The 72,089-nt window shown below is 36.5% G+C and overlaps 1 pseudogene; it reads right to left on the minus strand.

The window, feature by feature from the left end:
- Window positions 1–15,732: 15,732 nt before the first annotated feature.
- Window positions 15,733–15,877, minus strand: LOC123822327 (annotated as a pseudogene).
- Window positions 15,878–72,089: the final 56,212 nt, after the last annotated feature.

Consider the following 72,089-nt stretch of genomic DNA (forward strand, 5'->3'; position numbering starts at 1 on the left):
GGGGTCATGGCCTGTACTCTGACTGGGAATTGAACCTGCAACACTTTGGTTCGCAGCCTGTGCTCAGTCCACTGAGCTACGGCAGCCAGGGCTCTAAACCTAGTTTTTATCTAACTCACAATAGTCATTGATTGTTCCCCAGTTACTACAGCATCTTTTATCATTTGGTAGGTTCTTAAATATCCTAGGGTCTTTTTCTAGGATTGTTTATTTGTCCATTAATTGGGTTGTTGATTCTATCACCAGTTTTGGTCATTGTAGTCTTATTATATATTTTGGTATTTGATAGAACAACAGCTTTCAATAAAATTTTGAAAATTTTTTCATCAAATTTTATTAGTTTTCAAACCTGTTCATTTGTCCAGATACAATTTAAATTCATTTGTCAGGTAATAAGTCATTGTTTTTTAAAAAATCATTTTTAAGTGATTAAAAAAAAACAAGTTGCTTTCAACCTTTAAGTGTTCCTTGACAGAATTGCTATATTGCTTATATTAAGTATTTCACAATCCATACCTTGGTATATGTCTTTATTCATTTTGAAGTTTTAGTTGGAGAGAAACTACAGATATCCTTAGTGTTTTTCTTAGCTAGCCTATGTGTCTATGGCTATTGAAAGCAGATTTTCCCCATTTTCATCTTTTCAGTAGTTAAAGATTAAGTAGAGGGAAGCATGGTTTTGTTATATTAATATTCTACTCAATGGCTGACATCTTATTAATTCCACATTTTTTATCTTCTAATTTTCATATTTGATGCAAACAATAGTTTCATTCTTTTCTTCAACAGTTATATTGTATATCTCTCATGTAATTGTAGAGCAATATTAGATAATATCCAGACCAATGTTAATAATAATGGTGAGGGTCATGATGGAATTTAGTACAAACATTTCTAGTGTTTCACGTTTAGGAGGAAATAAAACTAATCACTCTTGGTCCATATATTTTAGGCATTGCCAGCAGTACAGTGTCTGTGGCAACTTCGCAGATCTGGTGTCACAGTGTGAAATAGACATTGATAGTGCATCAATGAATGTGTGTGGTTGTGTTTCAATAAAACTTTATAAAACAGGGTGCAAGTCAGATTTGTTTCCCAAGCAATAATTTGCTGATTCTAATTTTAAGTAGTTAATTTTAGTCTTCTGCTTTATTTAAAGCCTCATATTTTCATGCTATTCTTCCTTTACTGACTATTTAATTTATTATTTATATAATTATACTTGTATTTACTAATTTTTAGTAGTATAAGTAGGAATAAAATTATCTATTGACTACTCACTGTATGATTAAGAAAATTTGATTAAGGAATTCACAAAGGAAGAACTGCAAATGTTCAATAAACATGAACATATGCTTAGACTCACTAGAAGTGAAATAAAGAAACACTTCAAAAGAAGATATATATTTATATTTAAATGTATATTTATATGCTTATCAACCTGCCAAAAATGAAAAATCATTACCCAGTTGTATATGTGAATGTCTGTGTATGTAGGATGGGGAAGGGAGCTGGGGGAAACTGACTTTCTGATGCAAAACTAAAGGAAGACTAAAATAGATTCTTTCTGGAGGGTAAGTTGGAGATACATTGCAAGGCTTTAAAGTTCATAAATTTGAATGCAATATTTTTTGTAAGAATATAAAGAAATAACTGGAAGAACATAAAGTATATTTAAAGTAATGATTATGATGGCATCATTTGTAATAGTAAAACAGCAACCACAAGTAGGAATAAAATTAATTTGAAACAAATTGGAATTAAGTGTGGTAAAACTTCTGTTTCTTATAATGATGAATTGGTAATGAAGACCATATCCACATAAAAACACAATAAAAAGGGTTGCCTGAGGGAGTGGGGTTGCTGAGTGGAGAGAGGGAGCAAAGGGGAAAAATCTGGACAACTGAAATAGCATAATCAATAAAATATAATTTTTAAGAAAGCCAAAAAACCCTTGAAGAAATACAATACATCTTCTTAAATTGATCACATAGTTAATAAAACAATAAGGAAGTATCAGATCAAGAACAGAGAAAGCATTAGAGTTGAAAGAGGTGTGCCCAGTCAGTCTTTGGGTATGGTGAACTGCTGAATTGTAAAGCAGGAACTTTGAGAGAGTGCGGAGCAGAGATTCAAGTTCATTCCCTAATGAACATCATACAGCAGAAACAGAGCTCTGGCACTCCAGGTGTTAAAAATATAAAACAATTGTGTTTCCCATGATAATGGAGGTAAAAGCTAGGCTTAGAAATTTCAGTAATGTCTGAAAACTATAAAAAGTGATATGATAATTATACAAAGGAGACAACCTGAAATTATAACTAAAATCTACAACATTAAGACCTCAAAAGGTGGATTTACAAGAAAATTATTTATGTTTCATATATTCTGAATTGCAGGATAGGTAATTAGAAACTCTCCAGAATGAAATAGAGAGAGATAAATATATGGAAAACTCAGAAAACAGCAGGAGATCTAGAGGACCTGGTAAGATTTAGCGTGTTTAAATTGGGTCCCAGGAAGAAAAGCAAAAAATTTACTCAGAGACAATTTTGGAGCAACAATGGCTGAAAATTTCAAAGAACCACTGAAACACATTGATCTACTGATTTAAGGACTTCAAGACATGACCATCAAGATAAATACACTTTAAAAATCTACACTATTGACAGCAGCCAGAGGGCAGTGGGAAGGGGATAATGGTGGAAAGGAGGCAAAGGGACTAGTCAAAGAACATGTACGAATGACCCATGGACATGGACAATGGTGTAGGGATGGACTGTGGGAGTGGGGACAGGCTGGGTGGAGGAGGGCAAAGGGGGAGAAACTGGGACAACTGTAATATAATATCAATAAAAATTTAAAAAGTAAAAGAATAAAAATCTATGCTTAGTTACATAATAGTGAACCTGCAGAAAAAATAATATGAAATAGGTTACACTTAATGAGTCTAACAATAAGATCTCATTCAGTGCATGAAGTTGGCAATATAGGTGCATAGTGACTATTCTGGAAAATGCTTATAATATTCAATATATTAAGTAAAAAATAACCATAATACAAATACCTTTTAAATGTATATGTGGGCCCTGGCTTTTGTGGCTCAGTGGGTTGAGCGCCAGCCTGCCAACCAGTGTCACTGGTTCATTCCCAGTCAGGGTACATGCCTGGGGTGAGGGCCAGGTCCCCACTAGGGGGTGCACGAGAGGCAACCACACATTGATGTTTCTCTCCCTCTCTCCCACCCTTCCACTCTGTCTAAAAATAAATAAATAAGATCTTGAAAAAAAGAGAAAAAATGTTAAAAATTTTTAAAAAATAGTACATAGAAGAATATCTTAAAAGGTGCGCTGGGTAGAAGAAGCATATTTCTTTTTTTTTGTCTTTTTTTAAATATCTAGTTATTTTTTTTTAGAGAGGGAAGGGAGGGAGATAGAGATAGATGGAGAGAGAGAGAGAGAGAGAGAGAGAGAGACATCAGTGTGTGGTTGCTGGAGGTCATGGCCTGCAACCCAGGCATTTACCCTGACTGGGAATCGAACCTGCGACACTTTGGTTCGCAGCCCGCACTCAATCCACTGAGCTATGCCAGCCAGTGCAGAATATCTTGAATATACAATAAAATATTCAAAGCAGTAATTTCTAGATGGTAGAAATTTGGGAGCTCTAAACTCATTACTAATTTTTAAATATTTATACATATTTTGTGACTTTCCAGTAATTATATTGTTATAGTATAATTTAAAAATCAAGGTCAAACACAACACTCATTTTGGTGAGAGGACAGAAAGATACTTTCATACTTTGCTGGTGGGATTATATTTTGAAATAGATTATGAAATCAGATTTATGCATCAAAAATTGTAGAAGTGCTCATGCCCATTGGCCTGGTGATTAAGGTCTAGTTATTTATCCTAAGAAATTAGAGACTTGAAGGAAGGTTTTAAGTAATGCACATGGATGCTTGGTGCAAAAATCCTTTGCCTAGAACTCTCTCCTTCATTTGGTCCTTTTCAGGTCCTAGTTGAAATGTCTCTTCTTTTTCTTTTTAATTAAATTTATTGAATAAAGGAAATATGTCTTCTTCAGAGCGACTTTCCCTCCCATAGAGTCCCTCCCCATGATATACACCGCATTACAGTTGTAATTACATGGGGTTTTCATCATTATCTGCATAATTGCTGTCTTCAACTATGCATATATTATACGCTTTTGGAGGCAGAAACTACATCTTTGTTCTTGCCTCCCCCTCAGTACTGAAGCACTGTTTATAACACATTAATAATAATCACTAAATTTTCAATAAATTAATTAAAACATTTCAGATTTCAGAAAATAAAAAGCTAACAAAAGTTCAAACTTGTCAATTTTAAGTGTATTAAATTATATCCATCTACTGGATACCACACTTGTTAAAAATTGTAATTTTCCAAAAATGTTTATCAAAATCTAAAGGTTTTTATAATATATTATTAAGGAAAATTGCATGTATACAAGTGTATTTATCTGGTAAATGCACCTTAAAAATCTCACAGATTAAAAGAGAATCTACATATCAAATATATTATTTTTATCTTTTCTATTTACTCATAGGAAAGTGTTCATGTGTATATACATACATATTATATATATATATGCACACATATGTGCATTATATATGTATTACATATATTTTAAGTAGGGTGGTCAGGAAAGGCCTCATTGAAAGGTGACATTGAATAAAGACCTAACATTCTAGAGGCAGTGAATTATGCTGATGTCTGAGGAAGGACGCTTAGGGAGGAAGAACATGAAATGTGAAAGCAAGCATCTACCTGGCATGTGTCAGAAAGAACAAGGAGACCAATGTGGTTGGACTGGATAACAGAGAAGCTGGCGAGATGAATTCAAAGATCCATTAGCTGAGATTGTACTTTCTTTGCATATTTCCCCTTTCTAGTTCTGAGTTTTCACTTTTTCTTGACTATATTTACTAAGGAACTTTGTAATGTTCTAAAACATACCTGAGATTTTTAAACATAGCTATGTGATTTTTAAATTTCTTTTTGCGTGCTCTATTATTTTCTTTTCCTTGTTTTCCATTGATTTTAAAATTCTCTAGCTAACTTTTCAAGTTGATTTCATTTACTTTTCTTTTAATGAAATGATGAAAAGTGAATTATAGTTAATAATTTTTTGGATATAATTTTATTGAATCAATGTTTTCACATTTAATGTTCTTTTTCTGTTTTTTAAAATTTAATTTTAGTTATAGATATTTTTAAGTATGAGGCTATATGTTTAAAGCACCACAGTATATTTATGGTAGAACAATGAAAGAAAATCTAGGGAGAAGAAGAAAATAAATAATAATCCTACAAATTACCAATCATTCAAATGCATATGTCATTTCTTCTTAAATTTGGGATAATTATTTATAGTTTTGTAACATGAAGTTTTCTCTGTTTAGCTTAATAATTTTTAGCTATTATAATTAATTTTTTCATGAGGAAATACATTTTTTGTGATATAAATACAAAAAGAAAGGACATCAATGTAAACTCTTTTTTTTCAGCATCCCCAGTTTGCCACTTGCCCCAGCACAAGACTGTCAGTGCTACAAGTTTGCTGCATGTGTTTGCAGAGAAATTCTGTTACAAAAACTAACATGCTTTTTCTTTGTTAAAAAAAGATTTTATTTATTTATTTTGAGAGAAAGGGAAAGGGGAAGGAGAAAGAGAGGGATAGAAACATCAATGGGTGGTTGCCTCTTGTGCACCCCTAACTGGGGACCTGGCCCTCACCCCAGGCATGTGCCCTGACTGGGAATTAAACCAGTGACCCCTTGGTTCACAGGCCAGAGCTCAATCCACTGAGCCACTCCAACCAGGGCTGTTTTCTTCTCTTTATGGTCAGAATATTGGCTCTGCTTTTTGTATCACTTGTGATATTTGTGAGCATTTACTTTTCTAAATTTAATACACTTATTTTCAAAGTTAGTGGAGATTCTTCATAGATTTTGGCACTGGACTATTGATTTTTATTTTTAGTAGGTATTTGCATTTTGTGTTTTTCTTTTTTTCCATTGGTATTTTAGTAATAAATTTTGAGAGCCAGAAGTAAGCAAGGACTTTCACTCAATGTTCCACTTACTAGTAGTCTTATATTTTTCTCTTGCTTTTATTTGTTGGTTCCTGTTCATATTTCTTTTTGGAAAGAGCTGACTAAGCTATAAATAGACCAATAGAGAAATGATATATTACTATTGTGCTACAAAAGGATGGTCACTAAATAAATGTCCATCATCAAGAAACTGGAAAGCAAGCCTTCATATAAATGAATGGTATATCAAAGATAAAATGTATTTTTATTGACTTGGAAAATGTTTGCAACCTTTTGAGGGTTTTCTATGTATAGTATCATGGCATCTGCAAATAATGACAGTTTTATTTTTCTTTTCCAATTTGGATAATTTGTATGTTTCTCTTGCTGAATTGCTGTGGCTTGGCTTTCCAACGTTGTTGAATAAAAGTGGTGAGAATGGGCATTATTGTCTTGTTCTTGATCTTAGAGGAAAAGCTTACAGCTTTTTACCATTAAGTATGTCAGTTGTAGGTTTTGCCATATATATGGCCTATTATTATGTTGAGGTGTACCCCTTTACTGAGAATTTTTATCACAAGTGAAGGTTGAATTTTTGTCAAATATGTTTTCCTATCTTTGTTGAGATGATCATGTGATTTTTATCTTTTATTTTGTTAGTGTGCCATATCATTGATTCACTTGTGGATCTTGAATCATCTTTTCATCTCTGGAATAAATCCTACTTGATTGTGCTGTATGATTCCTTTAATGTATGGTTGAATTCATTTGCTAATATTTTATTGAGATTTTTTGCAGCTCTGTTCATCAGGGATATTGCCTATGGTTTTCTCTTTTTTCTGTAGAGTTTTAATGAATTTGTAAGCTTTCAAATTTTTGGAATAGTTGAGAAGGACAGGTATTAACTTTTCTCTAAATGTTTTATAGAATTCACCTGTGAAGACATCTGGTCCTGGAATTTTATTTTTAGGGAGTTTTTTGATTATTGATTCAGTTTTATTACTAGTAATCAGCCTGTTAAGATATTTTTTTATGTTCCCCTGATTTAGCTTTGGAAGACTGTATCTTTCTAAGAATTACACATGTACTCTAGGGGTTGTCCATTTTGTTGGCATATTATTGTTCATAGTGGTCTTTTATGATCTTTTGTGTTTCTGTCATGTCAGTTATAAATTTTCCTCTTTTATTTCTGACCTTATTTATTTGGATTCTCTCTATTTTTTAGATGAATCTGGATAAAGGTTTATCAATTGTATTTATGTTACCTAAAACCAGCTCTTAGTTTCATTGATCTTTTCTTCCCTATTAGTCTCTCTTTTATTTATTTTTGGTCTGATCTTTATTATTTCATTCCTTCTACTAATTTGGAACCTTTTTGTTCTTTTCTTTAAGTTTTTATAGAATAAGTTTTGATTGCTTGAGATTTTTCCTGTTTTTTTTTGAGGTATGGCTATTTTACTATAAAATTTCCTCTTATAACTGTTTTTGCCACATCCCATAGATTTTAGAACATGGTTTCTTCATTAACCCATTGGTTGTGTAGGAAAATGGTTAGCTTCCATGTGTTCATGTTTATTTCAGTTTTCTAGCTGTAGTTGATTTTTAGTTTCAGACTATTGTAGTCAGAAAAACATAGCTGATATGATTTCAGTCTTCTTAAATTTATTGAGACTTGTTTTGTGGCCTAACATATGATCTATTCTGGAGAATGTTTCATGTGTACTCAAAAAGGGTTCATGTTCTGCTGTTTTGGGATAAAAGTAAAGTATACATCTATTAAGTATTGTGGTCTAGTGTGTAACTTATGACCGTTGTTTCTGTATTGATTTTCTGCTTGGATGATCTATCTATTGATTTAAGTGGGGTGTTAAAGTCCCTACTATTATTGTACAACTGTCAATTTTTCTGTTTATGTCTGTTAGTATTTGCTTCATGTATTCAGGTACACCTATATGGGTACACAGAAATTTACAAGGGTTATATCCTTTCGTTGGATTAATGTTTTTATTATTACACAACGTCCTTCTCCATCTCCTCCTATAATGTTTGTTTTGAAGTCTATTTTGGACCTGGCTAGTGTGGCTCAGTGGATTGAGTACTAGCCTGCAAACCAAAGGGTCACCAGTTTGATTCCCACTCAGGGCACATGCCTGGGTTGCAGACCAGGTCCCCAGTAGGGGGTGTGTGAGAGGCAACCCCACATTGATGTTTCTCACCCTCTCTTTCTCCCTCCCTTCTTCTCTCTTTAAAAATAAATACGTAAAATCTTATAAAATAAAGCCTATTTTGTCTACGTATTGCTATTCCAGCTTCCTTTTTGTTTCCATTTGAATGAAATATCTTTTTATTCATTCCTTCACTTTCAGTAGTGCTCTCTTTAGGTCTGAATGAAGTAAGTCTCTTGTGAATGAAGGCAGCATATATGTGGATTTTCTCCCCATCCTTTCAGCCTCCTCAAGCCTTTTGACAGGATATTTTAAGTCCATTTTCATTTAAGTAATTATTGATGTTTATGTATTTATTGCCATTTTGTTCATTGTTTTCTGGTTGTGTTTTCTTGTTCTGTTTCTTCTATTTTTGCTTGCTCTTTTCCTTGTGATCTGATGACTTTCTTTGTGTTATGTTTGAATCATTTTCTCTTTACTTTTTTTGTATCTATTATAGATTTTTGGTTACTGAACACTGTGAGGTTCATATGTAGCAACTTATGTATATAACATTTTATTTTAAGTTGATGGTCTCTTAAATTCTAATGCATTCTAAAAGCAGAACATTTTCACTCTCTCTTCACATTTTATGTTATTGACATCATATTTGAGACCTTTTGTTTTGTGTGTCCTTAGTAATTATTGTATGAACACATGATTTTTCTACATTTGTCTTTGAACCTTTATACTAGCTTTATAAGTGGTTGATCCACTACCTTTACCATATATTTGGCTGTACTAGTAAAATTTTTCATGTATTTTTAATTTCTAATTATGGCCTTTTTCCCTACTTAAAGTAGTTTCTTGAACAATTTTTGTAAGGTGGGTTTGGTGGTGATGAATTCCTTTAGATTTTGTGGGAATCTCTCCTCTAATTCTGAGTGATAAGTTTGCTAGGTGGAGTATTTTTTGTAGGTTTTTTTCCCTATTTAGCACTTTGAATATATTATACTACTCCCTTTTGATCTGTAATGTTTCTTTGAAAAATCAGCTGACAGCCTAATGGTTCCCTTACACATATCTAGTTGCTTTTCTCTTATTGCTTCTGAGATTGTTTATTTTTAACTTTGACATTTTATTATAAAGCATCTTGGTGTGGACCTCTTTGAGTTCATCTTAGAGAATTTTTCAGATATTACTTTTTTTTTAAAGATTTTATTTAGTTATTTTTAGAGAAGGAAGGGAAGGAGAGAGAGAGGGAGAGAGAAACATCAATGTGCGATTGCTGGGGGTCATGGCCTGCAACCCAGGCATGTACCCTGACTGGGAATCGAACCTGCAACACTTTGGTTTGCAGCCCGTGCTCAATCCATGAGCTACACCAGCCAGAGCTCAGATATTACTTTTTAAGCAAAATTTCAGTACCATTCTTTCCTCTTCTGGGACACCTATGATTTGAGAGTTAGTACTGGAGGAGCTTAGTTCTTAAACTTCATTCATTCCAGGAGGTGTTTGAGAAGCAATTTGTTCAAAAACTGAATCATGCCTGAATGATGTGTGACTGATCATATAAGTATTATTAGCATGAAAGTGTTGTTGGGTCAAGAACTGAAGTTTTGTTCAACAACTGAGACATGTTTTCCATGAACAACTTAGCTGAGAACTGAATTATTCCAGATAGGAGATATTTGAGAACTGAGGTTTGACTGTACACTTGGTGTTGTCCCAAAGGTCCCTTAAATTACCCTCATTTATTAAAATTCTTATCGTTTTTTTGCTGTTAAGCTTGGGTGATTTTTACTACTCTTCTTTCCAGATTATTGATCCATTCTTCTATATCATCTAATCTGCTATTGATTTCTTCTAGTCTATTTCTCATTGCAGTATTGTATTCTTCATCTCTGATTGATACTTGCTTATATTTTATATCTTTTTCTTCTAGTTCTTCCTATGTTCATCTATTGTACTCCTGAGTTTGGTGCATATTTTTATGACCCTTACTTTGAACTCTTTTTTGGGGGTAGGTTGCTTACCTCTATTTTTTAGTTCTTTTTTTGAGATATTTGTCTTTTTCCCTCATTTGGAATATATTAATCAATATCATCACTTTGCATGGCCACTAGAGCTAGTTTTTCCTGGAGTGTCCCCATGGGGGTAGCACGTTGTTGCAGGTCTGCAACTAATGTGGGTCTGCAGCTGTTGAGGGTGTGTGATGGGTGTGACTGCCTTCTAACTTGACTGACTGTGAGGCCAGGCTACCAGGCCATACTGCTACTGCGTGGGCATGTTTGGGTGGGTGGGGCTGTCACTGGGGCCTCCCACTGGCTCTTGTAGCCTGGAGGAAGGATTCCAAACTGGTGCTCACCAGCACTGGCTTCCAGCTCAGCCTAAATGAGATCAGAGAATGGCTGCTATGAGTGACTCAATTACCAGAGAGAGTCCCAGCTACATTTGTGCCTCTCCAGCAGACACTTCAGGTTCAGTGAGTGGGTCACCTTCTCCATGGTCTATGTAATTTTTCTCCTGGTATTTTTGTGCTGGTTTCTGGGTGGAATCTGTGTATAACCCCTTTAAGAGCAAGTTTCTCTTTTCTTTTAGTTCTATTGTTTTCCTGGACATAATCCCCATTGGTTTTCAAAGCCAGGTGTTTTGAGGGCTCTTCTCTCCTTTGCAGTATTTAATGGTTGGGGCTCTTAATGGAAGCTGAAATCCCATGCTCCTCAGGAAAGATTTGGAAAGATTTTGTGCCATTGAGATCCCTCCCCTCTGTGCAACACCATGGTTGGGGTGTGACTGCTCTCCTGCAAGGGGGTGTATATCTGCCTCTCCTACTCTTTTCAGTGCACTTACTTGTTATGGAGGCTCTGTTCATACAGTTTCCAGGTCTCCTTCAGAGGAAATTTTTTATGTGTAGTATTACATTTTTTTTTGTATTTACAAGAGGACATGAGTTAAGACTCTTTCTAAGCTACCATCTTAAACTCTCTCTAAAAACTTACAATCTTTAGCTTGGGTTGTAGATTATTAAACCTATAGTATTTAAGTTTATGTCACCTGACAGTACAAAGCACTTTTCTTATAATGAGTTATCCTGATGATTTTGGCTTAAAATTGCATTGTTCCACCTGTTTTGTCAGACACTGATGTGTCACTTCTCAGAAAGGACATTGAACCCAGCGGCACACCGAGGCCATTTGCCTGAGGCCTGCTGTGGGCCTGCTGTGGGCTTTGCTCTAAAATGGTCGGGGGGTATCAGTCCCTGCTCTGGGTCTCAGTTGATTCATCTACACATGAAAGAGTTGGACTAAAACATCACTGAGCTTAGTTGCAGCCCTTTGATAATCTCAAATCCACGTTTACCCAGTAAAACAATGCAAAACTTAAATTCTTTATTATGATAAGCAATCAAACAAATAACTGGCCTAATAATTTGGATTGTCTTAAAATGTTTGAGAAAAATTGATTAGGCCTGAATACTCTTTGGGTTACCAGTCCCTCTGTGTTACCAGTCCCTCTGTGTTTTAAAACAGTTGTGTGTGTGTGTGTGTGTGTGTGTGTGTGTGTATAAGTTCTAAATACTTTGATCTATCTGTTGTATGTTTACAAGCTTCACTACAGTCTGAAAGTAGCTTGCCAAGAGTCATGAACAGGAAGAGGTGATTAGGATAGAATATATGCAAAATTAGAAAATAGAGTGTTATTAATATTATTATTCTGAGGAAAACATATCCAAATATATATTTTGAGAGACTGGGATACCCCTGTCCAGCAACAAAGCTTCAGTATATAGGCTGTGTTTATATAGGTTTGCTGCTAAGAGACTGCCTCTGCCTAGGTGATTAGTGTAGTATCAGAGTGGAATATCACCCATGTGTGCTTGTGACAGTAGTTTTATTGAAGACAGCACAAAACCCTTCTTTCCTCCCCTGCTTCCCTACTGTCCTGCTGCAACCGAATATGTGTTAAGAGCACCATAAAAGATATCTCTCTGGATTAACTTTACAAAGAAAATTAATAAAACATAAAAAATACCATTGAAAGAATTACAAACCAGTTATAAAACTAAAGAACTTAATTATTAACTATGGCTCAGTCTATCTGATTATGTATTTATATATAATGCACATATATAGTGAGTTTTTATATATATTATACATATATTATATGTACACAAAAATATTGAGTATTTTGGGAATCTTAATAACCACTGGATTAACCAATTTCTCTGATATTCTAAAGCACTTTTATTTGTTATTATATTTTTATATATGTTATTAAATGTATACACATGTATATATTCAAGGTCTGTCTGGAAAAAGTTCAGCCACTGTTAATATAAAAAGAATGGTTTGCACAACATTAATGTAACACGGCAGCCAAGAAGAGTGGACTGGAATGCACATGCAGGAACAATGATGACTTCACTGTACTAGTCAGTGGGGGCCATAGACACCATTTAGTGAGCATGTGCACTGTGTGGCCTTCACAGACTCATGGACATGGACAACAGTGTGGTGATTGATGGGGGAGGTGGGTATAAGGGGACTAAGAGGTAATGAAAAAATAAAATAAATTTTCAAAAAGTTAATAAATGACTGAGTGAGTAGAGCAATGAGTCTGCATCAAATTTTGCATTGAACTTGAACATTCTTGTACAGAAACTATTTGAATGATTCAGAAGGCCATAGTAATGGGCAGCTGGAGATTGGCAGTTTCATCGCAACAATGGACCCATTCATGCATCATCTCTCCTGCAGGGTTTTTTTTGGAAAACATCAAATCACCCAGGTGACTCAGCTCTCATACAGCCCAGATTTGGTGTCCTGTGACTTCTGGCTTTTCCCCAAAGTAAAATTATCTTTGAAAAGGAAGAGATTTCAGACCATTGATGAGATTCAGAAAAATATGCTAGGGCAGCTGATGACCATTAGGAGAACTGTGTGAGATCCCAAGGTGCCTACTTTGAAGGAGACTGAGGCGTCATTGTCTTATGTACAATATTTCTTTTATCTTTTTCAATAAATGTCTCTATTTTTCATATTACATGGCTGAATACTTTCTGGACAGATCTCATAAGCATTTAATAATATAGTGTTTCTCCACTATGATTCTATACTATTATAGTGTCATACACACACACACACACACACACACACATATGTACAATGTAAGAGTGGTTTAGAGGAATTGGTAACCCAGTGGTTTATAATTCTTAATATGTATATTATATGGAGTCTGGTTCCATTCATTTACAATGGAAGCATTATAATCAGGTGAGCCATTTTAATGGATTTATAAGGTGAAGAAATCCTTATATTCCAAAAGCCTAGGTACGCTTTCTATTTTCTTGGATGTGCTGCATTTTCAAATTCATAAGTTGTTGTGTATTGCAAGGATTGGTAAAATCAGATTTTGTTCATGAAGTTCAGTCCCATTGCCTGAAATTCTTGCTCTGCTATGTTATCTATTAAGCTTCCTATGTGGAACTAATGCTAAACAACAATGATATATACTGTGTGGTGCACAGTCTTTTAATAGGTCCTATAGGTCTTACTGAGACCTGTGATGAGGCTTAGAAACCAATCTTTTTCTTTCCTTTTTTTTAGCTGAAAGTCCTTTCTAAGGATATTGTACAATCTGTTTTTGGTAAAGGTTAGTGGTTAAAAAGAAATGGTTTTCATTAATAATAAAAAACATTCAGAAAATTATTACATTTAAAAATAGGTTTTTTGTTGCTTATTGTTTCTTTTTTCTCTATAAAGTTTTTGTAAAAGCCATTTGATTCTGTGGATCTTACATTTTCTCTATTTATGTCTACCAAAGTAAACTCTTGAAGTTGTTGAGCATTATATTAGCTTTTTGGTAGAGAAAAACATTTTTTAAAGAAATGTGTAATAATCAGTAAAAAGGCTTTTTGTAAATTTTAGCAAAGCTAATAATTGAATAATGTCACCTTATTTCACCCTAGTTTCCATATGTATAAACAAATGCAGCAATATTTTACAATTATTTAATTAATAATACTTTTTTATTTTACTAGTTTGTATATATTGCTACAACTTCAATCACACAATTTAAATACCTGACAAAGCAAGTTTAGTCTGTAAAGGTCATGTGTGTTCTGGAACAAAGTTCAAAGGACTGAGTCACTTTGTATTCCTACAGCGAGCAACTGATGGGGCATGTCCTTCTCTACAGATTTTAATAGGTACATTAGTCAGATCTCAAGATTGTAAGAAAAATTTGAAGAAATAGTACCCTGAAATAAATGTTAATTTATGTTGAAAAATTTTTAATGCATGCTACTTTGCTTCAAAGTACAAGTTTGAGTAAATTATGTATGGTGGCTTCTTCTTGCTTAACACCTCTTGTAAAAGAAGAATATTTTGTGGCCAACATTTGCTTAGTTACATTTATTCCTGTTTTCCAGTGGTAAACTGGATGGAACATCCACAGCTCATTGGAGAAACAAGTATGCTCCACCCCCAAAGCTGGGTGATGGAACTAGTCACGGTGCGCACTGCAGTTTTCGTGTGTCCACACGTCTTCAGGCCACTTGGGGTAAATGTTTCCTGAGCACTGACTGTATTGGGCCATCAGATGCTTCATGGGTGGTAATTAAATAAAGGCAGTTCTATGGTTTTGTGGAGTTAAGCCAATATCTGATGCATTCTAGAAGTCTCTTCTAGAAAGCTTTTACTCTGAACCTTACCTTTTGGAAGAAGTACATTTTCTACATATTGACTGACCTTTCCTTAAAAGAACACTTTCTAGGGTGATCCTTGAAAATACACACTTCTGTTTTCTTGTGATAAGTCAATGTCCAGTTCACTTAGCAGAGAAACAGTGCTACCCTTTGAAATGTTAGGTTTCCCTTTCTCAAGTTGTATGGTCATTATTTTTAAAACACAACAAAAGGCTTTAAATAGTAGATAAAAAGGACCCAAAACAGAAGTGTATTTAATTTGTGTCATTTTTAACTTTTCCTCTGGAACTCAATGCCCTAGTTTAAGAGTGATTGCACATATACTGCAGTAGAGAATGGATAGTTTTTTTCTTTATACTTATTTACATGTGCTCATTTTAATAGTTACAAGCTGTGTCATTGGTAAAAAACATGTTATAGACCAATATTGAGGCTAAAACCTATAGTCCAAAGGCCAGGTACCACACCCTGCCTGCACCTATTTTCATAATTAAAGTTTTAATGGAATTGAGAAAATTTCTTTATATATTGTCTATAGCTGCTTTCTTGCTACTGTGGCTGAGGGTAATGGTTATGACAGAGACTATAAAGGCTCACAAAGTATAAATTAGTTACAATCTCATCCTTTACAGAAAAAAGTTTATTGACCCATGGACTAGCAAATGAAAGAAATATACGTTTTTTATTTGTTTGTTTTTGTAGTACATATAAATGAAAAAGACTAAAAAGCTGTACTACCTGAAATTATTTTTATTTTGTTTCACAGTGAAGAATATTTGCATTATTGCTTTAATATTTTTATGTGCCCCAGGCATGAAACAGCTCTAGCCATCAACACAGGCACCAAGCCAGGCTGAACTAAGGGCTGTGCGTTGGCTTTGCCCCTGACTGATGTAAGAGCAACACCACCAACGAGGTATCTCCTTGCCCATTGCCAGGGGCTTTGCTTTAAATTTTTAAAAGTCTTAATTTCCTATAGAAGGAGCTTTTTGCTTGGATGCAAATCTATATTTACTGTCAGGGAGTTAGTTAACAAGTTAGTGCCTCTTCAAAGACAAAATATTTTCCAAACCATGCTGTGAAGTTCACATAGAAGGGAAAATGGGAATATATAGGGTTCAGCTGAGTCAGTGAAGTGGCTTCTAACCATGCAGCTATTATGCCTGAAAACTGCATAACCTGAGCTTAGTCTGCAGGCCCCTACCAGCTTGTTCTTGGGGAGGTTTCTAAACCTCTGACTACATCATGGCTGTGGCTTCATTCTCTCTATCAGACTTGTTTCCTGTGGCTGTCTCAAAGATAGACCTGGGCCATCTTTTTTTTTTAACTCTGTCACATTTGCTTTCCTAAAAAAAAAGGTTAAAAAAGGAGTATATGTGTTAAATTATTTTTAATGTTTTAGTTTTTATAGTGGTGTGTGTGTGCCCATGCTCATGTATACACATGTATGACTAAGGAAAGCTATTAGGATTGTGAGGTAATGTACTTTCCAAAATTTAGCTTTTCTATGAAACATACAGCACAAGGATAATAGATAACAATGCAATGGTTAACATTACTATTTTCAAAAATTGAAAAGGAATCATCACTCAAAGCCAGTTTGGCATTTTCCTATATGACATCCTATTAAGGGCTCTGAATTGCAGTTATGCAGTTCTATGAATTTAAATCCAACAGAGATGATGTAGCTTTCACATGATTTTCTTCAGCTATAAGAACCATAATCATTGCAATGGGATGCCTTAAGCCTGGGTCACTTAAATCATTTCTGAATACCGCAGGTGCTCTTCAGGGACATGCAAGACGGGGAAGGCACCTGTTGCTCATTGAATCTAACTGTCACTCATAGACTTAGTGCAGGTCAGTGTGTTCAGGATCAGTTATGGAGAAGAATACGAAAATATGCCTGGCAAATACACCTTTGCCAGGACTCTAAAATATAAGCATATAGAAAAATATTTTTAGAGGCTAAGTGGTATAGATTCACAAAATATTTAGATATTCTCTCAATGTTAGTTTTGAGAACGTAAGTGAATGGGATATAAAAATGAAGATGCAACTATTTACATTGACATGCAATTGTCTAAGAAAAGTATTCCCTTTATTTTGAGTTAAATAAAACAAGGATATTTTCAGTTTGAGTGCATTCTAATGTTAACTTACATCAAATCTTGGAAGGAAGTAACCTATTTTATTCTAATTGTTTTCTGTCTCAAGGTATAGGATTCCTACATTTCCTTTTTTTTAAATTTTTTTATTGTTGTTCAGTTACAGTTGTTCCCCAATAGAATTTTGAGAATATAGTAGACACAGGTGAAAATTTGTGACATTGGGAAAAAGATAGTCTGTTGAATTACATTAGACATAAATAGATTTTTTTAAAGTGAAAATTTTATTAAAAACCCAAGTTAAAAATTCCCTGGGAGATTTAAAGAGAAATCTGGGAGACTTTGATAATTATTTTGTCTTTATATGTTTTTTAACATAAGTTTGTACATTCATTTGTGGTATAGAGGATCATGGGAAATTTCTTGATCCCTGTCCTATATTTACATTTTCTTAAGTATTCTTCCATAAATGTTCATGCTCATATAAACATAAGAGTGAAATACACAATGATATCATGATAAACATATTTTCTATGCATAAGTACTTTCAATTCCTAATCTTTACAATGAATAACTTATTTTATTAATTTGTATTACCTTATTGCTTTGTGCTTCTTTTATTCTACTTTTATTGCCATTGCTTTAGTATTACTTCCTTTTCTTGTCTCTTGCTTAAATTTTTTATTTACTAAGTTTTAAATGCTTTCCCTTTGACATTAGACAGGAGTGGTGGCCCTTTCGGTGGTATAGCGAGGAGACCTCACAGGGCAAGCAGGTGGGTGGGCAGGGCCCAGGCACCTCTGTGGACACCGTGCTACATTCTTCTCGGATGATCTATCAGTCTTTTAAATGGCCATCCAAATGTTTCTGGTATTTTTCTGAAAATTCACAGCTAACAACCATTCCTGAAAAAATAATGATCCTCTTCTTGACAGAAGACTGGAGGGGTTTAGCTAGATTAACATCATTTGAACCCTTCTGATCACTGAAAGAGCTAGAGTGGAGAAGAGAATCTATAATTCAGTTCTCCAGGCCTCTGCTTTGATGTCTTTTGCAATTCTTTTCACTGGTGTATTGAATTGGAGGGATTTGGGGGCTAATCAAGGAAGCAGACATGACCATGTGGTGGTAGTAGCACACAATGAATTTTATTTGGTGAGTGCTCTGGGTGGTTGCATGAGGGGAAAGTCCCTCACAGCAGGAAACCTTCCAGAGGCAATGGGTGGGGGGCTCCTACTCAGAGGGTAGGAGAACAAGCGGGGAGTCATGGGAAAGAGGAGGATTGGAGAGAGTGTTTTGAAGCCATATGATGTTGCTCAGCAGTACAATAGAGTCTCTAGGTCAGAGAGCTCTGAAGGGCAGAAGCAGCATGGGGTCTTTTATAACCACAGAGCTTATTTTACCTATGACTAGCAGGTGTGGGGTGCTGTTTTTAAGGGGTATGTAAAGCAAGAGTGCTCTAAGTGGCTAAAATTCTGCTTAATTTGGCTACATTTAAAACAACTGGATGTGTAAAAATTCAGGAATTTTTGGTGTCAGTGGGGTTTGGAGCGAATGGGGCTCAGCCTGCTGTGGAGAAGTCAGCAGCGCTGGGCCAAGGGACTGAGCTGCCTTTGCTTTGTTGTGATAACTAAGCCACACTAGTTTGTGTGTGTGTATGTTTTATCACTATAACATGGCCCAAATGTATATAAACCAATATAATGTATAACACATGCATACCATCTATATCTGTTAACCATATTATTGGCTAAACCTAAAGAATTTTGTCTTAATTGCTCCAGGTTTTGTAAAAGAATAAATTACTAAAATTGAATTTCTCTGCATACCACTTTGTAAAACTATTCCCCTTCTTGCTTTCTTCAGAGGAGTTTTCTATATATGTTTAGATTCATATGCTAGATATATATATATGATTTTAAAATGGCTTATAAATTTGTTTTGGGATGATTTGAAATGTCATATAAATGATAATATAATGCACATAATCTTCTATCCTCTTCTTACAATTTATAAAATTGATCCGAATATCTGATTGATACTTTAGATCGAGTTTTTTTTACTACTAAATAGTATTTTATTCTTTTTTTATACTATACTATCTAGAGCAGCCACTTTATTTATTATTATTATTTTTTTAGATTTAATTAATTTATTTTTAAAGAGGGAAGGGAGGGAGAAAGAGAGAGAGAAAGAAACATCAATGTGTGGTTGCTGGGGGCCGTGGCCTGCAACCCAGGCACGTGCCCTGACTGGGAATCGAACCTGCGATGCTTTGGTTCACAGCCTGCGCTCAAGCCTCTGAGCTGCGCCAGCCAGAGCTAAATAGTATTTTATTCTATAAGTGGAATCTAATCAACAGAACAAACAAGCAAGCAAAATGCGACCAGAGACATTGAAATAAAGAACAAACACAGTAACCAGAGGGGAGCAGGAAGAGGGATAATGGGGGATAATACAGGAAGGGCCATCAAGGAACATGTATAAAAGACACATGGACAAAGCCAAAAGGGGTAGGTTCGAAGGTGGAAGGTGGGGCTGGGTGGGGTTGGGGATGTGGTGGGGTGAAAATGGAGACAACTGTACTTGAACAACAATGAAAAAATTAAAAACAATTTATATTGATGGATTTTAGGTTGTTTCCAAATTTTCATATTTGCAAATGACACTTGAGAAAATGTTTCTGGATATATCATCATATGTAAATGTTGCCTACAAAGGCTATTCCATTGACAAATAATTCCCAAACACCCTGTGTGCACAGATTTGGGACTATATTGAAATTAGATATTATTCCTATTCTTAATACATTTGTAATCTTAGTTTAATCATATACACATATATATGTGTATGTGCATACATGCATGTGCATATATACATATATAGTACACACATATGCACATACAGTTATATATATACACACACGTATACACATGTGTGTGTGTGTGTATGTATCTGCCCAGAAGGTATCCAACCATGTAGTATGAAAAATAGAGACATTTATTGATGAAGATACAGGATACAAGAAACATTGTACACAGGACAATGACGCCTCAGTCTCCTTCAATGTAAGCATCTTGGGACCTCACACAATTCTCCTAATCACCATCAGCTGCTCCACTGTATTTTTCTAAATCTCATCAATGGTCTGATATCTGTTCCCTTTCAAAGCTGATTTTAGTTTTGGGAAAAGCTAGAAGTTACAGGGCACCATATCTGGGCTGTAGTGGAGTTGAGTCTCCTAAATTATTTGATGTTTCACCAAAACACTCTGCATGAGATGTGATGCATGAATGGGCACATTTTTGTGATGAAGCTGCCAATCACAAGTTGCCCATAGCTGCAGTCTTCTGGATCATCTGAATAGTTTCCATGTAGGAATGTTCAAGCTTAATGCAAAATCTGATGCAGATTTGTCACTCTACTTAGTCATTTTGAATGTGATGGTCATGTATTACACGTGATCACTCAACAGCATCTACCACCTCCACTGACTAGTACAGTGAAGTCATCATTGCTCAGTCATGCACATTCCAGGCCACTCTCCTTGGCTTCCAGGTTATATCAATGTTGTGCAAACATTCTTGTTATATTAACAATGGCTGGACTTTTTCTGGGTAGTCTATATATGACTCTAATATTTTATAGTTTAATTTCATATGTCATTTTACTAAATTTAAATTTATGTCTAAGCCAGAGATATTATAAATGACATTGCTGGATTATGTTTCTCAGTATTTGGTTTTGGTACTCCTCCAAGGTAGACAGGTAGATGTGAGTGACTGAGTTACAGTTTGTCTTTAGGAGAAAATGTTAAAGAGCCTTTCTGAATTTTTAGCAGTCACTTGCTTGGTTAATGATTTATTAAGTACATCAGGGCAATTAGAAAAATAAGATTAAAAAAATGACCCAGTACAGCTCAAGTAACTCAAATTACTTTTCTAAGAGATATATTTTGGGAACAGTCAGAGCAGCCAGCACATGGCATAGTAAGGATAATGATCGATGTAAGCTGGTAACTTCTGAAAGGAAATACACTCAGGGCTTTGGAACTGCATTCCAAATCACTTCTTTTTTCGGCATTTATTATATGCAACAAACACATAGAAAGTGGTTAGCTAAAACAGGTAGTTTGAAAATATTTTAACATTTTTATCTAAACAAATGTCAGAATTTTTTTTGAAAATGAAAAATGCTAAGTATAATAAAAGTATATATTTATGCTCTTGGCAGCCAAATGTGCTTTTTAATGGAATTTAAATAAATGGAATTTTTATGACAAAAAAAGCAACAGTAAAAGCAGTGATTATGTTTTTCATAGTTCATTTGCCTTCTTTGCCCTGCAGACCTTGTGTGTAGGGAAATGAGATCCTGAGTGAAGTCTACAATGTCATTGACTCTGAAGAAGGACTCAGAAGCCCATTGGTGTTTAATGACCCTTGCTGGCCTATGCAATGGAAACTGGTATGATCTTCAGAAATAGATGGTTTTTTGGCAATGTTAAGAAATATTATTTTCATTATATTTTAGTGCAATAGACAGACGCTTTAATGCACTGCCTGCTTTTATCTATTGGGTTTGCAGAGGACTTAGTAAACTTTTGAAGAATTATTACTGCCTCCTTATTAATGAGTGCTAATCCTTTTTATTGGATGACATCCTTAAGGCTTCATTTAGTCTATAAAAGATACCAGTGAAAAACTTCAGACATTTAAATTTGGTGTCTGTACACAGACTCATTACATAGGAATGTTGTTGGCACTCAGGCTTGAAGTTCTTGTTCTTGCATAACCAGAATGTATTCTGAATTCATCAATAACAAAAGCATACCTCTTTGTCTTTACATATTAAGTCGGTGTTAGAACATTGTACAACAAACTTTTTTTCATAATGCTTATAGTGTTCTGTAGACTTTTAAGGACTACATTGCCCTGTCATTTATATATACCTGCTGTGATGATGAAAAGGTCTAAGAAAAGCACACATATTTTTTAGTATAAAAATGTTGAAGTAGATACCACTGAAGATTTTAAAAGGAATTGTTTGTGAGGATGATTTGTTGATACATCAGAGAGAAGTTAAAGACCTTGTTATATTCATTCTTAGCTCCTCATAGGTCTGTAAATCATTTTATGTTACCGAGGGTCTAGTGTCATAAAATGGGAAAAAGGTTTAGAGCATTTCATCATTTTCATTGAGATACTGATATGAAAATTAGGAAACTGTTGTGGTAGCTCTTTTTTATGTTGATCATTGGCAGTTACCAAGCCTACTAAATAAAGAACAGATAATCCATGTTGGAAAATGTCCAGTTCACTTTCTGAGCTTCAGTTCATCTGTAAAAAGTGAAACAGTTTAGAAAACTCTAAGACATGTATAAAAGTACATTTGACATTTCAGACAAGCAAAAAACCCGAGCAGAAAAAAATTGTGGATTGCTTCAATTACCTGGACATGAGATAATCAGCAGTAAGTGAGTGGACTAGAGCTGATTAGAATCATGAGAGTCAAAGAGAGAAACAGTGAAATTAAGATGAAGGAGTGAAGGAAGGTGGTTAGATAGAGAAGGAGGACATAAAAGTAATTTTTTTTACTTTCCTTTTTTTTGACCTGAAGAAGCAGAAATTATGGTGAATACATGATGCTTACATACATGACATTTTGTAATTAGTCACCTAGCATAAAACACTTTTTTGTATGGTTATCAAATGCCAAGTTCCTCTATATGGAGTTCAGGAACTTCAGAAGACACATATGGAAAGGAGATAGAAAGCAAATGATACAGGAATGATGGCAAGAAATGAGTAGCAGTCGATAAAGTAGCAAGGAGTAGATACAAAGAGAAATCATAGATACTGTTAATCAATAAGTCCTCTTAAAACTAGAGAACAGAAATCATGAAAGGAAAAAGCAGGAGGCAGAAATAGTAGAATAATTCTATTCCATTTTCTAGAAGCATGAGTTGATAAACTTTTTCTGCATATGATCAGCTTGTAAACATTTAAGGTTTTGTGGGCCATATAAATTTCTGTGGCATTTTTGTTGTTGTTGTTGTCCCAGTCCTTTAAAAATGTAAAAACTCTTCTTAGGTTAGAGCCATATAAAACACAACCGTAGGCTAGATTTCATTTATAGAGAAGAGAGGAGTCAAAAATGCAGCAGCCATTCAGATTTAGCTCACTCTTAAGCATCCAACTGCTGTGCTGTGCTATACAGTAGTACAAATCAGCAGTGAGAGGTGAAGCCAGGTCATGTTCATGTCAGCAGCCTTCTGGATTATTACTATATTTCAGTAGCACCTTCTAGAGGCCTGTCTGATGAAAGATTCCTTGTAGTGCCAAGGCAAGTCTTAATACAAAATTGCAAAGAAAGATTTGCAGTTTCTTTTTGGATGCCCTGTCTAAAACATACCCATAACAGCAGGCTAAACTGTGTAACAGAGCCCATGCTATGGTGAGAATACCACATTTATGCTAATGAAGAATTGAGTGGCCCCAGTGGGTTGTTCTGCTTACCAGAGAAATTAGAGACCTTATGCTGATGCCCACCCTTTAAGTGGCCTTCCTCAATTACCAGTTTTTTCCCTCCTTTCTCCACAACTAAGTGTTCCAAATGAGAATCTGTTTTTATTTTCAATTTTGTGCTCATCCATTCCTCAATCAACAGCTTGTGGCATCCTGGTTTTGTGATGTCCTCACACTTACTCCTGCTATTCTCCCTCACCCCAACATGCTTTACTTAATTTCTCGATGTAATAGGCACTTTTCAGTTCTTATCTTACTTGAATTATCAATTATGAAATTGTAAATATCCAGATAAAAATTTTCAATGGTTAAATATCAGATTCTCTAACATGATATAGAAAGTCATTCATAATTTTTATTATTTACCAGCTTTATTTCTGATTTCTGGCTGTTCTGCTTCTAGACATAATCTATGTAGACCAACTAGACCAAACACTATTGGGATGCAAGTGGCCATTATTCCTCTTTCAAGTACTCTTTGCCTGTACCTCTCCCACATTCACTTCTGATTCTTTATAATATTTCAGAATTCATTCCTGGCACTATATCTTAAGAAAATATGCTTTTCACCTACTAGAGTAAGTTATGCCACTTTTACTCTGTGCTCCCATAGCACAGTGTACCCACGCTGCTATGTGAATGAATGAATGAATGAATGATTTAATGCTTTATAATTTGTGTGTCCTCTCAGCAAGAAAATAACATGCTTGAGGACAGGTACTATGTCCCTTTCATCTTACATTGCAACTTGTGACAATATACCTGGCGTTCCTTATACCAAAGAAGTATTTGTTTAATGGTCAAAGTTTGAAATGCATGTATGAATGTAACTGCTCTTTTTCTGTCTTTTCCTTTCTATTATAAAATTAAAGAAAAACCTATTTAGCCCCTCAGCCTGTATTCTCAGCCTGTATTCTAATGGAACTGGTTCTCAGTTGAAAAAAATCAGCTTCTTTCTCCACCAGTACTTGTAAAGACACAAAAATTTCTATAGTAAGAAACCCCCAATAGACTGACTAGAGCATAAGTGCAGGAGTTGGTCCAAGGTCAGTATGAAGTTTGACAGTGTCAGAAACAAGGGTCCTTCCATCTGGCATCACACTGTGTCCCTTTTCCACATGGCTCTCCCACATTGTGGGAGGGACACCGGAGAAAGGAAGTGTGTGGCAAACCCATCCCTTTGTAGATAGAGCCAGGAAGTTGTACAAGTATGCCTGGATCCATCTTGGGCTTTCTTTTCATCCAAGAGGGAAGAATAGGCATGATGAGACAATATACAATCTCATCCAAGAACTCATTAAAAAACAAAATGTTTTAAACAAATATATAAATTCTCTGAAATTTCTAGTTAGCATTTGAGAAATAGTATCAATAAAAGAGAAAAATAATATAAAAGATGGGGAACTATAAAGCTATAGAATAATTTTTGAGATTTTAGACAATTTTTTTGAAACATAAAGACTTGTTTGATAGTATTGAGACTCACCTGATTTGCTGTTGTTCACCAAAATTTACCACAGTAAGTTCCAGAGTGTTTAATGTTCATAAATTTTTAACATTGTATTTTTTGTATGGTCTATTCACTTTTTCAGTAAAATATCAGAAGAAAACACATCTGTAATATAAATTAACTTGTTCATTTTACCTGATTCTACCACCATTGTGATGCTTGCTCACTGAAAAAGTGTTGTATTTTCAGAAGTCTATCTGAGGTCATCCATGTAATATTTTTGCTAGGCACTTGCAGAATTCTGCCAAAATGAGTTAATATGTATTGCTTTTTTTATCATAGATATTTTTAAGAACATTTTTTGAGAAATTCTTGTCAGATTTTAAATATCATTCTGGATCTAAAGATTGGCATAATTTAATACTGTTTCTGCCTAAAATTGTGCTAAAAGTAGGTGTTTAAGAATACTTGAAAGAAAATTTTGACTTAACATTATGTTTTCTGAAGTACTGTGCTCTAATAATGAACTTTCCTAAGATCTTGCATGAGATTTCTGTGAACATGGTGAAGTGTTCCAACATGATATCTGGAATAAGTGGCCTAGAGGAGCAAAGCTGAAAAAAGACTATTTTTTATTAGATTAAGTAGGCAAAAATAATGAAGCCCATTTTAACTAGTGCTCAAAGCTCAATACACATTGATAAGAAAAGTTACAGCAATATAATTTTCAAGAAAGTAAGGCTGTCTGCTTCATTTTTTTCTGCTTTCAGTTTTGATTCAGAAAATAATTTTTCAGATAAAAGTGTGCATCGGTACATGCTTTGTTTTACCTCTAAGACAATAAGCCAGATGATGTGAAAATGCATTGACAACATAAGCTTTCATCAGCACAAAAACCATCAGGTTTCTCCTACACTCAGGGTGGACCGTGTCATTGGGCCAGGGCTCCTTTCCCTCCTCCGTCTGATCTCCAAGCTGCGTGGACTGCTATAGCACAGGCCAGAGGGTCAAGGTGAGGATGGTGCTGACAGAGGTTCATTCCACAAGTTTAGAAAGAAAAGGGAGAGTTTTATCATTTTAACATGGGTTTTTAAATTAAAAAAATAAAATTTAACAAATATTGCTATGACTGGGTATATTAGGAGGAATATAGGCTTTAGGGTAAGACAAATGTGGATTCAAAGGCTGGACCTAGACTGTTTTCTAGACAGTGACTATCATGAACAATTTAATCTGAAAAGTCTGTTTTCTTATTTATTAAGATGAACATAATAATAACATATTCACAGGGCTATTCTGAAAATTAAATGAGATTATGAACACAAAGTATGTCACAATTTTTTTGGCATGTGGTGGGCATTCAATAACAACTGAACAGCTAATCAGAATTTTTTCCTACTTACAATGGGTTAAACCCCTGTTACATAGGAACAAACTCTGCTAAATGCTCATTTATCAATAACACCAGATGACTGAAGTGGTACTAGTACAGGTTATTAATAATTCTCTTGTGATAGCACTTGGAATAGTGTCTATCTATGGTAGTGGTCTCCAAAAAATGTGCTTACTCCACAAGCAGTGCGTGGGAATATCATGATGGGATTCAGGAAAAAAAAATACGAGGACTTTCATTTACATATTTTAATACTTTATAATTTTAAGTTTCTTCAAATGTATTACAATCTATATAATACATTAATATAATAGTACATATTTTTGTTTCTAAATAATTAAATATACATATAGTGCAAGTATATGTACAAAACTTTTCAAATGAGAAGACTCATGAACAAAATATTTGAAATCAACTGAAATACTCAACAAATACTCATGAAGTAGATGTCATGATATTTTTACTGAGTGTGCTATATGAACAGAAATAGGCATTAATATTTGAAGATGAATTAGATATGGATGTTTTACTTTAAAAATAATTTTTTTGCTAGTGCCTAGTAGTACTTTTTATTTTTACTTTTTCTGTTGAATTTATTGGGATGATATTGTTTAGTAGAACTATATAGGCTTCAGTATATAATTCTACAATACATTATCTGTACATTGTATTGTGTGTTCACCACACCAGGTCAAGTCTCCTCCCCTCACCACTTATCCTCCCTTTACTCTTTTCTACCTCCTCCCACCCTCTCCCCCTTTTCCCTCTGGCAATCACCCTACTGTGAGAAAATCTTGAAGATATGATACAAAAAAGATATAATAGTATACACTAATAAATAACTATATTACTATATTAATGGAAAACCATTCTCTTAAGAAGGCAAAATTTAAAGAAGTTATTTCTGGCTTGTGGGAAATAATAATGAATCTGTGAATGCTGTAAACATAGGCATAAAGACAGAAAAATATTGTTTTTGTCAAGGGAAAAGTATATTGAATACTTGAATACAAAGTTAAAACTTCATTGTGTATAAGTAGAAATTTATAAAAGACTTTTGAGCTGAAAATTGAGTTAATCTTGGAAACCATTAATTTATTACTTTATCATTCATTTATGAAACATTCATTTGTCAAATACTATGGTCAGGCCCGATGCTCAGTATATAAATACAAACATGAATTACATGCTGTTGTTGTTCTCAAAAGATTCATAGTCCAGTGGATTAGTCATGTAAACGGACTCCCCACATTTTATTAATGTATAGCCACGTCTAGTGTTGTCACAGTGATTGAACACAGAGAAGGAAACAGCTTATTCTGTCCGGGTATGTTGGAAAGGCTAAACTGATTCAAGAGAAAAATAAGCAAGCATTATATTCCAAGATGGAAAGCCTGGCTAGACTATTGCCTTTTTCTTGTGGATGGAACCTGGAAAAACGGCGATGGAAAAAAGCCTGCCCAGTCAGTTGGGCCCAATTCCAAAGGACCACATATGCCAAAATAAGTCATTTGTTCCTTGTTCTCTTGCTCATGGAGATTAGAGGTTTATGAGTGGAAAGTAACTCCATTGCCTTTGCCTACTAGAAAGAAGATTTAGGTAGCAGGCTAAAGGAGACCAAGACTGGAGTCAAAAGAGTGCAGTTAGGTGACACCTGCAGCCCAGGAAGATGAAGAAACTTGGACTCAGGTAGAGAAAGTGAGAATAAAGACATAAATCAAAATGAAGCCATATTTAGGAAGGTGATATTAATGAAAATCTTTGATAAATGTAGATTTGAGAGTTAAGGGAGAAGGACCTGTCCAGGATGATTTGAGATTGTTTGGTTTGGTGCCATGGAGAGTGATGCATTTGTCTGCTAGGGCTGCCAGAACAAAATAACAGAAAATAAACAACATAAATTTATTTACTCACAGTTCTGAAGGCTGGAAGTCCAAGATCAAGATGCCAGAAGGGGTAGTTTCTCCTTCGCTTACGGTCAAGGGTGGTTTCTCACTGTGTCCTCCCAAGGCCCTTCTGTGCACACGCATCCCAGCTGTCTTTTCCTCTTCTTACAAGGACACCAGCCCTTTTGGATTCGGTCCCCACCCTTATGACGTTATTTAACCTCCATTATCTCTTTAAGGCTGTGTTTCTAAATACTGTCACAATGGGAGGATAGGGCTTTAGCATACAAATTTTGTAGGATCACAGTTCAGTCCATAACAATGATACAATTAAAAAGCTGGAAAAGTTTGGTGTTGTGGCTGAGTTAATTATGTATATGACAAAGTGACTAAGATCTGTCTGTGGAATATTTTAACTGAGATAAAAAGAGGGACTAAAACATTTCATAATCATAACATAGTACCATTACCCATGTTTTAATAATGAGGAAATTGAGACTCATAAGATTGAAAATAACAGGTATACACTCAGAAATATGGAAGATAATGAGTTATGTTATGGGCATTATGTTATAATCACTTGTTGCTTATGTAACAAATGTTGCCAATATAACAAATGCACATTTATCTTACAAATATGAAACTGTAACATGTTGTCCACATTTAACTCATTATCATCCATATTTCTAAGTAACTTGCATTTGAGCCTTTGAGTCTTAATATACCTATGTAATAAGTATGTAATTGTAACATTACATTTAAAGAAATACAATATATGTATAAACATGCATGTATGCATGTATTTGGAGGTACATTAGTAAATATATAGTTATTGAAAGAGCTTGCATAGGAATATGTGTTTGATAGAAAAAGGAGGGGGGATAATAATATCTAAAGGCCAATACTGAAAGCAGTGTATATGTTAAAATGTAAGTGAGACAAGGGAAAGATGGAAATGCATTTGGAGGCTTTTGTAGAAAATCAGTAATGGAAGCTGAGTAGGGGTACTGGCATGGTGCATAGAGAGAAAGAAGAGACTAGGACACGTTTATATACTTAATATTTACTGAGTGTCTAGTAGAAACTATACAATGTGTTGGACCTTGGAGACTCAATAGTGAACAAGAAGATGTGTCTCTTCTCTTATAGCTGATATCCAAACAAATAATAATATAATTAATGGTAAATATAAGTGCTACCATCGTGTGGTTGAAAGCAGAAAATGGGAGCTTCTTACCTAGTGCAGGGGGTATAGGAAATTTTTTTCCAGAGGAAATGGCATTTAAATTGAGAACCAAGATGAATATGACTTAACCTGACAAAGAAGTTGTTGGGATAGGAGGAATATCTGTTTTAGTCAGGGACACACTAGCACAAAGAGCCAGAAAATTGTGTGGCATTGGGGAATGAAAATACTTGTTAATATGGTCAAAGAATAGGCTGCAAAGGGAAGGGTAGTTTGAAAAATTGAGGAAGAAGGAATGTCAAGACAGAGATGAAGAAAACCAAGAGAGTGTGCATATAGGGAAATCTAGCATAAAGGAAAATATGGGAAATGCTTCTCAGGAAACAATAAAATAATATGACTGCATATCTTTTGAATCAGTAACAAAGATGTTGATAATGAGAAAAGTTCCCAAATAATGTTGGGGAAGGAAGCTATAATGTAGTGGATGATGAATGAGTGAATGTTGAGGAAGTGAAGGCACTTAATGTAAACCTATAGAAGTCTACCTAACCCATTTATTACTGACTTACTAAGATAATTAGGATGGCTTTTGGAGTGAGGTTCCCAGAAATTTGAGCATTGGTAGTACTACAGTGGAAATGGTGGAAAACAGAAAACAATGGAATTATACTTTTAAGATACTAAAAGAAATTTGCAAACAGTGTAGGATTCTATTTCAAAAGAAAAAGGAGAGAGAGAGATATCCTCAGAAGTGAAGGTAAAAGGTAAAAATGAAGTTATTTTCAATCAGCAAAAACTGAAAGCTTTCTTTATCAGCAGACTCATACTACAAGAAATACCAAAGTATGTCCTTAAGGCAAAAAGAAAATGATCTTAGATAAAAAATTTATAAAGGTATCTGAAGCACAAGATGAGACTATCTTTCTCCAGAGATCATTTGCCTTTGCTTTTTTCAGGCAGTCAGAGAAATTAGCAATCTGGGAACACCTTAATCTAAACTCAAGGATCGAGATGATTTAAAGTTGGGCATTGGTCCCTGAGACAACTCCTTTTAGCTCACCCTGAATCCCAAAAGAAGAGATGCTCATCTCCTTGGACTTTGAACCAAATTTTTAGGAACTACAGATGTCCCTAGGAGAAAAGTATCCTCAGTTGCCCAAGTTACCTGCCCAGGATTCAGCTTCTCCAGATTTTGGCCTTCATTTCCTTGTTAGCTTTCTATACATTCAAATATATGGATATTTATAGTTTTTCTAGGGTCTTTAGAAAAAATGTTAGAAGGAATTATTTAATCCAATATTACTAGAAATAGATGTCTGAAGTTTATGTTATGGCAGTAACTAAATAGCCAAACTTTAAAGATACAAATTGTTTTAACACAGTCATATGAAAGAACTAAGACCATCACACTAAAGTTGTCCTTGGATGTTCTACTTTTGTCACAACTACAACAATATATAGCCTGAGTGGGGAGCCAGTTCTTTCAAGGGTGGAGAAAAACTCAGTCTTGCCTGATGGTCAGAATTTCTTTTCATTAGAGCCTCAACTTCTGTGGAAGGTATTGTTAAGAGAACAGAAAAAAGAACACATTGAGAAGAGGATAACACATTCATAACCATAGAATATCAACATTTTTATCAGTTGATGGAAACATTGCTACTTATTTTTTATTAAAATGTAAATATTTAGTTACTGAAACACAAAGAGTAAAAAAAATGGCCCATAATCTTAACACTCATACATAATCGCTATATACCTTTTGTTACATATTGTTTCTGATATTGTTCTATGCCTGCATTATATACTTTGTTCATATTATATCCACGTGAACATGATTAAAGATTTTAAATAAAAATATAACCACCCTGGCTGGTGTGGCTCAATGAATTGAGCACCACTGGTGAACTGAGAGGTCAGTGGTTAGATTCCCACTCTGGTCACATGCCTGGGTTGTGGGCCAGGTCCCTGGTTGGGAGCATGCAAGTGGCAGCTGATCTATGTTTCCCTCTCTTTCTCCCCCCCTTCCCCTCTCTCTGAAAGTAAATAAATAAAATCTTTAAGAAAAAAACAAACAACAACAACAACCCCATAACCTAGCCCTGGCTGGTGTAACTCAGTGGATTGAGTGCCGGCTTGCAAACCAAAGGGTTGCTGGTTTGTTTCCCAGTCAGGGCACATGCCTGGGTTGCAGGCCAGATCCCTGATTGGGTGTATGCGATAGGCAAGCACACATTGATGTTTCTCTGCCTCCTTTTCTCTCCCCTTTGTCTAAAAATAAATAAATAAAATCTTAAGCATAAATGTAACCATGCTGTAAACACTCTTCCATGCCCATTTTTTTCTTAATATATCTTTTTTTTTTTGCTTTAGTTAATTTAGGTCTAATTCATCTCTTTTAGCAGTTGTTTCATATTCCTTATTTGAATAATTATTTATTGATGGTCCTCAAGTAGTTTCTGTTTTACTATTTTGTGAACACTGTTTGGATGTCTGGTGGACTCTCCTGGTATGGTGAGAGGACATGGATGGGGAGTCTTCCATAGGAGACAGCATACTAGGCCAGATCCATCAATATAGTAATCCCTCACCTTTGCAGGAGTTACATTCCAGATACCCTCATGATAGGTGAAAATCCTCGAAGTAGTGGCGTTATATTTATTTTATTATTTATATATATTTTAAGGCTTTATAAACCCTTCCCACACTCCTATAAACCTTTCCCACACTCATAAATACTTCATATGCTCTTAAGCACTTTCTACACTCTTAAACCTACATAATTTTAACAACATATAAAATTCTGTATGGGTACTCACCAGTGAAGTTTACCATCGTCCCTTGCTATATTGTGGTTCACTTATTGCGGCTTCACTGTGTCTCGGATTTAACCAGTGATACAGTGAAGCCACAATAAGTGAACTGAGATATAGTGAGGGATGACTGTATATGGTTTAAAGATCCAATGATGCATCTTTTATTCTGAAATCCTGGTACACTCTCTGGCCCACAGAAGCCTGGGGTGAAAACCCGAGGCTTGCTGTCCTGTGGCCTGTATTTGGATTCCCAAAGTCCTTTGATTTATTCCTCATCAGCACACTCTCTTCTCCATTTCCTGCTTGTGGGAACTCAGGACTGTCCAGAACAGTTCAAAGCTTCATTTGCCAGTAGAAAGGGAGGAAAGAGGGCAATAATGGTGGTCAGTGTGTTAGAGGAATTCGCAGTTCCACCTAGCCTCCTCCCCACCCTTCTTTTTAGATTTATTGAGGTGGTCTAAAGTTAGTTGAGATGTTACAAACCCTTCTCCCCTTTTCACTCACCCAACCGCATTTGTTGAAGAACACCATGGTGAAATACAAACTTCACATAGTACACGCCATCCACCAGATGTAGTAAAAAACAAGCAATAGCCAGCCCTTCTGGGAGATGGACTGAGTCTAACAGCTGTCTCTGCTGTATATCCTCCTGTAGAGAACTTGAAGGTTTTTGAGTCATGTTGGGGAAATCTAACCACACGGTTTATAGGCTGAGCTCTTCTCCTTTGGTAATGTTGAATAACAGGCTAATCAACACCAATCAGCTTTTCCTTTGATGTAGGTAGTTCTATCTCACAACTTCCAGAAAAAAATTTAATGTTTCTTGACCATTGATGGCTTCTGCATTTTAGCAATGCTAAGTATTTTTTCTTAATTACTTTTCTATTTTTTTATCAGGTCAGTGGGATTTTATAGGGAATAGGTAGATTCAAATTATTATTGAAACAGGACATTGCTCCTCTAATGTTCAATGAAGAAAAAGATGAAAATATCTAATGTCCTTGATAGATATGGACTGGCTTGGTGGGATTCTGCCAATGGAGGCTATGACATTTTGGTCTTGATAAAGGAATTCCAGGCTACTGGATTAATGTGAGGAATGGGATACTAGACAGAGAGGCAAATGTGCATAAATAAAAGTTGATAATATATTGGAGACATACTTTCTTGACTTCAGTTTTGTATAGAACAGGTTCAGTAGTTGAGTTATCCTGTGGATAGAATGGTGATGGTCTTTTGCTCTTTTAGATACTTCCAACTTATTGATGGATTCAAAAGAATCTCTTCTTATCTGCCATCTAGGATTATGCAACTCATGTTACAATTAATTTTTTAAGAGCTGACTTTCTGAATTTGTTACCTTGTAAATTCCTCACCTATTTTGAACAGAACTTCAGTTGCTAATGGCTGGCAGCTATTCCTGAGACAAGAAGGCAGTTGTGATGGCAGCCAAATGAATTTGTCTTGCATGACCTCTCCAGCTGAGTGCTGCATGGTGCCAGCTCATCACAGTTTGATGTCATGTTATGAGTTTCTTCACACAAGCATTCTGATTCCTCTATGTGATCTTATGAAAATTCTTCATAAGTCATTAATTATGTGGACATTTGTATATTTAATACCTTTTTTCCCACATCCAAACATATCTTGTGTAAACAAATTAAAAATGATCTGGGATAATTAATTAAAAGTTGTTCTTGATGCCAAGGTCAGTAATTTTTCTAGCTTAGTAGAAACTGTGGTGCCCTGCCTAGATTGTCTTTGCTGGGTCATTGCACCTGCCCATCAGCTTCTGCAGTGCTGGCCACAAAGGTATCACAGTTCCCACAACACTTCCACCACCCAGCCCACTATGTCCCTGCCTCTTGCACCCTGAGAAATGCCATGGCTGATGGGAGCAGCCTAGCCAGGGAATCTGTGATACCCACTTCAGGGATGGCATGTACCTTATCTCTATCTAATACAAGTACAGAAGTTCTAACTTCCTTACCTCAAGAGGGAACTACACTGGTGTGACACTTATCTTCTAGATTCCCTGGGATCCTCATGGATTAGACCAAGGCTAGACTTTACCTGACACTACATTTTTCCCCCCAAATATGTTATTTATTTATTTTCAGAGAAAGGGAGAAAGAAAGAGTAAGAGAGAAACATCAGTGTGTGGTTGCTTCTCATGCACCCCCAACTGGGGACCTGGCCTACAACCCAGGCACGCGCACTGACTGGGAATCGAACTGGTGGCCTTTTGGTTCACAGGCTGGTGCTCAATACACTGAGCCATACCAACCAAGGCTGAGACTCTATTTTTGATCAGCTCTTTTTCTTCCTTACTCTACTTATTCCCATCATTTCTTATAGGTATTCTTGAAGAGATATTTTTAAACAAAGCATCTGAAACTCTGGACTCCGTTCTATAAACCGCCCCCCCGCCAAGGCTAAGGCTGAGGGAGTAGCCTTGGACTGGAAGCCAGCAAGGAGACAAAAGTTTATCTCCCTGGCAGGAGTGCTGCTTCTACTGCTTCATTCATAACTGAACCCCAAAGCTTGGTCGGTTAGCCAATGACAGGTAAGATTCCCCAAGGGGGGAATGATCTAAGACAGGCACGATCACGTGGGAGGACCCCAAGAAAGGACTTTGGGGGCTACAGCAAAAGGGGGTGATGGACCCTCACTCCTCAGCTTTGACATAGCCTGAGTCCTCATCGTCTGGGAGAAAAGTCCTTATTTCTTGGTTGCCTTAGTTCCCTTGCTCCACCTAAGCCTGAAACAATGACAGGGTGGTGCAGCTCTGTGCTGAAAAGGGTGGGTTCCCTGGGTGATCAGGCCTAAGAAAGAATATGTAAAATCCTGTGAAACCTGCTTTATTTAGAATGCTCTCAGTTGAATGATAAGGGTCCAAGGAAGAAGTAAGTTTGTTCTTTAAAGTTTTACAGCTCTTTGACCCTGACTCAAAATAGGCTCTCAGACTTCCTTGTTATCTATTGTTTGATCCTTACTTCCTAGCAATGAGTAATGAGCTTTTACCTGAATTCTTATGCAAACAAAACCAATAAAAAGCCTCTCTGGCGGGGGAACGGGGTGCTCTCCCCACTTGAGAGAGGGTGGCCATTCTGTCCCAATTCCCCCACAGGACCTGGTTGTCTCTGTGTATGTTTTTCTCGTATTTCGACAAACCATGCACGGGGTTCCTCGGTCACTGCCGGTCGGTGATCCCATCATGCTACTATGTCCTAATATGGTACAAAAGTGGTTTTAGGAAGCAGACCCCAAGAATGGAATTCTAGAGCTAGAAATTGGAGGCCTGGTTTGCAACAAATACATCGTCACTGGTGGTAGACAGGGTTTGTGTGGCTCTGGTTTGTAGCCATAGTGCAATTGCTAAGGCTGCCACTGAGGTCAACTGGAAGAGATATGTGTAGAAGGAGATGCACTGGCTTGTGCAATATTGCTGGCATTTGAGAGGTTCAAGAGAAATATAAATTATAAAGATTGTGGAATTGAAAGGCTATTTCTGAATGCCACTGTTGCTTTGAAGAGATGAAAAAGCAGGCCCAAGGCTATCAACCACTAATTTAAAGCCAAGAATGAGAGTCAGAGGGCCTCTTTGGCAGCTGTTAAAGAGACATTCAGCTCCTGCAGCTAGAGGGCAGATAGAACTGAAGATCAGGCATAAGACTTAATTATAAAAGTCACAGAACTCAAGAGAAAACTTAATTCTTGGCTTGGGAAAGTCTTGTATGCAAAGGCTAGAGCTCTGAAAGGTAAAGAAAGTGACACTGCAACTCAGGATAGGGTTATCTGGGTATATATACATGCCGACTTTGGAATTCTTTATTTCCCTGAAACTTCCAGAATTATGTAAGGCATCCAGTCCCCCTTGTTAAAAAAGGCTCCCCTACTTCTTGATCAAAGAATATATGGAAGCTTCAAATGAGGCAGATGCCTTACCAAATAATGCCAACTCTCCGAAATCTTCCCCCTTCTTGGCCATATAAACAATGAAGATTACATCTCAACATAACCCAGCTGGTAAAGTATTAAACCTTCTGGAGTGTGTGTGTGTGTGTGTGTGTGTGTGTGTGAGAGAGAGAGAGAGAGACAGAGGGAATTTTATGCTAAGAGAGCTGTAGTAATGACTCACAAGCACAATCAAAACTATGAAAGTATTCTTGAGAGTGGGTGCTGAAAGTGTTGGATCAGGATGGTAGGGTGGAATATAAAGCTGAATAAGGGATAATAGTAGATCAATATGGAGGCACCCTCCTATGATTCACAACTTATCCTGAAAATTGTTCAAGTGCACTGCTTGGAAGCTTGAAAATCCATGGCTTTTTAATGTGGTAGAGATGCCAGATTGCTGTGGCTAGTTGGAAAAGAGCTCAAAGGCTCAGAAAAGTGAACATTCTAGAAAGGGATTACTATGTATATCCTGAAACCCCATTTCCTGATTCTGTTTTCTGGAAGACCCTAGAATATAGTCCATTTATTATGGTTGCACCAGCACCATTTAGAAGTTTTTAGTGGCTGTACATCATAGGCAGAGGTTGTAAGAAAATTATTGTAATAGAATCAGGCTCCCTAGTTAGTTAGTTATAGGTAGTTAGATGATAGCACTATAGCATATATCAAATATATAGAGTATCTCAAATCAAATGAGATTGAGCAGATATACAAAAGGCTGAGACCAGCTATCACAATGGAGTGTTATGGTGCTTTGCCAGCTTTCCAGACCTGCATAGTTATTAGACCCAGAATTCATTAACTTAAGGAGAAGTCAGGTTCCTTTCCATATGGAAGACCCTGTTAAATCATGACAATTTCATGTAATGTTTCTCTTCTACATTCCCAAAGGGACATACAGCCATTTACTTGGACAACTATGTACAGAAGAAAGGGGACTATCCAGATCTATTGAGGTCTTTGGGTATACTGTCCAGACTGATGCTGATCCTCAAGGAACCAGAGCTCTATCAGCCAGTAAAAGGGTATATGAGAACAATTAGGAGTGGATTCCTGGCTTACATCTGTCTCACAGTGGATCTATGGGCTTCACAAATTCACGTCCTAGCCAATTTTTTGGTTTGGGAATATATAATCATAATGGACATACTTAGCAGTTGGCAAAACTGTCTATGGCTTCTTAACTGGTTCAATAAGAGCAACTGCAGGGAGAGTGGAAGCCCAGAAACTGCCTCACTAATTCCTCCTCAGCCAAGATAATAAATAAAAGACAATACTGTATCCACAGGGGAATGGAAAATATTAGTGCTACCTTCAAAGCCTTAAAGGTTGTAAGGATTGTGAAATAATTATATCTTCATTTTATTCATCAGTCTAACCCATGCAAAAAGCAGATGTATCATGAAAGTTATTAGTGGATTAACCACAAACTTAACCAAATGGCAGTCACAATTGTGATAGCTGTGTCAGATATGATAGTTTTAAGTTGAGCAGGTTAACATAGCTTTAGATATGTGGGATATAGTTATTGATATTTGGAATACATTGTTTTCCATATGTATAGAAAAGAAGATGAGAAGCAGTTAACATTCACATGGGACAGAAAACAATCTACATGTAAAATCTTTTCCTGGAGTTATGTTAATTCTCTTGTCTCACAACATATTTTAATAGGGCATGGACATCATGCAGAACATCATATTGGTCCAATATATGTTGAATGAAAAGTGAAAAAATTATAGGTTCCACGGTAAAACATGTGTTCTCCAGAGGGTAGGAGATAAATCTCAGAAATATTTAGGGACCTTCATTAGTGGTGTGAGTATGGGGAGTATTGGCATAGGATATGCAAGCATGTCTTCTCTAAAGTAACACAGAGTGGAAAATAAACTCTAAAATATTCAGAAGCTGCCTCAGTGGTGCAGTTTACTTTAGGGGAGTGGTGCAATGCTCTAGGCTAGGGCATCCATCCAAAGTAAAGGACAAACTATTTCACTTTGTACCTTCTTTTTTTAATTGCTGTTGAAGTACAGTTGTCTCCATTTTCACCCCTCTACTAAGAATAATATATTTTGGTGGGCCACTTGGAGTTTTGGTGGCAGAATATTCTGCAGTTGGAAATAATGCTCTGACCCATTTATCATAAGATGACTTATGAGCAGCCAGAGGTGAAGGAGGCCTAGAACAAGAAATGACACTGTAGGTGGCCCAGCTGTGGTTCATGTAGCCTGCTACTAGGGCATATGGCCAGGAACACCTCATATATACCTTATAAATACCTAGTATGACAGACTTTGTAAATACCTAGAGCAATGCATGGTAGACTACCATACTATAGAGAAACTCTGTCAAGCCTCAATAGAAGAGTTGCAACATAAACTCCTGAAGTTCTGAAGCAAGGACATACCATCTACAGCAAAGAACTGTATGCCATTCCACAGATCCTGACATGGTTATGGCCCTGGTGTACATGAAATGTCTGACAATGGGACATCAGGTGATGATGCAGCCAGCATTTCTCATCTTGAGCTGGGTAATGTCAGACTACCAAGTCATAAGATTGGTTAGGGTGAGGCCAGAGTCAATTCATTACAAAATGGAAGTGATGCATTCAGGATATGGAAGCTGAAGCATGTCCAGAGGGCTCATGAAAGCTGCACAGATAAGGTAGCTATAACTCCTTGTTATTTATCACTGTTGCTCTGGCAGCTTCTCTTCAGCTTATACCAGTGGCCTTTTAATGAACATTGTGATGAACTTAGCTCCCTGCTTAATGGAGGGCTCGATGCCTCATCTGCTAAAAGTGCTGTGAAAAGATACTCTTTGGCTCTCTCATATTTCAGGGCTTGCCTCAGGTGCAGAAATATGCCTCACCAATGGTCATGTTCCTTACTTATTAATGCAGGTACAAAGGCCTGATCACTTTGGCCCAACTGAGGCCAACTCTGAAGGGCCATTTTTGCAATATACTGGAGACATTTATCTAGAGATCCCTATGAAATAGGCCAAGTCTACATTAGAAAATGACTTCTCCCTAATCCTGCTTTCTTCTTTTCCCCTTCTCTGAGTGTAGATCCCAAAAGGTCTCCTTAATAAACATGCTGTTTACTAACTGAGCCTTCTCTTACAACCTTGACAGGCGTCATAGGAATTTCCTATGACCAGATGACAGAGGGGGGTAAAAATCTGAGTCTGATTCACAAAGTTGGCATGTTGGTGCAAACCTAAAATAAGTAGTTAATGCATTATCCTTCCACTAGGTGGGCTTTGAAAGACAATGGTGAAGGAAGGGAAACCTACCAGTTGGCAGGTCTTTGGGCAGAGCTCTTGGTTATCTCCTGGTTATTGTATAAAGAGAGAAATGATTTAAGGTAATGATATTCACAGATTCATAGGCAGTGATAAATAATTTAGATGGTTAGTCAATGGATCTGGAAGGAGCAATATTGTGAGACCAAGCTTAAAGATGTCTGGAAAGAGAGATGATGTAGATGGACCTATGGGAGTGGAAGGAAGCATCTAGCTCTTTGCATTGCACACTAGAGTGTACCCTGTAGAGAAAAAGCACTGAACAACCAATGTGCAGGATGACTTGGCCAATTGTTATCAGCCTCTCTCCTTGACCATAACAAAGATGGCATTATGGGTATGTGAATGGAGTGGCTACAGTGACAGAGATGAAATCTGTGTATATGCTCACAAATATGTGATCTGTCTCACCAATTGTTGCTTTGGAATGTCCAGTGTGTTAACAAAAGAGATTAATGGTGAGTATCCTATATAATACCATCCCCCAAGGAGAGCAATCATCTACTTGGTGCCAATGTGATTTCATGAGGCACTTTGTATCTTGAAAAAGGCAGAATTTATCCTGACCAGGACTGAAACACATGGGTTCACCTTTCTTGCCCATAGGACTTTGACCAACATCATACTCTAAGAGCTCATGAAATATTTGATTTTCTGGCATAAAATTCTGTATTAAAAGAAGGTGAAGGGATTGGCAAAACATAGACATACACAAACAATAGTATGGTGATGGCCAGAGGGAAGGGGGTTGGGGGCTGGTTGGAGGTGGGCAAAGTGGTAGAAAATAGGGACATGTGTAATAGTGTCAACAATAAAAAAAATCTGTATAACAACATCTCTGACCAAGAGATCCATTTTTTCTTTGTAAAGAAGTAGCCACACGACCAAGAGAACCATTGGTCACATACTGTAACTTCCAGAACTCCTGTCCTGTTAAAATAGTGGAATCAACTTTAAAAGATACATATGAGGTACCAGTTTGGAGATGACACCTTGAAAAGATTGGGCACTATTTTTTAGAATGTAATGTACTCTTAAACCAACATTTGTTATGTGCTGCTATGTGAGAAAAAGGTAGACTTTATAGGGTTATGGAATGAATTGTGTTCCCACCCCCCAAATTCATATATCGAAGCTCTAACTCCCAATGTGACTGATTTCAAAGATAAAATCATTAAAGAGGTAATTAGGTTAAATGAGGTCATAAGGGTGGGGACCTAATCCAATAGGACCCATGTCCTTGCAAAAAAGGAAGATATTATAGGAATGTGCACAACAGAGAAAAAGCCATTTGAGGACACAGTGAGAAGATGGACATCTGCAAGCCTAGGAGAGGGGCCTCAGGAGAAACCAACCCTGAAGGCACTTTATTTGGACTTATAGCCTCCAGAACTGTGAGGACATAAATTCCTGTTATTTAAGCCATCTAGACCATGTTGTTTTGGTATGGCAGCTCTAGCATTTGATACACATGGCTTTTGGAACTAAGTGGTAAAAGCAGAATCGGCCTCACTCACCATCATTCCTGTTTGCCTACTTCAGGAACTTGTGCTTCCTGACCCTGAAACATTAAACTGTGAGTTTAGAGGTCCTGAGTTTCTAGAGGGCTAGAGGGCTTCCTTTAGCCCTGTGGACACCCTAAGGTTCCTACTAAACATACAGGTACAACTGCCACTTGGTTGTTTGGGGCAACTGGTGCCAGTAGACCAACAAACACCAAGAAAGAGTGATTGATGCTTAACTTCTTTGGGAGTCAGGAATGATGAGAGCAGGGAAGAATGTGTTTGGTGTCAGGCAATCCACTGGGGTAGGGGAGAGGAGGTGTTTTTGGATCCTCTCATGCTCATTTGCAACTGTGAGTGAGCAAGTACAGCAGCCATGGCCTTCTTAATGATGATATTGTAACAGGGCTTGACCCTCAGGAATCAGGCTCTTTGTTTCTCCACTGGGTAAGCCACTGGGGCCAGTGGAAGTGTGTGTGTGTGTGTGTGTGTGTGTGTGTGTGTGTGTGTGTGTGTGTGTGTGTGTGTGAGAGAGAGAGAGAGAGAGAGAGAGAGAGAGAGAGAGAGAGAGAGAGGTAGAATGGGTGATGGAGGAGGGAGATGAGTATTCGTTTTGGCATAAGACCAACTATAGCACTTAGTAAATTTCCTAAAGCGTTGTGACCACAGAATTCTGAAGAACCTGTGCATGTGTGGATTACATTTGATGTAAGAAACAAGTGCATTCACGCAGATAATGCAGATGTTCAGCCCAGCTTCTCTTGACTGGCCCCATTAATGTCCCCCGTCTACTGGGATTGTTGGCTAGTCACAGCTCACAGGGGCTCCCTTCTCTAGAGATTTGTCCTTAGCTGTGATTGCTGCTTCACCCAGGAGGTCACACACCTCCCTTCATTAAGGGGTGGCCATCACTAATGACCAAAAAATGGACGTTACAACAGACTGGCTCCCTCCCTTCAAGGAGGGGCATTTATGTCCTACAATTTATGCTTCAGACTCCCCTCCCACCCCTGCTGGGGATCAGACCAAAGCTAGATGTTACCAGAGACCACATCTTTGCTAAGTATTTTCATCTCCTGCTTTTCTCCCTCCTTTGCAGGTTCTACCTAAATATTATATTCTTATTACCTCCTGTGCATCCAAATTGCTCTCTTAGGCTGTGTTTCTAGGGGACTGGACCTAAGACAGTAATAAAATAAATTGAAGAGGGTATGTTAATATCTTGGCTTGATAAGTAGCTTCTCTGAGCCCAGCACACAGCTATCACTATGTAGGTACAATGATGCGAAGCATACAGTGTCTTTTTATCAAACTCACCATCCAGTTAGGAAGTAAAAAACATAGGTGCATGCACAACTTAAACCTGTTACTTGGTGCCAGATGGCACCAAGTTGAAAAGAGGTAAAAATGGAGTTCTGAAAAAAAGGGTCTTCCTCAGAGAGGTACATATTTGAAAGTAATTATCAAAATGCCTGTTATTTAAAAGAAATTTTACTGGCATAATTTGAGCATTAGGGTAAGGCTGACAATACCTCTTAGAGTGATAAAGTTGGTGAGATACTATTAATTTACTGCATTAATAAGAGTTGAAGTAAAGCACATACATTTCTAAAATTTAGCATCTGAACGGATGCTTTCCTGCTGAAGGGTATTTATTTGGAGGTGAGCTAAAGCTCAAAGCACAATTCCCAGATGCTGCTGTACACTGAGAGGACAGAGCATGTTGCTTTTTTCCTCCGAAACTGTCAGATAGCAACCATAGGGGGCAATGCAAGCTCAGCAGTAGCATCTCAGCTCCCTGTCTGCACCAGCTGAACCGGTCCTTTCAAAGCATTGCAGTTTGGTTTTATTATTCTTGCTTAAAACAAGTTGAATCTTCACAGTTTCACAATGTCTTAAAGTATATAATTACCTTAAGTTTGGTGAAAACCCCTATGTGGAAGTGTGAAAACTTCAATGGAAAGAAAAATATGTTACAAAGATACAAAGAGTAAATGGGATGTAGAAGGTTTGAGTTCACAGTTGACACAAAGTAGGACAGAAGTTTGTAGCTAGTTCACTAAGAATCTAATCTGCTCCACTAATTGTTGTCTGTCAAATTCCTGTTTTTGAAAAGGACATATCCAGAAAAGCAAACCAATTCTTATTTAAATTTTGTTATATTTCCTAATGGATTTGGTATCTGAATATCCAAATCCATTGAAGAGACAATTGTTGACAAATAAAATATTTCTTGCAATTTATTTTAAGAGACATATGCATTTCACATATTTTGTGCACTTCTTTTAAAGTTTCAGAGTCAGTGTACCAACATATGAATATGGATGAATATTGATGAGTATGATTTTCCTGCCCATCATTATAAAAATACCTTTCCTAGTTGAACTGTTAATGAAATGATGAGAAAATCTGAGGTGAACATTAGTAGTCTATTTTCATTTTGTTTCATCAAAAAGAATCTATTTTACAATTACTATTTACTTGCAATAACCTGCAGCAAAAAATGATTTAATGTTCAATATGTGCATTAAAATGCACTTTCTTTTTTTTAATATGTAAAAGCTGATGGAAATTTCATTTAAGCACAATTCTGGTATCACAGATTTTAAGCAAAATAAAAAGAAGTTGGGGTGCCATTTAAACATGGTTATAAAAATAATTTCTTTCGGTGGCTAGAAGGAAGGAAGCATTGGTCAAAGTAATTTTTATCTTCTATGGGATTCTCCACTAGCCTGCTTTTTTATTTGCCTTAATGCATGCCACAATAATCACGCTATTTCTTCCTAGCATTTTTCTAGCTCTCAGTAATAAGAATAATTGCATGGTGTTTATATTCTAAAGTGCCTTTGCTCACTAAGCTCCGAAGTCCTTTCTGAGTATTAATTCTCGCACAATTTCTGTGTGGCACACGAGGCTGTGTATTATTCTCTTGTTATTTCCCTTTTAACAACAAGGATGGCAAAGCACATATACGGTACTGATACACGAGACAGAGTCAGCAGGACAGAAAAAGATCAGGACCTGACTTCCAGTTCAAGAGCCAGGCCATGCTTTCTAGGAATTATTTACGCACTTGATGGTTGAATCCTGACAATTAGTAGCTATCTTTTAAGCCTTAGATTTTACTCTTAGAACATCAACATTGAAGTAAATTAATTCTGTTGCAACCTGTGTAATATAGAAATTGTAAACAAGCAAGGAAGGAGCTATGGTAATAGAAAGAGGTTATTGAGAATAATTTTAAATGTTACATTTAAAGGCATAGTTGTAAATTCCACAATTAAAGAAAAATAACTTTAAATAACATTTCTCCTAGAAACTGCTAGAAAAGCAAACTAGGTATGTAGTTTGAGAATAGAATGAAGCTGTGTAAATATATTGACTAGGGTTCAAAGACACTCAGATAAGCCTGGAACCTGACATGTACTCAATATGTTATTTAGCAAATACACAAATAATGTCTTTTGAAAATCCTACCCCAATTACTTTAATTTTTTTAGGTGGGATAATAGCAATGTACTTATATATATTTTAAGCTTTCTTATCTCCTATAAAAAATCTAAAAGATTTTTTTATGTAAAAGATTTTTTACATAAAAAATCTTCTGTAAAAAAATGTTCCTCAGGAACACTTTCAAATGAAATTATTTGAAGTTTGTGATTTGCTTCAAAATAAATCTGAAGGTTTCAAGGGTATACGAAACAAGATCACCATAATTTGATTATTGTTGAAGCTGTCTGATAGACTATAGGTTTTTATTTTTTTCTTTAGGAAAATATGAAGAAATAAAAAAAATAAAGTATATTCTTTATTTTTGTTAATGTTTAATTTTTTGTGTTTGAAATTTAAGAGACCATACCCATATATATTAGATCAGAGACTATTACTAATGTGTTGTAAAATACATGTCACCTTTCTGGAACTTAGCTATTTGGGATTCTCATCTGTCTAGAACATAGTCAAGAAATAAAACATACTCCATGAAAAGGAAGCCTTCAGATAGTGTATGAATATCATAAGTTAACATTAATAAGATGTCACAAGTCACACACTATTATTTGAAGCATTCTAATAAAAGATTCTGTTTAACTATTTGTTAAGAAAGTTGATAATTCATGTATTTACATATTTCAGGTTAATACTTATGCTAGAATTTACTAATTTGGTAATTTATTTCAATTCTGTAAGTCTTCCTGAAATATAAAATATATATCATAATATCTACCCTAAAGATTTTAATGAAATTTGCAAGTGATTAGACTTTTTCTTGGTACTTGTTAAGTGTTATATAAATGGTAGCTCATAATTTTAAGCTTGATTATCTCATTTTTGAGATGGCATAAAATTAATGTCAGAAATACCTACATGATTCTCAATGCAGAATATTACCCTTACAGAACACCCAATAGGAAAATGTGCTCAGAATATCAACAAGAAATAAGCTACTCTATAAATGCAAAAATCCCGAGTCTCTTTTAGCATAGAGACCCAAAGCCCTGTATTTCTTTCCAAAGCTGGGCTTGCCTTTAGATTGTAATGCAGGACTATAGGTCATATAGTGATCATAGAGACTTACTAAGAGAAGTGAACACACAAATCCAAAATCTCAGAAGTCTAACACAACAGTTTGTTCCCCACTCATGGCACGGGCCCGTATAAGTCAGTAGGTTCTATTCACCCAGACTCCTTTCTTTGGGCTCCACCCTGGTGTCTCCGTAGAATTCTCTGATGCATTCACTTCATTCATTTAGTCAATTGGTAAAAGAAAAGATGTCCCGTTGAGGACTGCATGAGGTGCTTCAGGGTCATGTCTGAAAGTGTGCTTCATCTTGTCCACCCACATTGCAGTGGGCATGTTCTCAGCTATGCCAGGGGCCGGGCAGGTGTAGTTTCCCCAAGTATCTACAATGTGTGGACCCTAGGCAATTGTCTGCTACCATAGACAATGAAGGAAGTGTCTCAATGGCTCTAGGAAGTTTTATACCAAAAAAAAAAAGAAGAAGAAATAGGGTGAATTATGTATCTGTATGTAATCTGTGATGGACTCTAAGCTCTCTGAAACTGGGGAAACAACTTGGTTATTTTTAACTTCCAGCTAGTGCTGAGTAAATAGTTTCTGATAAATAATAGTTTTATTAAATACATTAATTTATTAAATAAATTAATTTTAAAGATTCTGTATAATTTTATGTTTATGGCATTACTGTTTGGATATAAGCCTATCAAGTGTTGAAGAGAAAATAAGTTTAAAAAAATAATTCATTGGGGTCTTGAATACTTTATTCAAAACAGTTAAATAATAGAATCAATATAACTTATTGTATTTGAGATAGTAGAAATTTTCTGAGCCACATTTTACTGGACCACATAAATTATGTCCTTACTCCTTGGTCTGGAATTTTATTAAAGGTAATAAAATTAGTATGGATTATACAAAATTCTAAAAAAGAATCCAAGAGTATAAACAATTTTGTCTATTCCTTACCTCCAAAAATTATATGGAAGAGATTTCATTTTGTAGGAATTTCTTTTCCTCCTGAATCTGGAATTTTAGGATTGAAGCTGTACTATCTTGCTTTTCTTCTGGTGATCAAAAAAGAAATGAGGAGGATTTAATTCATTTACAAAATGAGTAAATAAATATTTAAAATTAATTGGCACATGCAGTACAACAGAACAGCTGAGACCTGTAGGAAGCGGGTGTGCTAGCTTGCTGGCCAGGTAGCAAAATCAGCAGTTTATGGTTTGACAGTGAGACGTGGAGCAGGACCTTAAGAATAAAGTACTGTTTGTGCCACAGTTATAGGTCTCAGGCATGGGAATAAGTCAAATCACTGATGAGAGTTGTAGACACTGACGTAATTTTGAAAAGAAAGATATTAGAGTGAAAGAATGAGAGAACGTTTTTGTCAGTAACAGTGGCAGTGATAAAACAGCAATAAAACCATTAAAATGTAAGAGTTACACTGGAATGTACTGTAGATGTTGCTCTAGATATTTTCTCCATCTGTTGTCATTGATTCTGGTGAATATTACCACAGATGATCCTGTCTGCAACACAGAATTTTTTAAAAAGAAAACTGATGTACAAAACACCAACAAAAACTATTGCTGAAAAAGTGACTTCTACTTATTTGAAATATAATGGTCTTTGATACTCTGAAATTTGGAAACTAGTGGAAAAGTATTGAGAAAGTAAATAGAGGTATTTTAAAGGCATAGCTGAAAGTAGGAGATTGTTTTAGGAATCTTTAGATTGAGGATTTTTTTAAATTCAAAACTATATTTGTCAGAGTCTTGGCATAAAGCGTCTGAGAACATTACTGCCAAAAAATTTTTGCCCATCTCAAAACAAACAAACAAAAAAGGAAACAATAGGTTTAGTAATAGAGATTGTGTTGGGAATGAGAGATTGACTATATATTGTCAGCAGCGATGGAAATTCTAAAATTTATTAACTAAAACACATTTTTTACTTTGTTTTATTCAAAATTGAAAGTATTGGTCGAGCTTAATGGCAGTTGGCTTCTTTAAAGTAACTAAACTGACAACCAAAAGTGAAAGTCTGTTTTCAAGTTCTTTTTAGGCCTTTCACCACCTAAAACGTATCTATGCATAATGAACTTTAAAATGCGTGCTTTTTATATCCTCTCCCATGGTTATCATTTACAGAGTTTAATTCCAGAAAGGAACTCTGAGAAACTGCTAAATAATGTTCATCCTGCACACACACACAACACCCATTTTAAATGTACATCAGGAAGATGTTAAGGGTTATATCTTAATGTTTTTATAGACTAAATACTTTCATCTCAAAGATTAGTCATTTTTTTCTAATTTTATTGAAATTAACCAATATCGTAAAGATGTCTTTTAGCCAGCTGATGCAATCAGAAATACTTTTTAGCCTATATATTTTAAGTGTAAACCTTTTGTACTTGTACTGCTTTCTGCTTTCTTTCATGAACAGAATTTGTTTTATTAAGGTAACGGTGCAGATTTACAGTATCTATAAAAGCACTGTTATTGTATTGCTTTACTTAATGCATTAGGAAGAGAAGACCACTTGGCAGACACCACATATCTACAAACAAACAAAATGCAGTAAAGTCAAAATTACATTACTTTTGTCAATAATTTGTGTTATAATTTTTATGGCAAATATTAACAGAAAGGATCCCTTAAATAAAACTGAGTCTGAAGTTCTCCTTTTGTTATTGCTGCCCTGATTGTATTTACATCCAGCCATTTATTGCCCATTAAAGAAGTAATGCTATGTTAATGTAAGGGGGAAAAAAATCAATGCTACTGAGATCAGTAGCTGTGGGGAAACAGTGCAGCAGCTGGTTTGCAAACAGCGAGCCCATATAGATCAATGAAATTACAAGCTAAATCTGCTGATGCTCACAAACTGCTCCAGCGGTATGCTGTCTAACCTTTTTCAAGTTCAAGAGCTCTAGAAAGCCGGTGGTAACTAAATGGAAAGCAGGGCAAAGACAACCAGGAGACGGTGACAATGTACCTGGAGTGCTTTACTTTGATATGTGTGATGTTTTACTTTTGCAGCTACTGGGATAGCTACATAATTTTAACCTATAGAAAAGCCATTTAATCTGTAAGGAACCACAGAGAGATCCTTTACACCCCAGAAAAATCTCTGTCTTAAGAGAGTGTCTTGACCTGGAACATGGAAAGGCTACATGATATTTCACAAATCTGCTTGTTAAGCTAAGTTCCAGATAATATTAATATATGGTATGTTGGATTTAGTGACTTGCTGTGGTCTTTAAAATTTTCTTTATTATAAAGATATTATGTACATTGAAACTTAGCATATTGCTAATAAATCACTGATTAGATCCATGCACATTTAATTTTTGAAAAAGCTTTCTATCTAAATAAAGTGATTTTAGTGTCAGTTTAAATGTCATTAGTGTTTTTCCTATAAGTATTGAATTTTCAATTTTTCTTTTAGCTAAGTCTTCCAAGAACACACATCTGTATTTTAACTACATTTCCTGACACACAAAAACTTTAACATAAGGAGTGCTTATTGACACACTGAGAGCAAAGTCAATATTCACAAAAGAGTATCATCAAAACTTGTTGAGGGATTAAAAAACAATAGGCTAATTCCGTTAAAGCTAGAAATGATGTTGGACATTGGTCACACACCTATTGAATAGTAATATTGGAATTCAGATCCCCACACTCTAGGCCAAAGGCAGACAGTGCTATGCCCACCACATGGGCTACTACTGACATTGATATGGGTGGGAAAAGAGAGAGAATGTAGAAGGCAGAAGAAAGTAGAATTAAGATTTACATGAGATGCTTTTATTCAAATGTATACAGACATAATAGGAACACATTATATGGAATAAAATTAATCACAAAATATTATTCCTACTAAATTTTTCAGTTGTCAACAAGAAGAACAAAAAATGTGTACTTCCCCTTTCTCCCACTGCCCCTCCTCCCTCCCTCCATGTCCCCCTCCCTCTCTCTCTCCCTCCCTCCCTCCCTCTTAAATCAATCAAAGAAAATGCACAACAAACAGTGGTTACTGGGCCTAGTAAAGTCTCACCTACCAACAAGGTGAACTGCACTCCAGATCCTCCTCAGACATGCCCTGAGTAAAATGTCCTGAGAGGCACATACATCCTTTCTTTGAATCCTAGTTCAGTATTTGTGTTGATTTAAATCATTTTGTCTGTCTCAAGCCACTAAATAGTGACACGAGTGACATAATTTTCATAGGACTGGCTCACTATATAAATGGTAGAAATTATAGTCAAATAGCATCAACTGGAAGCTCTCATAGTTCAGTCCCCTTATTTGAATCTACCTTGAATTTACATTCAAAATCACTTTTTATGGTTTATTAAAATTTAGTAATATTTATAGTAGATGAGATAAATGTGAGTTATTCTCTCCCCTATATAAAGAATAACCATATTCAAAATAAATGGTTACATTTTGGGGAGTATACAATTGAAAAATAATGTCAATAATATTAGAGTATAGATAATATCTCCTAAGTAATTTTAGAATAAACAAAGCAGGAGCATTACCTATATTTTATCTGCTGGTGTTTTAGTTAATGTTAACCCTACCAAACATACCAAGTGATACGGTTTTAAACTTTGTTTTAAGATATCTTATTCTCATATTTTTGGTTTTTCAAAGTATTCCCATTTGTACATTTTGTTATTCTCATAAATACTGTGAGGTGGGCAGATTGGATATTATTATCTCCAGTTCAGCAGATACAGAGAAGTTAAGTCAACACAATCAGAGATGAGAACTCGATTCCTGGGCTCAAACTCCATGATTTCATTACTGCCATTCATTTACGCTTTGTTTTGGGATATATGAAGGAAGAGAAAAACTGAAGAGTGAGGAGAAAAGTCTGTTCCTCATACTACATGATTATACCAATGATTATTACTCAGAAAGACACAAGGCATTCCAGTGTCTTTAAATTCACATTTCAAAAAATAATTTTCAAGGACTTTTTAAAGAGCAGTGTATTAACAAATGGCAGAGAATCACAGAGTTATTATAAAGTCTGCACACACACACACATCAAATAATTAAATATACAACCATGACGAACTGTAGTTTTTGAGGATGCTTGATAGAGCAACATGGAATTCATTAGTCCTGCAACATAAGAGAGGATCTGAAGGTAGTTCTCAACTGGGAGAGTGTCCTTTTTCTAGATGAAAATTAGAATAATTTCTATACCTCTAATTTCCTATCACCATCACGGAAGAGCAGAGATATGCAGAGCAGTAGGCAGAGGGCAAAGAGAAGGCAGTGACTATCACTGGCAGTTAGTGCAGTGAAGACAATGAGGCCTCTGTGATATTCAGCATGGCAGCAATCTTGATCTCTTCTGCATACCCTTTCAGTGCCACTGACACATCTTGCATCATGCATGGGGAGAGAGGTCCAAGTTGAGGTACTTGTCTAGGTTTGTGCTCAAATGAATCACTACCTAACCTTATACCCTCTGATCCCATGGCTTTGGATTGCAGATCCTTTCTGTTTATGGGCCTTGTTCTTGTTATGATGACCCAACTGTACTCTCTTCTGTGGTACATGGACGCCCTTCTTCACTCTTGAATTTTTGTGCACATCCCTCATTAAGGACACATCCATGGCTCTTGGTGCTTATTACTCCCTCTGGTTGAGTCAAACTCTCAGAACTGCCAAAACTGAACTGAATCTTCTGGCCTCTCTGCTAGAGGCAAATCAGACAAGTTTAATAACTGATAAGAATAAGAATAGTGAGAACTAAGTCTCATTTGACTAAGATTTAGTTTGAACTTTGGAACAATTGCAAAGAAAAAACAAAACCTCAGCAATCTATGTAACATTTGGTTACTCAGAAGAACCTATTCATTGGGGCCACACACAGCAAGGAACACAACAAAGGACTGACCCAAGGTTTTTAGTTTAGTGTGGTGTTTCTCTTGAGCTCTGAGGCCCATGGACTAACCTGTTGGATTCTTGTGTGAAAACAGTGGCCCACTCAGTTTTGGTTGAGGGATCTGAGCTAAATTGATTGTGTTTAGCCGTCTCTTATTTGGTACCCAGATCTGTCCACTGCTGTCCTTCCTCATTCTCCCATCACTGTTGGGCTTTTCTCATTTTAGTGACCCTTTGACACTCTAAAAACTTTCTGATATTCTATCCTGTGTTGCTGAATAAAGCATTGCCCATAGCCCTGATGTTATTTCCCATGAGTGGTTCACCCATCAGGGCATTTCCAGTCAAAAACCTGAAGAGAAGAGAGGCAGAAACTATCTCTTAATACATTAATGATTTTATAGTTTTTTTTCATGAGGATTACTTACTATTAGAGATAGAGCTTTGCATTAGTAATTATTAGGTTTGCTTAAGTTGACTCTTAGTAAAATGTACGTATGAGGTTGGTGACTTTACTTATTCCTAACTAATCTGTTTGTTGACCTTCTGTGGTTTTGAATTAACATGATCTATTAGGTATGGTTAAAAAAAGAGCTATCTGAACTGGGCAGAGGCCATTATACAGTTGTAATTACAATTCTGATGTTGATCAGAAGGAGACAAGATAAGCTGCTCTCTCTCAGCACGCTGCCGTAATAAGGCCTCATCTTGTTTGATTGTGCCATTCTTCCCAGTTTCAGAATATGAATAGTAAAGATATTTTTTCAATGCTTTTCACATTATAAGATTCATTTGTTGATGAGTAAATTGAGCAATGGTATGCATATGTAGCTGTAACCTGTGTGTGTGTATGTAAGTGAATATTGGTTAGAAATTTATTTGTATGTAACATTTATAGATTCAATTCTTGTTTAAAATTTGTATCAACTTTATACATAATACACTGCATTCAACTTGACCAATTTTGGCAGCTGTTTACACCCATAAGGTCACCTCTACAAGTAGATACAGAATATTTCTGTCACCCTCGACAGATTTCTTTGGTCCCATTGTGGTGTTGCAGACCATTTCTCCTGCTACTCACAACTCCAGGCAAGCACTGATCTATTTTTTTTTCTTTTCTCACTACAGATTACTTAATACTTTTAAATTTTTTTGTAAATATTTTCTTGGAATATATGCTCTTTAGCTTATTTTACCCAAGATAAGTGTTTGGAGTTGAATCATGCTATTGTGTGTTCTCAGTAACCACTGTATGAAAATACCACATTTCATATAACTACTGAGGTATTGGTTGACATTTGGGCTGTTTTTAGCTTTTGAATATTGTGAATAATGGTACTATCAATATTTGTGCAGGAAACTTTGTGTGGACATATTTTTGTATTTCTCTGTGAAAATACGTATGAGTGCAATGGCTAAGTCATAAAATATGTAGATTTTAAACTTTTTAGAAGACATTACAAAGTTTTATAAAGTGGTTGTACCACGTTACATTCCCATTAGGAGTACATGAGAGTTCTAGTTGCTTTGACTTAGGACCCCATACATTCTTTTTTATCTTTTTATCTTTATCAGAGGACATGTATTTTCATTGCTTTTAGAGAGAGAGGAAGGGAGAAAGGAAGGGAGAGAGAGCAGCATCAATTGATTGCCTTCCATGCACGCCCAGGTGGGGAACCATAAGTACCTGGACCAGGGTCACATGTACCTAGTCCAGACAGGGATGGAACCTGCAAGGGGGATCATGAGTACCTAGACCAGGGTCACATGTACCCAGTCCAGACGGGGATGGAGCCTGCAACTTAGGTATGTATCCTGATGGGGAATCGAATCCCCAGGTCATGGGACAATACTCCAACCAAATGGATCACACCATCCAGGGCTCTTAAATATTATGGAGAACCACAAACAGCTTTTTTGTTTTTCTGTTGTTTATGTATGGAAATACCTATCAATATTTACTGCATTAGAAACTAAAACTGAGGAATTAAAAATATACTTATTAATTTACATAAAATTAATAATATACTTTTATAAAAATATCTTTATATTTCAAAATAAAAAGTGAACTAAAGGCAATGTTTTACATTTTAAAATAATCTCTATAATGTCACTTTTAACAGATGACAACTAGATACTCATATTTGCTTCTGCATTAAATCTATTATTACAGATCAGTTGCCTTCTGTAAAATGCCACTGTACACTTGTGAGAGCATGGAAATGAAATAGGCAGTTGACATTATTATTAAAAAAGTAATTTTAATTCAATATTAGACTACATTTTGAGAACTGCTACTCTACTCTTTTCCTTTTTAAATCCATATTTTTTTTTGTAAGTGAAATATGCTGTCTTGATTAGAATAGCTTTATAGTAAGTTGTAAAATCTGCTAGTGTAAGTCCTCCAATCTTATTCTTTAAAAAATTATTTGGCTATTCTAAGTTATTTATATTTCTGAATGTATTTTAGACTCTGCTAATCAATTTCTACTAAAAAGCCTGCTGGAATTTTCACTGGGACTATGCTTAATTATAGATCAAGTTGTGGAGAACTGACATCTTAAAAATATTTAGTTTTCTAATCCATGAACATAGTATATGTCTTTGTTTATTTAGATGTTCTATAATTTGTCTTATCAATGTTCTATAGTTTTGACTAAGGATACATTGCATGTATTTTGTTAAAATTATTCCCAAGTATGTCATTTGTGTGATTATAAATAAATTTTTTAAAAATTCATCTTCTGTTTGTTACTAGTATATAAAATTCAATTGAATTTTTATATTAATAATGTATACTGAGATATTTATTTATTTATTTATTTTTAAGATTTTATTTATTTATTTTTAGAGAGGGGAAGGGAGGGGGAAAGAGAGAAAGAGAAACATCAATGTGTGGTTGCCTCTCATGTGGCCCCCACTGGGGACCTGGCCTGCAACCCAGGCATGTTCCCTGACTAGGAATCGAACCTGTGATGCTTTGATTCGCAGCCTGAGCTCAATCTACTGAGCCAGGGACTGTATACTGAGATGTTTAAATAAATGTATTCATTTTGAGTCTTTGTTACTAATAATAAACAGTTATAGTCACTAACCTACAAACTATGATTATGTTTTTCTAAATAGTTAATCCTTATATCATTATGAAATATTTTTCTTTATCACTGGTAATACCCTATCTTTAAGTTTATTTTATCTTACTTATATTGATATAGCTTTTTCAGCACACTTATATTGATTTTGTTCATGTGTGTTCTTTTAAAAATCCATTTATTTTTAATCCATTTATGGATTTCTTCAATTTCAAAGTGTGTCTCTTGTAGATAACATATACAATAGTTGATGTTTTGTCCACTCCAGTAAAATCTGTGCTGTAATTAGAGTGTTTAATTCACTAGTACTTTTTAAACTTTGATTCCTAAATAATTTTAGGTTTACAGAAAAGTTGCAAAAGGATTCAGAGATTTTTAGTGATTCCTGTGTACTCTTCACCCAGTTTCCTCCAATGTTAATACTTTACTACATAATATCATAATGGAAAACTAAGAAATTAACACTGATGCAGTCCTCTCCTAACCTATAAACTTTACTGGGTCTTCCAAGTTTTTCCATTAATGTCTTTTTTCTCATTTTTAAAATTTTAGTTGTTGTCATGTACAGTTTTCTGTCTTTTACTCCCATCCCAGCCCACCCCCCAGCCCTCATCACCTCCCTCCCATTTCTACTCCCCCCTAGTTTTTGTCCATGTTTCTTGATGCATGGGTCACCGGCCAGCAGTGATCACAGAACGCTGCGGATGGCTCATCGAAACTGGAGAAAAAACATGCACAGAGACAGACCAGTTTCTGTAGAGAAGTAGGGATGGAATAGCCACCCCGTCTAGTGGGGAACGTGCCACTTGGCCACCCTCACTGGTGGGGAGAGCACCCCATTCCCCCTTGCAGAGGCTTTTTATTGGTTTCCTTTGAATAAGAATTCAGGTAAAAGCTCATTACTCATTGCTAGGAAGTAAGGATCAAACAATAGATAACAAGGAAGTCTGAGGGCCTATTTTGAGTCAGGGTCAAAGAGCTGTAAAACTTTAAAGAACAAACTTACTTCTTCCTTGGACCCTTATCATTCAATTGAGAGTATTCTAAACAAAGAAGGTTTCACAGGAATTTACATATTCTTTCTTAGGCCTGATAACCAGGGGAATCTGTCCTTTCCAGCACAGAGCTGCACCACTCTGTCATTGTTTCAGGCTTAGGTGGAGCAAGGGAACTAAGGCAACCAAGAGACAAGGAGTTTTCTCCCAGACTATGAGGACTCAGGCTATGTCAAAGCCGAGGAGCGAGGATCTATCACCCCCTTTTGCTGTAGCCCCCAAAGTCCTTTCTTGGGGGCCGCCCACGTGATCATGCCTGTCTTAGATCGTTCCCCACTTGGGGAATCTTACCCATTATTGGCTAACCAACCAAGCTTTGGGGTCCAGTTATGAATGAAGCAGCAGAAGCAGTGCTCCTGCCAGGGAGATAAGCTTTTGTCTCCTTGCTGGCTTCCACTCCAAGGCCACTCCCTCAGCCTTAGCCTTGGTGGGGTTACAGATTCTGATACCAGGCAGGGCAGTTCCCAACAGTTTCTTTTATACTTGTTCCTGTAAACCCTTCCCCTTTTCCCCTGAAATTCCCTCCCCTCTCCCCTCTGGTCACTGTCAGCCTGTTCTCAATTTCAGTGTCTTTGGTTATATTTTCCTTGTTTCTTTGTTTTGTTGTTTAGGTTCCTGTTAAAGGTGAGATCATATGGTATTTGTCTTTCACTGCCTGGCTTATTTCACTTAGCATAATGCTTTCCAGTTCCATCCATGCTGTTTCAAAGGGTAGGAGCTCCTTCTTCCTTTCTGCTGCATAGAATTCCGTTGTGTAAATGTACCATAGTTTTTTGATGCATTCATTTACTGATTCACACCTAGGTTGCTTCCAACACTTGGCTATTGTAAATTGTGCTGCTATTAACATTGGGGTGCATAGGTTCTTTGGATTGGTGTTTCAGGGTTCTTAAGGATATAATCCTAGGAGTGGAATTGCTGGGTCAAAAGGCAGATCTATTTTTAGTTTTCTTAGAAAACTCCATACTGTTTTCCATAGTGGCTGTACCAATCTGCAATTCCACCAACAGTGCACTAGGGTCCCCTTTTCTCCACAACCTCTCCAACACTTGTTGTTTGTTGCTTTTTTTATGATGGCCATTCTGACCCTGAATAGCTGCGGCAATTTTAAGAAAGAAGGGCAAAATAGGAGGGATCACAATACCTGATACCAAACTGTATTATAAGGCCACTGTAATCAAAGCAGCCTGGTACTGGCATAAAAACAGGCACATGGACCAGTGGAACAGAACAGAGAGCCCAGAAAGAAATCCAAGTCTCTATGGTCAATTAATATTCGACAAAGAGGGCAGCAACATAAAATGGAGTAAAAATAGCGTCTTCAACAAATGGTGTTGGGAGAACTGGGCAGCTATGTGTGAAAAAATGAAACTCAAGCACCAACGTACACCTTATTCAAAAATAAATTCAAGGTGGATAAAATATTTAAATATAAGCTGTGACACCATTGAAGTCCTAGAGGAGAACATAGGCAGGAAAATGTCAGATATTTCACACAGCAACATTTTTACTGATATATTCCCTAGAGCAAGGGACATAAGGGAAAGAATAAACAAATGGGATCTCATAAAAATAAAAAGCTTCTGCACAGCTAAAGAAAACAGTATCAAAATTAAAAGAGAACCAACTATATGGAAAAACATATTTGCCAATGATACCTCAGACAAGGGTTTTATCTCCAAAATATATAAAGAACTTACATGACTCCACTCTAAGAAGACAAGGAACCCAATTAAAAAATGGGCAAAGGACCTGAACAGGCACTTCTCCAAGGAGGACATACAAAGGATCCAGAGACACATGAAACGATGCTCAGTATCGCTAGCTATCAGAGAGATGCAAATTAAAACTACAATGAGATACCACTTCACACCATTAATGTCTTTTTGTTGCAGGGTCCACTCACTGGTCCTACATCACATTTAGCTGTTAGTTGCCTTAGTCTATTACAATCTGTGACAATTCCATAGCCTTTCCTTCTCCTTCATGACCAATCCACTTTTGAAAAGCATTGAACTCTTTTGTAAAAGGCCCTTTGATTTGAGTTTTCCTAATGTTTTCTCATTATCAAATTAAGGTTATGCATTCTAGCAACAATACCACAAAAGTGATTTGTCCTTTGCAGTGTATTGTATCAGCAGATATATGATGCTGATATGTCTTACAGTGGTAACCTCGACTGCTTGATCATTAGTGTCTGCTGGGTTTCTCCAGTGTAAAGTTAATTTTTCATTTGTAATAAATATCTTGAAAGATACATTATTAATGTAATTATTGATATGCCAAGATTTGTCAATTTTGCTATTTGCTCCATTTTTTTTACTGTTTCTTCTTGTTTTTAATTATTTTAATATTTTTTATTCCATATACTTATCTTTTGGGTGGCTTTTTTTCCCCTTGGTGTCACAATATCAACATTTGTTATTGTCAGTGTTTTTGATTTTGGTTATTTTTATAAGCATGTAGTGGTATTTAATTGTTTTCATTTGTATTTTTCTAATGACAAATAGTGTGGAGCATCTTGTCATATACTTATTTTCCATATGTGTATCTCCTTTGGTGAGGTGTCTGTTTAGGTCTTTTGCCCATTTAAAAAATATAAGATTTTTGCTTCCTTTCTGTTGAATTAAATGTAGTATTTTTAATTCTAAATTTTTATTGGATTAGTTTTAATTTTTTATATTTCTAAGATAAAATTTCCTATCTATTCATCCATAACAAGTGTAATTTTCTTTTCTCAATGAGTACATTTGTAATAACTGATATAATAGCCTTTGAGAATTTGAACAGCTGGGTCATCTTGCACTTGTTTTCTAATTATTATTATTATTATTGCTGTTGTTATTGTTATTATTTGCTTAAAGCTGTGCCACATTCTCCTAGCTTTTTCAATATGGAATAATTATGCATAGTGTTCTGGGTATTGGACATGTTATGTTTTGGGTTCTGTGGATTCTGCTGTATTTCTTCAAATAGCAATATTGTTCTGTTTTAAAAACAATTACCTTGATTAAGCTCAAACCTCAAACCCTGCCATTGTAGTGGTCAGTAGCTTTGATCACTGGCTCTTTTTTTTTTCTTTTTCCCCTACAGGATTCCCCCTTACTCCCTGGTAGCCCTGGTTGTCACATGTCCTTGTTTGCCTATCTAGAAATATGGTGAATTTTCTACTAGAGTTTTAACTGGTCCTCTCCACTGATGTATTATTGTGACTGCCCTCAGGTAAAGCCACAAAAACACTCAATGACAGTCACTTCCATCAAGTTTCAATTCTCCTGAGCAATCCAACTGCTTTGTTCATTTTCCAGAGCCCTACAATGTTTATTTTTTGTTTGTTTCCCTGAATCTGTAGTTATTATCTATAGAACTGCTGAAAGTTTGATATTACAAGCTCATTCCTCCATAAAAGTAGCAGAGCCTTAGACCATTTAATTCTTGATGACACAGATGTATCTTACTCAAAGAAATGAAAGAATGCTTTGAAGAGCTGAAATGCTCTACTGCCTGACATATGAATATGATTATATTTCTATAAATGGACATTGAATATTTCTAGTAAGTGAATGCAGTTAAGAGTTATCTTAATCTGTGAAGATTATTCTATGAAACAAAGCTCCAAGGAGAGAAAAAAATAGAGGAGTGTGAAAATGAGTATTTTTTGCTTGGCAACATATAATTTGAAGAAACTCTCATGGTTGATGAAATGCAAGGTGTGTAGTAATGTCACTGATCTATATGGCCTTCCAAATTTTTTCATATTGTGCCATTTTGTTTCTTTTTTCATGCGAATAACCGTGTGACTCTAAGATGCTTCTAATAGTGACTAAAATTGAGCAGGCAGTACAGTATAGTGGATATGAGCAGATTTTCATATACAAATCACAACTTCATGGTTTCCTATTTTAATGACCCTAGGTAAGTTACCTAGTCAATTTTTTATATAGAAAATTTCTCATAGTTAAAATGAGGATGATAATGTTACTTGTCTCATGAGATCTTTGTAAAAAAATTAATGTGTATTCAGATTTTAGAAATCCCTTGGAATAAAAGTAAAACAAGAATTACTTATGACTATTTTTATTCCTAGAAATATCAGAATTATAGGTATACTTTAAAATTTTCAAATAGGCAAAGGGGCTTAAGGAGAAGTATACAAATAGAGAGAATGGTAATACTCATAATAAACCTTCCATATGTAGATCTTGATGGAAGCAAATTTATCATTATTTAAGTTTAGTCTTGGAGTTTCTCTTTTTCCTATGTTATTTCACATAATTTTCTTTTAAAAATGTTGGTCCTTCTGCCTGAAATTGTCTCCTTTCTCTTCTCTGCTTGGAAAATGCCTTTGAGGTACATCATTTTTTAAAATTGCCCAGTCACACTGGTGTCCCTGTCCATGAGTCCTTTATCTTTTTTGCTGGATCATTCCACCCACTAACCACAGTGTGTGGATTACTGGGGAGAGGGAGATATGTGGAGGTGGAACAGGGCATAAGGGGGTTAAATGGTAATTAAAAAAAGACAACAAAAATTATTTTTTTGAAAGAAATTTCTGGCTTGTCACAAAAAGAATGAGATCTTACCTTTTGTGACAGCATGGAGGGGACTAGAAGGTATTAAGCTAAGTGAAAGAAGTCAAACAGAGACAAATACCATATAATTTCACTTATATGTGGAATCTAATGAACAAAATAAACAAACTAACAGAAGAAAAACAGAGAACAGACTGACAGTGGTCAGTAGGGAGGAGGGGTTGGAGGGCTGGCTGAAAAAGATGAAGGGATTAAGAAATACAAATTGGTAGTCACAGAATGGCGGTGAGAATGTAAATCGCAGCATAAGGAATAGAGCTACTAATATCATGATAACTGGGTATAGCATCAGGTGTATGCTCGAAATATTGGGGGAAGCACTCTGTAAAGTACGTGATTTTCTAACCACTGTGCTGTACATCTGAAACTAATACAGAATAATATTGAATATAAACTGTAATTAAATATATAACAATTAAAAAAAAGAAAAAATAATAAAATTGTCCACTTATCCCTTACCACATAGCTCAAATGACCCCTAGAAGGCAGAATAATGTAGGTAATGAATAAACATTTTGGAATTAGAAAGATTTTGGATATCAACTCTGTCACTCACAAAATGTGAACAGGTTACTTACCATGGTGGACCTTAACCTCAGCAAAAACTGAGGGGAAGACTGTCCATGTAAAAGGAAGGTGCTGAAGGTTAAATAAGATGGCATTTGTTGAGTGCTGAGTCAGGGTCTGTAACATATATTAGTTACCAAATTACAATGCATTTTCTGCTCTTTTCTTATGTCCTTCTGCTATGAAATCTTCCCGAATGCTACCAGGATGATCAAACCTTTCCCTTCTCTTGTCTGTCATTCAGACTCCTCACTCTACTCTGCTAATGTCTGTCTTTCCCTCTGTGTTTACTCCTCCTTGAGGGGAGACACCTACAGGTCTTGGATCTATTTGTGCACCTATTACAGCACCTGGGCCACTGTTGTTTGTCTAAATGTTTGTTTGCTTGGAGAATAACTAGAAATGCTATTAACTTGTATATCATTTGAATCTATAATTTTCACTTACCAGTTAAAACACTCTAAGACTATATATTAAGGGCATTTACATTAAATGCGGTGTTGTAGTGGAAAACAATTATGAAGACTTTTCTTTTTTCTAATTCTGACATTTTTTAAGGTGATGAAAATATTCCCATGACCAGAAATCTTCAGGAATGATTCCTCTTGACTGCAGCAAGTACCTGCTTCTGAGGAACAGAAAGCTGATGAGCTGCAGGCTTCCCTGCTGCTAAATTCATCTAATAAGGCACTCCTGACGTGTTCTGATTCTGAGGCCAGTAGGAACCTTACAGATCAGTTTGCTGCTGTCTTTCCTGTAAAAGAGAGGACTTTGAGTCGTGCATGCTTTTGTTGGTGAATAAATTCTTGTGTGAAATGGGAATCCAAGAATCAAGGCTAAGGCATCATAAATAGCCATAAAGTGAATTTGTAGGCATATTGCTTGTGGTACTTCCAGGACTAAAATACGGCTGAAATATCAGCAGTCCTATGTGCCTCTGGACCTTGTAGCTGGGACCTGAAATGCCCATTTCTGTGTTTTGAACAAGATAGTTGAGAGACGTTGGGTCTTTTAAGTGTATTAGTTTCTTTGAATATATTATGTGGTTGAGAGTTGAAAAATTGGTATCAGGAATGCCAAAAATAAATCAGGGCAAAGCTTGCCAAATACTAATTACAACCAAAATGGTCTTTTGTTTGTATGAAGAAGTAGCTGAACAAAAAAAGTTAGGTTTACTCCCGAGGAAGAAGGACAAGTGCTACCAGCTGAGAGGAAACAGCAGGGCCACTCAATTCCTATTGCTACGTTCTTCATCAAGGTGAGTGGCATGCGAGTGGAAAGGATAGAAGTGGCACAAAGGAAAGAAATCAAAGTTAAGGCTGGGACAAAGAGGTGTGAGCACCTCCAGCTGTAATATGTGAATGAATACCTCTAAGCTAGATAGACACATTTCATCCTAGGATACTAAAAGCACAAACATGTAAAGATAGCATCCCAGAAATATCACCACTCCTCCATTGGGAATCATGGAAAGTTAGAAAGCTAAATGACCCAGTTAAGAAGTGTTATAAAGAGGATAAAGTGAATTGTAGTAACCACAGCTTACATACTTTGATAATGGTATTTAGCAGAATTCTAATCTACTATTAATTAGGTGGTGACTAAACTCTTAGGGAAAATAAAACAGCATTAATTAAAAACCATTATGACCCTGGCTGGTGTAGCTCAGTGGCTTGAGTGCTGGCCTGTGAATCAAAGGGCTGCTGATTCAATTCCCAGTTGAGGGCACATGCCTGGGTTTCGAGCCAGGTTCCCAGTAGGGGGTGTGTGAGAGGCAACCACACATTGATGCTTCTCTCCCTCTCTTTCTCCCTCCCTATTCCTCTCTAAAAAATAAAATAAATAGAATCTTAAAAAAATAATTAAAATCATTATGGGTATATTAATAATATTTTACTAGTACATCTCAATAATTCACTGGCTTGGGGTATCTTTTCTGCATCAGGTTGTGTGGAAAGTTTTCTCCATAATGTGCTGGTGAATGAATTAGCATGTTGAAGATAAGGATAGTAAATTTGTAGGCAGCACCACAATATGTTATAACATCTAGAAATAATAACCTATTTTTTAAGAACAAGGAATCTGAAATCCTATAGACCTGAGTTTGAGTCTTGTATCTGACACTTAATACTTGTGGGACCTTGAGGAATGTACTTAAAGTTACTAAGTCTGAAAAATGAAGGTAGCAGTAGTAGCAAGCTCCTAGCATCGTTCAGAAGATTAAACATGTCTGGCACATAGGAAGAGCACAATGCATGTTAGCTGAGGTCAGTAATGCGGTAGAGACACACAAAGATGACTATGAAGGTACACCGGAGAGCAACTAATCCTTGGGTTGGGTAGGATTCAGACACAGCCAGGGAAGGGGAAGTATGGGGACAGCACTGGGAGTACATGTACACAGAGCTGATGCATTTCTCAATGACAAATAGCAGTTACAGTTTTAGCTTGGAGAAAAGAGCTAACTGAGGAGACAAGGGTATGTGATGGATGAGGCTGGTCAGAGATACAGGTGGGGGTGGTCAGCTCACAATGAGGTTGCATGTCATATTCAGGGCTTTGGAAGTTATCCTAAGCAGATGCTATGAGAGGAGGTATGAGGGACAACTTGAAGTAGTGAAGATAATCAAAACATAAACTTGTTCCAAGCACCAGCCCCGATACTTTAGGTACTTGGAAAAATTTTAGTGAATATTACATTGAATATTAAGTGACCAATAGATGGAAATGGAATAGCAATGCTGGTTCTTCACTGAAACCAACATAAAGTACACTCAAGAAGCACCTCATCAATATGATCAGTATATCAAGGTATAATTATTTCCCAATAGCTTTAAAAGAATTCACTTTGGTATCGTGTGCAGTTTCATTTTTGTTTTCCAAACATAACCGATGGCATTTGGTGAAGTCCCTGCAGGAGGATTTGACATGGATGTGAATCTTATGCAGCACACAATTATATGCTAGACTGAAAAGAGAATTAGACATTAGTGGCTTTTAAGAAAGATCACTAATGCAGGACAAAAACCAATCTTCTTCAGGTTTTTTTTTTTTCCTTCAAAGGGATGCTTTGAATCCTAGCACCTTCTTTGAATCTCTGTAAGATGACATCAAAATTTAAAGCAGTTGGTTTCCATTTTGCAAGTGACTCTCAGTTCTTTCAAACTTTGGGAATAAAAGCAAATGAAGGAAGTCATATTAATCTTCTCATTTGGGGGATTTTTATGTATTATGTCTTTTTTAGAAGACATTTGAATGAATACTTTAGTAGAAGACATTGTTCATGACCTTGATGGTGGTGTGAATGGGCTATAGCTGAAATAGTAAAGCGAGAAAATGGGGGTCAGTTAAATTGTCTCTGTGGTTATTCTCAGCATGTATTCTTTCCCCTCCCTTGTCTTGTGTAGCTTACCCTTCTGAAACTGGAGAGCAGTGCACTGGAAGGAATGCATTTAAATTTATTTTCATTCCAAATTTTTATATCCTGAATCAGCCTATCAATAATAATAATTATATACAAAGAATATAATGAAGTCTTCATCTACTCCTTTAACTATGATTAAAAATTTTAATGATTTACCTTGTGTTTATCATAGCAGTGCCTTTTATTTCTTTACTATTGTTTACATTTTGTGCTTTAGACCTAATTATAAGGGTTTTAAAATCTAACATTTTAAAATTAAATATTAAGTTCTGGAGCTAAAAATCTTAAATTTGATTCCATCTCTTTCAAGTTGCAACTTTCAATAAAATAATATGCTTTCTGAGTTCTAAGTCTTCTCACTATAGAATAGGCCCTGGATGTGGCCACAGGCTTGGAGTCAGAGAGCCCTGGTTCACATCTCTGCATGGTAATCGTACCATCTGTAACCATTTAAGAGTGATTTGGCGGGTGAAGCGGCCCACTGTAGTATATTTCATAACACAGTGCTCAATGAAAAGATAAAATAGCAATAGTAACGGATGCTCATCTTACTTGCCAGGTTAATTGTGCAGATTTGAGAGTTGTATAAAATATGTGATAGTGAGATGCTATGTACAAGAAAAATACTCAGAGATAGAAGGTGCTAAATAAATATTTGATGAAAAATAAATATTTGATGAAAAACTGAATATACTAAAAATTGGACAGCTTTTGCCTTCTTTGCTCAGAATATGTTAAGGGATAATAATTATCAAATACTTGATTTTGTATGACTTGAGGAAAAATATTATGTCTTTTAAGACTCAGTTTTCTTATCTGTAAGATGATTATAATAGTACACTTTATGGGATTATTGTTTTGGATACTATAATATTAAATTATTATTCACAGCTTTTCTGGGAAAATTGCTAATCACAGTTAAATGTGTTTGAAATAGTGAACATATTTTTAAGGATAGAAATTATTTATGAAGCTTTTCAAGTTTTCTAAAGGTTTAGAATTAGACTAACCAGGCATTTTGAAATTAAAGCATTTTTGAGGAGATTATAGTTAGTTGTTGCCCATCCTGAAGTATAGCTGTGTGCCACACAATGACCTCTCTGTCATTGATACAGTATATATGACCGTGGTCCTTAAGATTATAATGGAGCTGAATTTCCAGTAAGAAATGGAAAGATATGTACTTCAACAGGAATTTTTTCCCTTCAGATGGGAGCAATATATATGGGGCTTGGCAGTAGATTCCCTCTCACCCTCAGCGTCTCCTATTTGAGTGCACAGCTCACATCCCAGTCAGTCAGCCACTGACCTGGTTCAGCACAGAGGAGCCCGTGCCCCTAGTGCTGCATATTCACGTGGCCCCTCAGCCCTCCCAGACTCAGCTTGAAGGTCGTCAGAGTGCATTGCTATGAATTCTTTGTTGAAGACCTTAGATCCTGTACAAGGACACAGGTTCACCTTAGTAAGTATTAAGCACCTCTGCCACTTCATTTTTTAAAATATTCATTGATTGATTTATCTATTTATTTATTTATTTAATCCTTACTTGTGGACCCTTTTTGTATTAGAAACATTGATTTGAGAGAGAAATATCAATAGGCTGCCTCCTGCATGTACCTGACTGGGGATTGAACCCATAACTGATACCAAAACAAAAAAGAAGTTTCATTTGCCTGCTGCCACAAAAAAACAAACTTGTGAGGCAAATGCTGGTGTAAAAGGAAAGAGGTTTTATTTAGGTACTATGTGATCTTGGAGTTTGGTGGACGCTTGTCTCACATCCCATCTCCTCAGCAGGACCAAGACAAAAGCCAGTGTCCAGAGTTTCTGCTCTAATATGAAGCACAGTCCTTCAGAGCCTGCAGGCAGCTGCTAAGTGGCCCATATTCCTCATCCATATAGTGTGGCTTATTTCCACATGCTGTTCATTTCAGGCCCCCTCATTAAGCTGGCATGTGGAGCAGATGTAGCCATGTGGCTGCTAAGGCCATGTGGCCTGTAGAGAGACCTGGCCAGTGCAGGTCATGAGCCACAAGCAAGAGGTAACCTCTTTGTTCCCCTGGGATTATATTAGTTTGGATGTGGGATGAATCAGGTGCTTTTTCAAAATGACCCATGACATTCCCAAACTTTTGTGTGTGTCAGGTGGGACCACTTCCCAACCAATCCCTTCCTTCCCCAGGTTAGTCTGACAGGACTCTTTGCTCTACTATATTTTGACTTTTATGGTGTACATGCCTGCCTTCCTCCTGTTCCACTCCCAATCTGGTACTGGAAGCGGTAGGGAGGGCTTTTTCCTCTATCCAATATCTTGCTAGCCTTTTGAATTCTAGGGCCCTATCCACTGATATTTCTAGCTTTCCATACAGTCAGTGTAACAACCTCCCCCTGTCACCATCTTGGCCAATGGGGCAGACACCCTGGAACTCTGAACAGACTGTCTACTGGTAACACAACTTAGGCATGTGCCCTGACCAGAAATTGAACCCAGAACCTTTCAGTGTGAGGGACGATGCTCTAACCAACCAAGCCACACCAGCCAGGGCACTTCTGCCACTTAAGTAAAAACTTTCTGTGGTAGTGCGGAGTCTGTACTTTGAAAATATTTTTAAATTGTGATGATATAAAGCATAAATAAGTTTTATTTCTTCCAACAGTTCAATGCCAGAGAGAGCCCTTTGTGCCAGATAGGGTCGATGGAACCAAAAACAAATTTCCAAAGTCCAAAATTCTGAGTTCTCTGTTCTATATCCTCTTCATGATAAATGCCCTCTTTTTTTTAATGAATATCACAAAGTTTCTTAATCTGAATGATATGCAATAGTCAAAATCACATTGCCATTACAATACCCTATATTCCTCTGTTTCTCTATCTTGAGTTCTTATTCCCACTGATCCTCAGGCCACCTTTCAATCCCTCCTGATGGTCCCTAATAAGGTGTAGTCTGCCTTCCCCATCCAGTTTCTCTTTGATATTTTCAATCCCTTCAGTTCACATCCCTGTTCATGGAACAGAATTGATTGCTCCAATGTTCTATATCTGACTCCATCAAAAGAAAGCTGGGTGAGGGCTTGTGGGATGGTGTATATAAAGTCCACAGTACTGTACTGTAGTGTTCTAGGCCTTTATGTTCACTCACCACTCACTCCCTGACTCACTCAGAGCAACTTCCAGTCCTGCAAGCTCCATGGTAAGTGTCCTACACAGGAGTATTATTTTTAACAATCTTTCATACCATATTTTACTGTACCTTTTCTATGTTTACATGTGCTTAGATACACAAATAGTTAGCATTGTGTTCGGGTTGCCTACAATGTTCAGTGCACTAACACACCGTACAGGTGTGTAGTCCTGGAGCAACAGGTCTCAACCTTGGCACACCTGCCTTTCACCCAATAGCTGCCAGCTGTGGCCTGGCTCGTTGCTGCTCTCCAGTGGTCTGTGCTGTTTTTCACCCAAAAGATCAAGAATTAATTAGGTTCTCTGGGATTTGAACGTTTTACAATAGATTCAAATTACAATCGGTGCACTGAGTCCCGCATATGATCCAATTCTGAACACGAAAACATGTAGTTCACTGAGGATTTTAGTTTGCACCTGCCTGCAAACACTCAAAGTAAAGGACAGCGAATGCTTTATATTCCTCCATGTTGTACTTTATTCTCCCTAAAAGTGGCAGAAATCAACAAACAACCTAGTAAATATTTACTGAATGTCTACTTTATGCCAGACCTGTGCTAGGTATTTTTTAGGGATTGTTTATATAAGAAATGATTATATAATATTATTTATCTTAAGTTTGAATTATTCTTTTAAGGGCTCAGGTTGGTTGGCCATTTTGAGCAGTTTTTTATCAACTGGAGTTGTGCATTTGGGTATTGGCTGAGAGCCTTATTTCACACCCCTGATATATATACTGAGTAGGTCAGCAACCCAGCTGTTTGTTGGCTCTTTACTCTGGTTCCCTACAAAACAGAGCCTGTTCAGGAGGTGCTCACTTTTTAACCCTCTCAGGGTACAGGAAGGCTGGTCTGAAATGCCAGAGCAGCAGGAAGAGGAAGAAAAGGAGAGTGGGGCAGGGAAGGAAGGAGGAGAGCAAATACTATGTAATGTTCTGTATGGCCAAGATGGGATGGCTTCACAGGTCTCTAAAGCTGGTGGCTTGATGCTGGGCCTCTCTCACAGCAGGCTGCAGGAGACCGCTGTGCCTTTGGGAAGAGTGTGTGGGTGGTATGCAAAGCGAGGAGAATTTCTCAGCCAGGTCCTTCCGTTTTCCTGTCCTCATTGGTTCAAGTTTAACCAAGGAACTCAGGTAGTTAGTGCTAAGCTACTTTGGAGACAGTCTAAAGTGCTGTGAATGTTTAACACTCCGTCACTTTTGATGGTGGGTTTTGTTTTTTTTTGTTTTGTAAGTGTCAAATGTTATATGTTAAAGAGACTCTATTTAATAAAATGAAAAGCAGTTACTAAAACAGTTCCAAAAGACAATAGATGGGATGAGCTATAAAACCAAAATGTGAGGCCCCTCATCATTGACACATGACCTCCACAGCCCCCAACAGACCTCAGGGTGAGGAGACAGAGCTGGGAATCTTGAGGTTCTTCCCAGTTAACTCCCTCCTAGTAATCCAGCCCCTCCTGGTAATTACTGGAGAGACCTGGCCCCATGCCTTGCGGCACAGTGCTTTACCTGAGACTGGGTGCCAAGCCATTAGAAGGTTTGCATCTCTCACTGACTGTGGAGAGTACCTTGGAAAGCCATGCCTGAGCCCAGTTCCTATGCTGGGGAAGCTGAAACAGCTGACTGGGGCTTTCAATCAAGTAAGACACCAAGCTCCAGGAGGCAGATGGGGCCAAGCACATCTGGGAAAGTAAATAAATTGGTTGGAAATAATTGGGCTTTTTAATGGACCTGGTATAAAGTAAAAAGCAACTCAGAAATTGACTTTTACTGAGGATCTACTGTATGCCAGGATCTGTATGAAGTTCTTTCCCCCACAAACTCCTCCTGATAAGCATGTTAATTTTTATGTATTACTATCATTTAAAGAAATATGTGCCTATAAAGATTTTTAAGATGAATTGACACTGAAGATGCTTCCCCTTCTCATATTTCCATAACTCTATTTAACTTAGTCAATCTTTTAAAAATTTTCTAGAGAAAATTATCTGTCTCCTGTTCATTGTTTTGGAATTAGACATTGTTTGAGGCCTGGCTTTTCCCCAGTGACCCCATCCAGCTCTGGCACCCTGAACTAGCACTGTTTGCACACGCTTATATTTTCTAACCTACACCTGTAACATCTCAACTCATAAAAATTATGTGCATCTAACCTTGACTCTTACTTTCCCCTCCTCTGCCTAATTTCCTCCTTTTTCGGTGGACTGGGAATCCCACACATACAAGAACGATCTCTCACCCATGTTCTGGCCTTCACCTCCTTGCTTTACCTCTCCCATTAACCAGAGACCAGCAGCCATCTTCTCTACATCTTGTATCTTCCTATTCCTCTCTGCTGGATTTTCCCTATTAGGATGAGACATAGTAGACACCCTTAATTGTCTATCTCAGCTCCTCCCTTCCTCATAATCGCTCCCTTGCCAGCATAACAGAGATGTGATCAGGTGCTCATCTTTTGCTATGTTGTGTTCACAGAAGGTGCAGTTCTGATCTGTAGCTCAGGGACTAAGTCTTGATACTCACTGTAGGCCCACTCACCTTGCTGAGGCCTAGAGCTGAGCTCAGTGATACCATTTTGACCAAAGAGAATGAGAGGAGGTTTCCCTGGTGATACCCAGAAAAGTTACCTCACCTCAAGAAGAGATGAAAAACACCCCCCTTTTTGTTGTTTGCCTCTGGATATTGTTGTTTAAGGGTTTAATGCAGCTTTGAGCATTAAAACCTTAATATGGAGAGAACAAGACTAAGAAGAAAATTCAAAATAATGAGGATGACAAAACAGAAAGAAGACCTGCATCTTGATGATATCATTTAACTACTAAAGTAAACAATCCCAAGTCTGCCTTCCCCTTCCCCCACTGAGAGGTAAGATAATAAATATCTTCATTTCTAATAGTCAGCTTTTTTACATTTTCTATTTATTCTTATACCAAATGAGGTTTGTCATCTGCCCCATGTAGTTCCTCAAAGTGTTCTCAGTAAGGTCATAATAACCATTCAATTGACAAAACAATGGACAGTGTTTAAGCCTTATCTTGTTTTATCTCTCCGTTTTATCACTGACCTCTTCCCAGAGGGAATGCTACTCCTCCTTGGATTCAGTTTAGTAGCTCCCTCCTACTTTACTTTGTATCTTTCTGGTCCTTCCTTAGGCTTTTAAAAAATTGTTTAGAAACATTTCAAACAAATTAAAAGTATAAAAAATAATGGACACTTAGGTTTTCACCAACTAGACTTAACAAATATTAATATCCAGTCATCTTTATTTTGGATCTTTTCAGATTGTCTCTTTTTTTTTTTTCACCTGTCCTTAAAGTGCCTTCTCTCCAGAGTTCATTCTCTCTCTGTCTCTCTCTCTCTGTCTCTCTCTCTCTAACAGATGCCTTCGTGGGCAATTTTGTCCATCCTCATGGTCTTACATAGATCTCTCCATCTGAGTCTGCCTCCTTGAATTCAAACCCATGGATCTTAGGCTCTTAGGCATCTCTACTCAGTACTCAATAGGTACTTTGAACTCTGTATATAACCCAGTGTCATGGTCATATTTCACTAACGTTCAGAGATACAACAGAAGCTACATATTAGGAGAATGACTCTGAAGGGGCTATGCTCTTCATCTGAAGCTCTGAAGCCTTCACAGTGGCTCTCGTTTTAAGGATACGTAAACTCTCTCCAGCATGGCTGTCTACTTCAGACCCTCGAAGCAGAGAGGTCATAGGTGTCTCACCTTGGAGCCTGGGTCAATTAGAGCTTTTTATCTTGCTTTGAGTAAGCGTCTACTCAAAGTGAGCAGTTTTATGGCCCCCAAATAACCCCATGCTGGTTGTAAAAGACAGAATATGAACATTTTAATCTATTAGAATAATCTTTTATTAGTCAGCTTTTAGTGTAATGAGTACTCAAGCTTCTGAGGGGGATTGTAATGACACCACTGTGTTGCTTGATGCACATTACAGCCCTCACTCTCTTGTTCAATTGGTGTTTATTCAATGTTTACCCTGCAGTGGTATGCACCGTTCTGGGTGATAGGAACTGGTAGTGATCTCCATAAAAAGCCTGTTGAGAAAGACCCATTAAATAAATAAATTGCTGCCCAAGTAAATATAAAAATATTCCTATGATAATGCCAAGATTAAAGGATCCTAAGAATATGTTAAATAGGTTACCTGAGAAAATTTAGAGATAATCAGCTAAGAACTTGGTGATCAATTGGAGTTGATGCAGAAAAGGTGTATGTGGGTGAGTGGTGCCAGGGGTCAGGGGCATATTCTAAGAGAAAACAATTTATGCAAAGGCTCTGTGGCCAGACAGTATTTCTTAGGTCTGTATTCTTTCTTTCACTTTGAATTCTCAAAGTAAATTTCTGAGAAATTTAAATCTTGTGAGTATTTTTTTTTTAAAGTTGCACTCAAATAAGTTTGAATACACTTACACAGCAAACTCCTACTTTCTTGTGGGGATTCACAAGGCATTTGAGCCCACTAAAGTTTAAAAAAGTTATTAAGTAAAGAAACTTGTTTATCTTTGTTGAATCATACATGTCCATGTGTCCCAGACTTACTTTACCTTAAAACTCCTCTCTTTTTTGCCCTTGTATTAATACATTCACCTGGAGTCAAACTGGTGTTCTCAGAACCTCCCCTCCACCACACACACACACAGGCTATGT

The sequence above is a fragment of the Phyllostomus hastatus genome, unplaced genomic scaffold (assembly GCF_019186645.2).
Source record: "Phyllostomus hastatus isolate PE091 unplaced genomic scaffold, TTU_PhHast_1.1 phas_contig_40, whole genome shotgun sequence".
Classification (NCBI taxonomy): domain Eukaryota; kingdom Metazoa; phylum Chordata; class Mammalia; order Chiroptera; family Phyllostomidae; genus Phyllostomus; species Phyllostomus hastatus.